Source organism: Carex rostrata, chromosome 6, assembly GCF_964058835.1.
Source record: "Carex rostrata chromosome 6, lpCarRost1.2, whole genome shotgun sequence".
NCBI classification, from domain to species: Eukaryota; Viridiplantae; Streptophyta; class Magnoliopsida; order Poales; family Cyperaceae; genus Carex; species Carex rostrata.
Window position 1 is genome coordinate 9,151,390 of NC_135923.1, and position 72,089 is coordinate 9,223,478.

General features: G+C 34.3%; 3 protein-coding genes, 1 long non-coding RNA gene and 1 other non-coding gene across 7 annotated transcripts in view; 4 read left to right on the forward strand and 1 right to left on the reverse strand.

Annotated features, from left to right (window-relative positions):
* The first annotated feature begins 27,103 nt into the window (after nucleotides 1-27,103).
* Nucleotides 27,104-31,406, forward strand: LOC144555361 (cysteine--tRNA ligase CPS1, chloroplastic/mitochondrial-like). Of its 2 annotated transcripts, none has more exons than XM_078303657.1 (9): nucleotides 27,104-27,463; nucleotides 27,744-27,807; nucleotides 28,043-28,204; nucleotides 28,341-28,517; nucleotides 28,635-28,916; nucleotides 29,664-29,789; nucleotides 30,019-30,222; nucleotides 30,712-30,819; nucleotides 30,910-31,406. In XM_078303657.1, the coding sequence occupies exons 1-9, from the start codon at nucleotides 27,285-27,287 to the stop codon at nucleotides 31,120-31,122; spliced, it is 1,515 nt and encodes a 504-aa protein (XP_078159783.1). In that variant the 5' UTR covers nucleotides 27,104-27,284; the 3' UTR covers nucleotides 31,123-31,406. The 2 variants fall into 2 exon arrangements, with proteins under 2 accessions (XP_078159783.1, XP_078159785.1); XM_078303659.1 differs by having other exon boundaries at nucleotides 27,169-27,463; nucleotides 27,744-27,814.
* Nucleotides 31,407-33,109: 1,703 nt separating this feature from the next.
* On the reverse strand, nucleotides 33,110-37,283 carry LOC144555608 (alanine--glyoxylate aminotransferase 2 homolog 3, mitochondrial-like). Its single transcript, XM_078304005.1, has 9 exons — nucleotides 36,850-37,283; nucleotides 34,897-35,127; nucleotides 34,622-34,792; nucleotides 34,394-34,537; nucleotides 34,121-34,300; nucleotides 33,788-34,013; nucleotides 33,575-33,688; nucleotides 33,388-33,474; nucleotides 33,110-33,297 (listed from the first exon to the last, which is right to left on the reverse strand). Exons 1-9 carry the CDS (start codon nucleotides 37,042-37,044, stop codon nucleotides 33,254-33,256), a joined length of 1,392 nt encoding a protein of 463 aa, XP_078160131.1. The 5' UTR covers nucleotides 37,045-37,283; the 3' UTR covers nucleotides 33,110-33,253.
* On the forward strand, nucleotides 34,394-35,321 carry LOC144555609 (uncharacterized). Of its 2 annotated transcripts, none has more exons than XR_013512075.1 (3): nucleotides 34,394-34,501; nucleotides 34,903-35,070; nucleotides 35,233-35,321. It is a non-coding gene; the product is annotated as an uncharacterized LOC144555609 (long non-coding RNA). The 2 variants fall into 2 exon arrangements; XR_013512076.1 differs by lacking the exon at nucleotides 34,394-34,501 and adding an exon at nucleotides 34,557-34,687.
* Nucleotides 37,284-42,367: 5,084 nt separating the features above from the next.
* TRNAG-CCC (transfer RNA glycine (anticodon CCC)) lies at nucleotides 42,368-42,438 on the forward strand. Its single transcript has one exon. It is a non-coding gene; the product is annotated as a tRNA-Gly (tRNA).
* A 28,972-nt stretch (nucleotides 42,439-71,410) lies between these two features.
* LOC144555812 (uncharacterized) overlaps nucleotides 71,411-72,089 on the forward strand; it is a 2,488-nt gene continuing 1,809 nt past the window's right edge. The window contains exon 1 of the mRNA XM_078304240.1: nucleotides 71,411-71,602. Coding sequence (XP_078160366.1) covers nucleotides 71,525-71,602 — 78 coding nt within the window. The 5' untranslated portion in view covers nucleotides 71,411-71,524. The remainder of the gene's footprint in view (nucleotides 71,603-72,089) is intronic.

Here is a 72,089-nt window from a genome sequence, read left to right on the forward strand (position 1 = left end):
TGCCCTATTATCTTGCCATATATAGACACTACTAGAGTGCTCCAAACACCTTCAATTGGAGTGTTGTATTAGGGTTGTAAATGCATTATTATCTTGCTATATAGAGTCACTACTAGAGTGCTCGCAACACCTTCAGTTGGAGTGTTGTTTTAGTGTAGTAAATGCCCTATTATCTTACTATATAGAGTAACTACTGGAGTGCTTGAAACACCATCAATTGGAGTGTTGTATTAGGGTTGTAAATGTCCTATCATCTTGCCATATAGACACTACTAGAGTGCTCCAAACACCTTCAATGTAGTGTTGTATTAGGGTTGTAAATGAATTATTATCTTGCCATATAGAGACACTACTGGAGTGCTCCAAACAGCTTTAATTGAAGTGTTGTTTAGACTTGTAAACGCTCTATTATCTTGCCATATAGTGTCACTACTGGAGTGCTTGAAACACCTTCAATTGGAGTGTTGTATTATGGTTGTAAATGCCTTATTATCTTGCCATTTAGAGACACTACTAGAGTGCTCCAAACACCATCAATTGGAGTATTGTATTATGGTAGTAAATGCCATATTATCTTACTATATAGAGTCACGACTAGAGTGCTCCAAACAACTTCAATTGGAATACTGTATTAGGATTGTAAATGCCCTTTTATCTTGCTATATAGAGTCATTAGTAGAGTGCTCCAAACACCATCAATTGGAGTATTGTGTAAGGGTAGTAAAACCACTATTATCTTGTCATATAGAGTCACTACTGGAGTGCTCGAAACACCTACAATTGGAGTGTTCTATTAGGGTTGTAAATGCCCTATTATCTTGCCATATGGAGACACTACTAGAGTGCTGCAAACACCTTCAATTGGAGTGTTGTATTAGGGTGGTAAATACCCTATTATATTACTATATCGAGTCACTACTAGAGTGCTGCAAACATCTTCAATTGAAGTGTTGTATTAGGGTTGTAAATGCCCTATTATCTTGCCTTATAGAGACACAACTGGAGTGCTCCAAACACCTACAATTGGAGTGTTATATTAGGGTTGTAATTGCCCTATTCTCTTGCCGTATAGAGACACTACTAGAGTGCTCCAAACACATTTAATTGGAGTGTTGTTTTAGGGTTCTAAATGCCCTATTATCTTGCCATTTGGGGACATTAATAGAGTGCTCCAAATACCTTCAATTGGAGTGTCTTATTAGGGTGGTAAATGCCCTATTATCTTACTATATATAGTCACTACCAGAGTGCTGCAAACACCTACAATTGGAGTGTTGTATTAGGGTTGTAAGTGTCATATTATCTTGCCATATAGAGACACTACTAGAGTGCTCCAAACAACATCAATAGAAGTGTTGTATTAGGGTTGTAAATGTATTATTATCTTGCTATATAGAGTCACTACTAGAGTGCTCCAAACACCTTTAATTGGAGTCTTGATTTAGACTTGTAAATGCTCTATTATCTTGCCATATAGAGACACTACTAGAGTGCTCCAAATACATTTAATTGGAGTGTTGTTTTAGGGTGGTAAATGACCAATTATCTTACTATATAGAGTCACTACTAGAGTGCTGCAAACACCTTCAATTTGAGTTTCGTTTTAGGGTTCTAAATGCCCTATTATCTTGTCATTTGGGGACATTAATAGAGTGCTCCAAATACCTTCAATTGGAGTGTCTTATTAGGGTGGTAAATGCCCTATTATCTTACTATATATAGTCACTAGCAGAGTGCTGCAAACACCTACAATTGGAGTGTTGTATTAGGGTTGTAAGTGCCCTATTATCTTGCCATATAGAGACACTACTAGAGTGCTCCAAACAACATCAATAGAAGTGTTGTATTAGGGTTGTAAATGCATTATTATCTTGCTATATAGAGTCACTACTAGAGTGCTCCAAACACCTTTAATTGGAGTCTTGATTTAGACTTGTAAATGCTCTATTATCTTGCCATATAGAGACACTACTAGAGTGCTCCAAATACATTTAATTGGAGTGTTGTTTTAGGGTGGTAAATGACCAATTATCTTACTATATAGAGTCACTACTAGAGTGCTGCAAACACCTTCAATTTGAGTTTCGTTTTAGGGTTCTAAATGCCCTATTATCTTGCCATTGGGGGACATTAATAGAGTGCTCCAAATACCTTCAATTGGAGTGTTGTATTATGGTGGTAAATGCCCTATTATCTTACTATATAGAGTCACTACTAGAGTGCTTCAAACACCTTCAATTGGAGTGTTGTTTTAGTGTTGTAAATGCCCTATTATCTTACTATGTAGAGTCACTACTAGAGTGCTCCTAAAAACTTCAATTGGAGTGTTGTATTAGGGTTGTAAATATCATATTATCTTGCTATATAGAGTTACTACTAGAGTGCTCCAAACACCTTCAACTGGAGTATTATTTAAGGGTAGTAAATGCCCTATTATCTTACTATATAGAGTCACTACTAGAGTGCTCCTAATAATTTCAATTGGAGTGTTGTATTAGGGTTGTAAATGTCATATTATCTTGCTATATGGAGTCACTACTAGAGTGCTCCAAACACCATCAACTGGAGTATTATTTAAGGGTAGTAAATACCGTATTCTCTTCTCATATAGAGTCACCTCTGGAGTGCTCCAAACACATTTAATTGGAGTGTTGTTTTAAGGTAGTAAATGCCTAATTATGTTGCCATTTGGGGACCTTACTACAGTGCTCCAAATACCTTCAATTGGAGTGTTGTGTTAGGGTTGTAAATGCCCAATTATCTTACTATATAGAGTCACTACTAGGGTGTTGCAAACACCTTCAATTGGAGTGTTATATTAGGGTTGTAAATGCCTTATTATCTTGCCATATAGAGACATTATTGGAATCTTCCAAACACCTTCAATTGGAGTGTTGTATTAGGGTCGTAAATGCCCTATTATCTTCCCATATAGAGACACTACTAGAGTCCTCCAAACACATTTAATTGGAGTGTTGTTTTAGGGTTCTAAATGCCCTATTATCTTGCCATTTGGGGACATTAATAGAGTGCTCCAAATACCTTCAATTGAAGTGTTGTATTAGGGTGGTAAATGCCCTATTATCTTACTATATAGAGTCACTACTAGAGTGCTGCAAACACCTATAATTGGAGTGTTGTATTAGGGTTGTAAATGCCCTATTATCTTGACATATAGAGACACTACTAGAGTGCTCCAAACACCATCAATTGGAGTACTGTATTAGGGTAGTAAAGGCCTTATTATCTTGTCATATAGAGTCACTACTGGAGTGCTCTAAACACCTACAATTGGAGTGTTCTATTAGTGTTGTAATGCCCTATTATCTTGCCATATAGAGACACTACTAGCGTGCTCCAGACACATTTAATTGGTGTGTTGTTTTAGGGTTCTAAATGCCTTATTATCTTGCCATTTGGGGACATTAATAGAGTGCTCCAAATACATTCAATTGGAGTGTCGTATTAGGGTGGTAAATGCCCTATTATCTTACTATATAGAGTCACTACCAGAGTGCTGCAAACACCATCAATTGGAGCGTTGTATTAGGGTTGTAAATGCCCTATTATCTTGCCATATAGAGACACCAGTAGAGTGCTCCAAACACCTTCAATAGGAGTGTTGTATTAGGGTTGTAAATACATTATTATCTTGCTATATAGAGTCACTACTAGAGTGCTCCAAACACCTTTAATTTGAGTGTTGTTTTAGACTTGTAAATGCTCTATTATCTTGCCATATAGAGTCACTACTAGAGTATTTCAAACACCTTCAATTGGATTGTTGTATTAGAGTTGTAAATGCATTATTATCTTGCTATATAGAGTCACTACTATAGTGCTCCAAACACCTTTAATTGGAGTGTTGTTTTAGACTTGTAAATGCTATATTATCTTGCCATATAGAGTCACTACTGGAGTGCTTGAAACACCTTCAATTGGAGTGTTGTATTAGGGTTGTAAATGTCCTATTATCTTGCCATATAGAGACACTACTAGAGTGCTCCAAACACCTTCAATGTAGTGTTGTATTTGGGTTGTAAATGAATTATTATCTTGCCATATAGAGACACTACTGGAGTGCTCCAAACAGCTTTAATTGGAGTGTTTTTTAGACTTGTAAACGCTCTATTATCTTGCCATATAGAGTCACTACTGGAGTGCTTGAAACACCTTCAATTGGAGTGTTGTATTATGGTTGTGAATGCCTTATTATCTTGCCATTTAGAGACACTACTAGAGTGCTCCAAACACCATCAATTGGAGTACTATATTAGGGTCGTAAAGGCCCTATTATCTTGTCATATAGAGTCACGACTAGAGTGCTCCAAACAACTTCAATTGGAATGCTGTATTAGGGTTGTAAATGCCCTATTATCTTGCCATATAGAGTCACTACCAGAGTGCTGCAAACACCTTGAATTGGAGTGTTGTATTAGGGTTGTAAATGCCCTATTATCTTGCCATATAGAGACACTACTAGAGTGCTCCAAACACCTTCAATAGAAGTGTTGTATTAGGATTGTAAATGCAGTATTATCTTGCTATATAGAGTCACTACTAGAGTGCTCCAAACACCTTTAATTGGAGTGTTGTTTTAGACTTGTAAATGCTCTATTATCTTGCCATATAGTCACTACTAGAGTGTTTCAAACACCTTTAATTGGAGTGTTGTTTTAGGGTAGCCTCTTCTAATGGAGACCTTGCTATTCTATTGATTACTCCTTTGCATGGCCTCCAATAGAGTGAAACCCTAGTTCTGAGTGCTCTCCAATGTGTATATTCTTCAGATATTCGAGGGAGAGATATTTCCCTGGCATCCATATGCTTATAGAGGCCTTGATTTGGAAGTTAGATCGGTAACCGCTGTTTTGGTAATTTCTGCGTGCGGATGCCTGAATCGCATGTTGTTTGACTGTGAACTGCACGGATGGCGTAACCGTCTGCGGTAGCACTTCTGGGTAGCATGCGAATGAAGGCATCCGTGCGGCTGAGGCTAAATGTCAGAATTGCAACATTTTATGGCTTTTTACCTCTAATATCATTGAAAACCTGCAATTATCTAAAATCAAGTGAAATAACAATAAGAAATCTGATTCTCTATAAAATAATATATTGTAACTCGATAAATGACAATAATTTAGGCTAAGTGATAGGTAAAATGATGACTTATTTGATCCCTATCAGTAGAGGAGTTCATTGATGAGCACAATCGCATCCTTCAACTGCCATTACTTCCTTGCCAGCGAAAAGTGAGTTTATTGTTTAGAACCTTACATAAAAATTATGAGAATGACAAATTGATTACATGTAATAAAAACTAGACATCAAAATTTGTAGGTAACTGAAGTTGCAACATGTGATATTGATTTGGCTGATGATTCAGGGATTAGGCCAAAAGCAACTCACGAACTCATGGGTCGTCAAGTTGGTGGACTTCAAAATCTCGGTCATACTATCAAAGATCAGAATAATTACTTGCGAAATAAGCGAAAAGGTGCTCTAATTCATGGTGAAGCTATTAGTATTTTTGAGGTACTTTTGTAAGCAAGCTTTAAATAACCGTTCTTTCCAACACGAAGAGCAGGTAAATGACCAACAAGAGATTAGTAATATTTTTTGGGCTGAAGCACAGATGATAATTGATTATGGCCAATTTGGTGATGTAGTTATATTCGACACAACACATGGTACTAATAAGGATCATAGACCCTTTAATGTATTTGTGGGTTTAAATCATTTTAGAGAAACCGTGATTTTTGGAGCTGTGCTTTTATACGACCAAACCATTGAGTCTTTTGAATGGGTATTCAACACTTTTCTAAAAGCCCATAACAATAAGAAACCTAAAAGTATATTTACCAATCAAGATGCCGCAATGGGAATATCTATAGCTAATGTAATGCCGGAAATAACACATAGTTGTTGTACTTGGCACATTTCTAAAAATGATACAAAGTACGTTATGGCAAGGGTATTGTGGGAGAGTTTAAGGCATGTCTATTTGGAATTGAAGAAGAATCTGAATTTGAAAAGGCTTTTAGTGATCTCGAAAACAAGGTGGGAGGGACTTGGTTACCTTTTATATGACTATGGTTCGGATACAAGCGGTCAACGGGTCATTCTATTCTACTTGTACCTAGGATAACTTATGTTTTTAGGATATTGGTTAACCCCAATAAGGTATGAGTGGATTGCGCACTCCACACGTACGAGGTCACTTTAAGCACACAATAAACAACATCATAAGGCATAAAATCTCAGTAAGAATCCAGATCATAGTGCAAAGATAATATAAATAAACAACTAGATTAAACTCATAAGAATTCAAGATTATATGTCTTCACCCTAGAATAGGGTTGCTTAGTCACTCATGGCGGGTTCAACAACAAAAGAGACAAAAGACATAAAGAAAGAGAGCAAAAGAGAAAGATGGAAGGAGTACACCTATGCTATCTATCCTCTCATGTACCGTCTTCAGTTTATGCCTCTTCCTCCTCTTCTAATAGAGACTTCGTTATTTTATAGATCTATCATTCGCATAGCCTCCAAAGTGGCACCCTAAATTTGTGTATATTCATAGATGAGGGATTGATACAAAGAGATTTATACAAAGGAATTAGGGCAGAGGGTGACGTGTTCTGGAGTTATTGGTACTTGGAGAGCAAGTAACTTGGAGTCCAAGTTGTTCCATAACTGTCATTCCTTTTAGAAACTACAGTCCATGCGGAGCTGGCTGAACCGCACGCGATTGCATGCTAAAACACATGCTACTGCGTACTAGTACGCGCACGGATGTGCTGAACTGCGCAGACTCGTCGACCTTTAGTATTTTGGTTACAGAAACATCATCCAAGCTCCGATTGAGTTGATTTAAGTTGGGTTGGAAACTAGACAATGAGATCTACAACTATAATGAAGACTTAGAGTTCATATTCAGAATGTATAGGTCTCAGAAATCGATCCAAAGTCATTGAACTGTTACATTTCTGTGCATATGGCTTCTTCAATAGCATGCGGTTTGGCTCATCCGTGTACTGCTGAGAATCTTCGGATTCTTGCTCCAATTCCTTGCCTCACTTGGATTAGGGTTTAGGGTTTAGGGTTTACCCTAATATATTTGGTGACTTTGTAATAACAAAAAAGGATAAGGGTCATTTTGTAATTATTGCATCTTATGTCAGAACCTTCCTGGTTTGTAAAGGAATATATTTTGAGGTGCTTAATGAAATGAGAGTGCAACTTTTCAACCAAACATTAAGATTGTAAGAAATTGACGACACTGAGAATATTGATATTCTGTGTAATTGGTGATGTACTAGAATTTCCTACTTACGTTGGATATGATTCAATGGTAGCTTGATTTTTTAGTCTAATAAAAGATTGATTTTTTTGAGACCACTAAATTCATTGATTATACACAAACTTCATGCAAAAATAAAACAATGCTTAATCACATAATGCATTAATTAATAAAAGTATGTACAAAAGACACCTCATATTTATATATAACTATACAATTCAAATAAATTTACATGACCCGTAGGTCTATTACAAGCTCGGACCGATACCAACATCAGGTACCAGCAGCTCGATTTTTTTTTTCTTACATGACCCGTAGGTCTACATTTCTACTTCAAAATCACTTTCAGTTTCATAAGTCCCTTTTGTATCCCATCCATTTACCCTCGCCTGATTAGCTAAAGTATGCGCTAAACCCAAATTCACATCCTCCCTGCTATAGAACCCGACCCTCTCTGTGATTCCACTTTGAGCTTCCATGATTGCCAAACTTCTTTAAAAGACCTCCAATCATTGAGAATTAATTCATCTGTTCTCGATGAATTGACAATATCTTTGGAGTTCGACATTATCATTCCCTCCTCAATTGACAATTCCTTCACTAATTGTAAGCCTTTCAAAACTGCACTAGCTTCATCTTGAGTTGGTGTGAGAACCTATACCACTTTTGAGACCCACAGAACCGTTATACCAATACTTAAGAGGCACATGTACTAAATTTGTCATACTAGTACTTGAGACAATTGTACCAGTAGCAGGTTGGTTGGTACCAGCAAATTCTACAAACTTCATTGAAATTTTATACAAACTGTACCAGTAGTAGGCCGGTTGGTACCAGAAAGTTTGTAGAAGTAGTGTATTAGAGGTGCATGATCATATTGTATCCAAATTCATTGAAAGTTCTGTTGGGGTTTCGCGCGGTGTGCTGACCGGAAACCGTTTAGGCTTAAGTTGCGGAATGACCGTAGAACAAAAATTTCTACAGCCAACTTAAGCTCAGGATTAAACGGGGTATGTCAGGAAACTTTCCAAGGCGGTCCACCTTCAGTATTCCTTTGGCATCAAAACCCAATTTAATCATTTTTACAGATCTACTCCATGATTGATTTCTAAAACTTTAATCTACTTACCAATTAAATAGATTAATATAACATATTTATACCTTGTTTCCAAATCATAGTTGGAATGCAGACCGAGCGAGTAGAGCCTCACCAGGGAAGGAATCGACTCGGAGTATCACACGTGTGATACCTCTATCGGTTATCCACCAGGACTAACCGGAGAGCGGTTTATTTCTTCTGCCAGAAATACCGTAAACCGCGGAATTCTGCAAAAACACTATTCACAGGGAAAAGACGAAAACCAGTAAACACGAATTTTCGGTTGCTCAGTTTCATCAATATGCAAAACTGACATACCGCTAAATTCGGTAAAACACTATTCATCGATCCCGTAAATATACTCCACAACAACCCGCAAGATTATACGTCAACTACGTATAACTTTCTTTTCTCAACCGAAACACTATTTGGGAGAGAAACCGAGAAAGAGAGAAAATACCGATTCGTTTCTGCACGAAAAGATACATGTGAATGTGCATATGTATATATGTGAATATATATCTCTCTCTCTACCCCTCCACCCCTATTTATAGTGTTTAGATTCGGTTGCAAAAGACCAAAATGCCCTCCAAGTTCGGCCTATTTACAAGATATGTCATTGACACCTCATCCTTTTATATGTGAAATGACCAAAATACCCCTTCCACACCCTTCCACATTCTTCTCCATGCTTCTACACATGCAAGGTGGCATAGGTGTGAAATGACCATTTTGCCCTTGTGGATAGGATTGATGACATGTCATCTGGATAGGATCAATGACGTGTCATGCGGATAAGCACGAATCTGAAAAGACCCGAATGCCCTCGGCCCGAACACAAATAATATTCGTATAATTATTCTGAACAATTATATATATATTTTTCTTTCGGTTATTTGTTTCGGTATCGATGACGTGTCATCTGGATAGGATCGATGACGTGTCATGCGGATAAGGACGAATCTGAAAAGACTCGAATGCCCTCGGCCCGAACACAAATAATATTCGTATAATTATTCTGAATAATTATATATATATTTTTCTTGCGGTTATTTGTTGTTTCGATAATTTATACAATGTGTCCTGCACATTTATAAATTAACCGGTTAACTTTTATACAACGTGTCATACACGTTTATAAATTAACCAATGTTTTTGCTTGTTATTTTTACATAACATTTATAATTTAATTATAACACGTATAATTAATTATAACCATCTTAATATTAATTATAATCAATTTATAATTAATCAGTAAGATTCTCCGAGTAGCTCCTATATGGTGTGACCCAATAGGATCTGTGTTATGTTGGTAAACAGAGTTAAAACTGTTTTAACTTCTGTTAGTCATGGGTGGCATCTGGCAACACATCATGACCATCCAATTACACAGATGATGCTGTACTGTACAATATCACGATCCAGTAAACAATTTACTTGTGTCTGTTCTTCTGTCTCATAGCTATCAGATTAGTTTCAAGGTAGATGTGTGTCATCCTTGCTAACTTAATCTTTTCTTGATCTTGAGCAGATTATCAAATATAATTACTCTTATAATTATACCGCTAGCAGATAATCTTACTCTATCAAGGGGCCCAGTGATGCTATAGCTCGTATAGAGATACGAGGGACAAATAGTATTCTTGGTAAACTATCACTTCCTCAGCTAAGCTATACATATGGAAAAGCTACCGTTATGACTGCTTTTTATGGACAGCGGTGGATAACAATCGCACATACATATTTCTCAGTGGGAACGATAAATACCTCATACTGTAGAACGTGACACTGAATGAAAACATAAATGACACGAACACAATTCTATTTAATGTTTCATTCGGGGTCTGTCAAATACCATGTTTCTAAAACATGTATCTATGTGATTAAAATGACATCTCGTGTCAGGTGGTTTGTAAAACTTAACCATCTTTTAATCCACATACTAACCTTATCGCGGTAATTAGTGTTCCTGCTAATTACCTTGGTCAGTGACCTTTTAAGAGTATATATCATCTATATTATGGAGTTTCACAATTTCAGTCATGAACTCGAAATGATCCATAAATTCAATAATACTCAAGGCAACAAAATGCTATATAAATAAACATTCAATTCATGAACAAAGCTTTATGATAAATTATCGTATTATTGACTTCTAGATTATTACAAACTAACAATCTCCCACTTAAGCTAGGAGTCAATCATCGTAGACCATACTTATATACAAAACTCTTTATTCTCTAAGATCTCGTAGATCCTGAGAAAATCTCACAGCCAATCTTCTATGTGTTCCAGACCCATAGAAGCATTAAGCATCTCGTGCTTGGCTTGAGGAAGAGATTTTGTGAGTGGATCAGCTGTGTTGCTGACTATGTCAACTCTACTTATCTTTACATCACCTTTATATTAATTATATCTTTTATAATTAATTATAAGCATCTTATGATGTTTACGATCTCTCGTATTAGGTGATAACGTTGTAGACGAGAAACATATCCTTAGTTCTCTTCAAGAACTTAAGGATATTATTTACAGCATTCCAGTGCTTTATGCCTGGATTAGCCTGATATCTACTCGTTATACTCAAAGCATACGAGACATCTGGGCGAGTGCACAACATGGCGCATATGATAGAGCCAATAGCCGAAGCGTATGGTACTCTACTCATAGTGCTTTGCTCATCAGTTGTCGAAGGAAACTGAGTCTTGCTAAGCAGTGCACCATGATTCATTGGCAGGAATTCTCTCTTAGAATCCTGCATGCTGAACCGATTCAGCACTTTGTCAATGTACGTGCTTTGACTTAATCCTATAAGTCTCTTTGATCTACCTCAGTAGATCTTTATGCCTAGTATATAGACATCCTCGCCCAAGTCCTTCATCGAGAAAACTTTTCTTTAATGAAGACTTGGCTAATTGCAATAGAGGAATATCGTTTCCTATTAAGAGTATGTTATCTACATATAAGATTTAAGAAAGGCGATGACACTCCCACTAGTTTTTCTGTACACATAAGATTCTTCTTCGCATCTGACGAAGTCAAGCTTTTTGACTTCTTCGCCAAATCAAAGATTCCAACTCCGTGATGCATGCTTCAATCCATAAATGGATTCAAGAAGCTTGCATACCTTCCCAGCTTTCTCTGGATCTTCAAAACCCGTAGGCTGTGTCATGTACACATCCTCTTCTTAAATTTTCATTTAAGAATGCGGTTTTGACATCCATTTGCCATATTTCATCATCATGAAATGCGGCAATTGCTAGGAGTATCCGAATTGACTTAAACATAGCCACGGGTGAAAAAGTTTCATCAATTCCCAGAATTTGTTTGAAACCTTTTCGCTACTAGCCGTGCTTTGTAAATAGTCATATTGTCATCCATGTCTATTTTCTTTTGAAAACCCACTTGTTAGCTATGGGTTTCACCTCATCAAGTGGTACAACTAGGTTCCAGACCGTGTTGTCATACATGGACTGTATTTCGGATCTCATGGCCTCCAGCCATTTATCAGAGTCGGGTCTATCCATTGCTTCCGCATAGGTCAGAGGATCTTCAGTGTCAAAACTGAGACCTCGTGCAGTCCCAAGTACCTCTCGGGTGCATGGACTGTTCTCATTGACCTACGTAGCACTTGTTCTTCAGGCTGTCGAACTTGATCCACAACTGTCTGCGGATCCAGTTCTACTTCAACTTGCGTTGAAGCACTTGAGCTTGAGACTAGAACCTCATCCACAACTATTTGTGGACTTGGTACTTCCAGATGCTCATCAGCCAAAAAATCAAGAGGTGGGTTAATCTGATCTAGTTCAGATATTGTATTGTGTGATGTATCTTGAATTTCTTCAAGTATTACATTACTCCCACTACTTCCTTTTGCAAGAAACTCGTTCTCCAAAAGTATACCATGACGAGCAACAACTAATTTGTTCTTGGACTGGTAATAGAAGTAATATCCTTTCGTTTCCTTAGAATACCATACGAAGAAGCACTTGTCAGATTTGGGACCAAGTTTGTCAGACGTCAGGCGTGTGACAAATACTTCGCAACCCCATTTTTAAGATAAGACATATTTGGGATTTCCCAAACCATAACTCGTATGGAGTCTTTTCAACTGACTTGGATGGAACCATATTTATCGTTAGTGCGGCAGTATCTAGTGCGTGTCCCCAAAATAATTTTGAGAAGGGTGGCGTTACTCATCATGGAACGAATCATGTCCAGCATGGTTTGTTTCATTTTCTTGGCAACACTGTAACATTGCGGTGTTCCTAGAGGTGTGAGTTGTGAGACTATCTCACATTCCTTTAAGTACGTTTTGAAAACCATAACTCAAGTATTCGCCTCCACGGTCCTACCGTAATGCCTTAATACTTTTGTTCAGTTGATTTTCTACTTTAGTCTTAAATTCCTTGAACTCGTCAAAGGATTCAGACTTATGTCTCATGTAAGTCAATACTTTCATGAAACGTTTTGAGTCTTTTGTTATTGATGTTAAACACGGGGTTTTTCATTTCTAGCATATAAATACCATTTAACAAGTAAGATGATCCATAATATGTCTCATTTTTATAAATAGAACATCTATTGTCCTTTATAACAAACGAGAAATCATTCATCTCTAAACACGAGATTGATATGATATTTCTAGAAATGGTAGGAACAAAATAGACATTTTCTAGTTCCAGAATAAACCCGCTAGGCAAGTACAATTCTATCCTACCGACTGTAACGGCTGCAACATGTGCTCCGTTTCCAACTCGGAGTTGTACTTCCTTATTGCATAACTTCCTCTTAGTGCGTGCATATTCGTGCAAATATGAGCACATGATCCGGTATCCAGTACCCAATCATTAAGAGAGGTCGCAACATTAATTTCAATAACATAAATACTTGAGACTGAGACTTTTGAGACATTCTCAAACTTCATATCTCCGAGATACTCCGGGCAATTTCTCTTCCAGTGACCTTTGTTATTGCTAAAATAGCAGTCAGAGTTAGCAGAAACATTTATCTTGGGAGAGTTCGTTCCTGGAACCAACTTCCCTTTGCCTTTGTACTTAATAGTCATTTTTCCCTTTTGCTTTCTTGATCTTCTTCCCACCTTCTTGGATCATGAGGACATGAGAGCTATTCTCGATGTTTTTATCAGTGATCCTCAGCATCCCTTGGGGCTCCTGCAAGCTCTTATCCAACTCTTGCTTATGGGAGTTCACAATGAACTCCGAATAGCTGAGAGGAAATGAGTTCAGGATAACTTTCGTGGCCAACTCGTGGCTCCACGGACAGTTAAGCTTCTTCAGTTTCTCATCATCGCTTGTCATACGAAGCGTGTGAGTACTGACAGAGCTGCTCTCTACTATTTCAGCAGGGACCGGTGTATTTAGGATATATTCCTTTTTTCTCACGTATGTCTACCTTTCGAATAGAGAGCGTAAAGAGAAAGACGTTTCTTTAGCCATATTTCTACAACGTTTAAAGTAAAGATTTTAGCTTTGTTCATGTAATGTTTTATTCCAATAATAAAACTCCCACTGCAAATTTGTTCTATTCCCGTTTGCAGTAGGACCAAGATCCATATTTTCACTAATAACCAAGGCAGTGTATGCATATCATGGCTATTAGTTATCTTAGGTAAGCAAACTTGCTAATCACATCTCTTTGTGATTCTTGGTTTCGTTAAAACATCACGTGTATTTAACGAAGACTTTGCCCCGAGCCCAAAACTGTTTTGGAAATCATCGGTAAGTAACCTCACTCTATTTGGTTTGATATGTCGGACATAACCCTCGACCACCAAAGGTAAAAGGCGATGTCTACTGAGTAGTTTAATCATCAACCAATGAACAATGGTTTGAGGAGGATAGAGTGGGAAGGGCATACCACTTAATATTTAATGGGTTGGTGTTTATGCTTAACAGTGCCAGCAATCTCCAAAGGGGTATGTCAGAAAGAACGACTAATGTGATTCTATTCGTATATTTATAGCGACTTCTTTCATATGCTTCATTAAGCAATTATGGAAAGGAAGTCTTGAATACTGAATATGATCTCCATTTCTTTTCTTATCTTATGTCAGAAAGAACGATTAATGTGATTCTATTCGTATCTTTATAGCGACCTCTTTCATATGCTTCATTAAGCAGTCGTGGAAAGGAAGTCTAAAATATCGAATGTGATCCCCATTACTTTCTTTTCTCAGCATATGTAAGAATGACTAAATGTGATTCTATTCGTATCTTTATAACGACCTCTTTCATATGCTTCATTAAGCAGTCGTGGAAAGGAAGTCTTGAATACGAAATGTGATCTCCATTAGTTTCTGTTCTTATCAGTACCTCTTTGATACGCTTAGCTTTGTTAAGCAGTCAGTTTTTGTAACTGACTCTAGCTACCGTCTATCTTGTAGAGGTAGTTTATATGGTTTCTTATAAAAATGGTAAATCTAATCTATACGTTTTTATATGATAGCAGTAAATCTGATTTACCTATATATGTGACCGAGTCACGTATATTTCTTTCAGTTCGTAATGTTGACCTTGGTCAGCGTTACGGACACGTGAAAGTTGCTTGTCAGAAAAATACCGATTGTGATCCAATTTCTATCTTCCTCAAAGACCTCTTTCATATGCTTCACTAAGCAGTCGTGGAAAGGAAGTCAGACAGAAAGAATAGTGAATATGATCCCATTTACATTTTCCTAAAAGACCTCTTTCATATGCTTCAGCAAGCAGTCGTGGAAAGGAAGTCAGAAAGAAACAATGTCAAATGTGATCCCACATTCATATTTTTCTTCAAAGAAAGTTTTCTTTCACGGTTCCTTAGAAAGATGGTAAATCTAATTTTACTCATTTTTCATTTTAAAGCAGTAAATCTAATTTACTCTAAGCTGTAAATCTAATTTACTTATATACGGGACCAAGTCGGGTATATAATCTATCAGTTACCAATTCTTTATTTTGCAGCTATGCTCGGTTCTTATTTATACCATTTAAAGCACATAAACAATTTATATGTTTTAAAATCAGATATTCTTTTCGGTCCATAAAGCAATTTGGTAACGTGACAAAGTTCCTTTTGGGCCAGCCATTAGGACACGTGAAAGGGGCTCCCAGGAAAGATTGGGGTCACGAGGACCGCTTAGACTCAATCTTTCCTAGACAGAACCATCTCTTTCTTGTGTGGAAATGACAGCTCTTACTCAGGTACTTTATTGCTTCATCACATTCTTCGATGAACTTTACTTATCCGAAGGTTTTCGAAAAGGCAAAAACTTACACTAAATTTTGCCATTTCAAAAGCATAGAGTAATTTGGTAACGTGACAAAGTCCCCTTTGGGCCAGCTATCAGGACACGTAAACGAGGGTTAGACGAAAAGTCGAGACTTTTCTTGTCATTAACCTTGTCGTTTACGGGTGGCGATTAGCAGTTCTTACTTGGGTACTTTATTGCTTCATCACATTCTTAGATATACTCAAACGCAGTTGAAAGTTTTGAAAACGAAAACATAAAGAAAGCATAAAATCCTATTTTATCTTTCTCGGTCGGAAAACCGATCCAAGAAATGTAAAAGTTTACATTTCATAAGAAAGCATAAAGAAAGCTTAAATCTAATTTAACTTTCTTAGTCGGTAGAACCGATCCAAGAAAATCTCATTTCTAATCGGTTTTGGACTTAAGCTGCAAATGTAAGAATTAAACTGATATGCGGTATATGCATCTAATTTGCATAAGTTATAACTTTTAGAAAATCAATCAGCGGGAGAGCCTTGTGCTCTGATACCACTTTTGGGGTTTCGCGCGGTGTGCTGACCGGAAACCGTTTAGGCTTAAGTTGCGAAATGACCGTAGAACAAAAATTTCTACAGCCAACTTAAGCTCAGGATTAAACGGGGTATGTCAGGAAACTTTCCAAGGCGGTCCACCTTCAGTATTCCTTTGGCATCAAAACCCAATTTAATCATTTTTACAGATCTACTCCATGATTGATTTCTAAAACTTTAATCTACTTACCAATTAAATAGATTAATATAACATATTTATACCTTGTTTCCAAATCATAGTTGGAATGCAGACCGAGCGAGTAGAGCCTCACCAGGGAAGGAATCGACTCGGAGTATCACACGTGTGATACCTCTATCGGTTATCCACCAGGACTAACCGGAGAGCGGTTTATTTCTTCTGCCAGAAATACCGTAAACCGCGGAATTCTGCAAAAACACTATTCACAGGGAAAAGACGAAAACCAGTAAACACGAATTTTCGGTTGCTCAGTTTCATCAATATGCAAAACTGACATACCGCTAAATTCGGTAAAACACTATTCATCGATCCCGTAAATATACTCCACAACAACCCGCAAGATTATACGTCAACTACGTATAACTTTCTTTTCTCAACCGAAACACTATTTGGGAGAGAAACCGAGAAAGAGAGAAAATACCGATTCGTTTCTGCACGAAAAGATACATGTGAATGTGCATATGTATATATGTGAATATATATCTCTCTCTCTACCCCTCCACCCCTATTTATAGTGTTTAGATTCGGTTGCAAAAGACCAAAATGCCCTCCAAGTTCGGCCTATTTACAAGATATGTCATTGACACCTCATCCTTTTATATGTGAAATGACCAAAATACCCCTTCCACACCCTTCCACATTCTTCTCCATGCTTCTACACATGCAAGGTGGCATAGGTGTGAAATGACCATTTTGCCCTTGTGGATAGGATTGATGACATGTCATCTGGATAGGATCAATGACGTGTCATGCGGATAAGCACGAATCTGAAAAGACCCGAATGCCCTCGGCCCGAACACAAATAATATTCGTATAATTATTCTGAACAATTATATATATATTTTTCTTTCGGTTATTTGTTTCGGTATCGATGACGTGTCATCTGGATAGGATCGATGACGTGTCATGCGGATAAGGACGAATCTGAAAAGACTCGAATGCCCTCGGCCCGAACACAAATAATATTCGTATAATTATTCTGAATAATTATATATATATTTTTCTTGCGGTTATTTGTTGTTTCGATAATTTATACAATGTGTCCTGCACATTTATAAATTAACCGGTTAACTTTTATACAACGTGTCATACACGTTTATAAATTAACCAATGTTTTTGCTTGTTATTTTTACATAACATTTATAATTTAATTATAACACGTATAATTAATTATAACCATCTTAATATTAATTATAATCAATTTATAATTAATCAGTAAGATTCTCCGAGTAGCTCCTATATGGTGTGACCCAATAGGATCTGTGTTATGTTGGTAAACAGAGTTAAAACTGTTTTAACTTCTGTTAGTCATGGGTGGCATCTGGCAACACATCATGACCATCCAATTACACAGATGATGCTGTACTGTACAATATCACGATCCAGTAAACAATTTACTTGTGTCTGTTCTTCTGTCTCATAGCTATCAGATTAGTTTCAAGGTAGATGTGTGTCATCCTTGCTAACTTAATCTTTTCTTGATCTTGAGCAGATTATCAAATATAATTACTCTTATAATTATACCGCTAGCAGATAATCTTACTCTATCAAGGGGCCCAGTGATGCTATAGCTCGTATAGAGATACGAGGGACAAATAGTATTCTTGGTAAACTATCACTTCCTCAGCTAAGCTATACATATGGAAAAGCTACCGTTATGACTGCTTTTTATGGACAGCGGTGGATAACAATCGCACATACATATTTCTCAGTGGGAACGATAAATACCTCATACTGTAGAACGTGACACTGAATGAAAACATAAATGACACGAACACAATTCTATTTAATGTTTCATTCGGGGTCTGTCAAATACCATGTTTCTAAAACATGTATCTATGTGATTAAAATGACATCTCGTGTCAGGTGGTTTGTAAAACTTAACCATCTTTTAATCCACATACTAACCTTATCGCGGTAATTAGTGTTCCTGCTAATTACCTTGGTCAGTGACCTTTTAAGAGTATATATCATCTATATTATGGAGTTTCACAATTTCAGTCATGAACTCGAAATGATCCATAAATTCAATAATACTCAAGGCAACAAAATGCTATATAAATAAACATTCAATTCATGAACAAAGCTTTATGATAAATTATCGTATTATTGACTTCTAGATTATTACAAACTAACAAGTTCTGCAAAAAAGAAACAAACTTTTCGTTCCAGTCCCATCCCATCAAATTGAGAGAGAAAAAATGTTAGAAGTTAAAAGAGTTATGTTTGGAGCAGAAACGTAGAGGAGATAAAAGATATCAATTGAAGTAAGAAATAAAACTCATGTCCCTTGCGTACTCAAGTAAGGAGAATTGAAGAGAGCCAGAGAGAGATCTGAAGGGATAGTGAAGGGAGGCACATAAAGAGAATTTGAATAGGCACAGAGAATTGGAGAAGGCACAGGGAGGCACAAAGAGAGAAGGGATAGAGAAGGGAGGGGTAAAATAGTCATATCTAATTAATAAATATTGTTTATTAAATTTTAAGTATAAAATTTTATTATTTAATTGATTTTTTGGTAAATATGTGAGTTTCTAATATTTTGGAGGGTAAATATCATATTACAAAATTTTGAGGGGAAAATACTCAATATTGAAATTTTTGAGGGGGATACATGAAATTTCCCCTAGTATTAATAACCCACAATTCAAGCAATTAGAGAAATTCGACCATAAACCCTAACTCTAATTTTTTAACCATAAACCCTAACCCTAAATTTTTATTAATAACCCACAATTCAAGCGATTCGAGAAATTCGACCATAAACCCTAGCCCTAAATTTTTAACCATAAACTCTAACCCTAAATTTTTATTAATAACCCACAATTCAAGCAATTCGAGAAATTCGACCATAAATCCTAACCCTAAATTGTTAACCATAAACCTTAACCCTAAATTTTTATTAATAACCCACAATTCAAGCAATTTGAGAAATCCTACCATAAACTCTAATCCTAAATTTTTAACCATAAACCCTAACCCTAAATTTTTATTAATAACCCACAATTCAAGCAATTCGAGCAATTCAACCAATTCAACAATTATGATGTCTCGTTATTAGACCTAATATTTTGACCAATTTTTGTACCAAAACCTGTGTTTCAAACCACCAAATCGTCTAGAATGTGGTACTGTTGCGTTTTTACTGTTATTTGCAGGAAACAGGCGAAATTGTGAAGTCTAAAGATCTTCACGCGAGTCGCGTCACTCCTGACGCTAGTCGAATTGCACCTTAGCGCGACCTCAGACGCGACACTCATCAGCCCCTTGAGAGACACAGGAACGCGGGTCGCATCACATTTGATGCGGGTCGCGTCAGCCTATTCCGAAAACAAATCAGAGAAGGAAACAGAGGCACAATGAAGGAAAGGTCGGCCAGAACAGCTATATTACGGGATTCCTTGCTACAAACCAGATTATTCTGCATTCCAGAGAGAAAGACATATTCCTAGGGTTTGGACTTGACAGCTAGCTTGGAGACGAAGTCGAGAAGCGAAAAGACGAAAGTTTCTTTACGGATCTTCTTTGTTCTTTGGGTTTTGTCATGAACAATCTTTTCATCAATTGTTTTATTTGCTTTTCGATTATGTCTGAGTAGATTTCTTAGTTTCTAGGGTTATGATGTAGTCAGAAACTCTGTTTTATTATGCATGTTTGAATCTGTGTTAAATATTTGTGTTTATTTGATTTGAGTATTATTTTAATTGCTTTGTTGAAATTGATTGGATGATTCTTGATTGTCTACTGTTAGATGTCTATAGCATCTTTTCTAGTATTTTGGCCTTGATGTTTCTTTCAACCATACCAAGTATTTGAGGTAGGTCCTCGAGACCAATTAGTAACTGCTAGGTAAACCTTTCTAATTATCGTAAGATAATGGATGCCTTAGAAACTAAACAAATAACTTAGGATGAATTCTAATAAATGTGAGTTTATGGTTGGAAACCTGTGAATGTGAAATTGTATTTCTGTTACCAGGTTTATTAAGCCAATAAACGAGAGTTGAGGTTTGAGAAAAAAAATTTTATGCCACTCCAAAACATGAAAATTAGTTATTTGCCACCTCAAAACATGAAATTAGTTATTTGCCACTCCAAAGTCACTAAATTAAGAAAATTACCACAATTATACATATAATTCAGATTTTTGATTTAAATTATTTTGAAAAATAGTGTATAAAAAAACGTATTTTAGTATTTCCAATATTACCCTTCAATTCTTCAATTGAAAAGATCTAATTCTCTTCGCTTCTCTTCTTCTTCAATCGGAAGCTAAACAGATCTAATTCCCTTCTAACTGCTCTCCAATCTCTTCTTCTTCGATCAGAAAGCTAAACCAACGAGCACCGCTCTCGACGCCCACTTCTCCAGCGAGAACTGCTCCTCTCCATCGACAGCAGAAATCTTTGCCTTCTCTTCCGTCGATCTCCTTCCCCTTCTGTCGAGCCAATCCCCTTCCCTTCTGTCTGATCCCTCCGCAGGAGCTACTGGACACACTCCCTTCCGTTAAATCCTTCCAAGTAGACGTTTGAACTGGAGAAGGCTTCAATGCTGTCTCTACCTCTTTTAGCCAGGTCTGGCATTTTATATAAGCTATTGAAAGAATGCTCTCAGTTATGGAGAGTTTTTTATTGGAACTATATTGCTCCATAAATTTGCTTTGGTCACCATTTTGTATTTATTGATTTCTAGGTTACGGTACCAAATTGGTACCATTTATGCACATCAATTTGGTTCAAAGCATCAAAGGTACATTTGAGATAGCCACATAACACCAAAAATTGTTTGAGGTTTATTTTTTAGGTTGTTTTGAAAAATATTGGGAGATATCTATAGATTCCCTCCCAGTCCTACATGCTCAGATGTTACCAGAAAAGAAAATTATCTGGAAATTTTGATTTAGTGAGAATTTGCTTTGGTAAAGCTTCTTTACCTAATATTTACAATCAACTAATTTGTTCAGTGATAAAACCTAGAGGAACTAAATTTGCAACTAACCTATTAGATATCAATGTGATTGTTAGACAAAATTAGAGACTTTTTTCTTTTATAGATTATTGAATATCTAATTGTGTTGTATGCGATGTTTTAAGATTCTGAGATGGTCCTTAATGCAATTGTACCAATAAATATCTAATAGTGTTGTATATAAGCTGGGTAGTGTACTGATTATCAATACTAGACTTACACAATTTTGTTTTAATTACATGTCTATGATGGTCAATGTTGTAAACCACTACCAAAAAGAGGTTATTAAACGATTGTAAACCTTTTGTTCTAGATTGTGAATGGAAAGCACAAGCTGTAAATGTGTGCATTGCCTCATTTGATTGGAGAGAATGGCACGCTCAAGATATGGCTTGTCACTGCTGTCAGAGAGGATGGCATGCTCGATAACTTCTAGAAGTGTTAGGATCTGATCTATTATTCCCTCAATAGAAAAAAATCAGAGAAGGATGAAATCGTTAGTAGTGATGAGGAGTCAGAATAAAACTAGTTTTATAATTTTTTGAATTTTATTTTTTTGTAATTTCAGTACTGATGCAAGATATGTGTAAAACTGACGAAAGATTTTATGAACTTTGTTATGACTAGGGTTGCATTGTATTGTTAATTGAGAAATTTATGTTGTGCTGAATTGATCATTCTCTGTTGTGCTGAATTGATAATAGCTGTTATTTGCTGTAATGAATTGAGATTTGTTGTTGTCTATTGTGGTGTTATTGAATTGAGAATTTTATGGATTTTATTAAGTTACTTCTGCACTTTATGTAATTCAATTAACAATGTTTTATTTGGTACCGAAGGTTGGTACACAAAAAAAAATGCAAAAGGCTGCTATAATTAATATGATACAAATTGTTCTGTACATGGATATATGCCTCATATGCATCATAGATCAATAAAGCAACAAATATAAAGGAACAATTATTCTGAATCAAAACTGTTTACATGTTCTTAGATAAAAAAAACAGCTCACGAATAAATACATTCCTACATCTTAAAAAAAATACACAACTTAACACCACTTCAAACTACTGTAAAGATTACAACACACCAACATTTATACATGTACCTATAACAGTATACAATAATACAAGGCATCTATATCTAATTTGAGTTAAGCACCATGGTTGATTGTTAATCGATCACAACCTTGAGAAACCCTGAGACACCAGTAATTTGCTGGTACCATCAGTACCATCTGCATTAACAAAGGCAGTGATCCTTTCTTCATTTTTTTTCCATATCTCAAGTACTATCCAATCATAATGGACCCAATAATCAACTAGATTTTCAAATTTACCAGATAAATAAATAAATATCAGAAGCAGAAAAGCAAAATAAAAAAAATTAGTGATGGTAAGATCTCCGTTCCTCTACTTTTATCATCAGCTGTACACAATTTCTAATATGAAATATTAACACTCACTAGTCTTGCAATGCTTGTAGACGTTTGTAAGCCACACTGGCAATAAATCTAGGATCGTTGTTAAATGATACAGCTTCTGACTCGAGACTTTTGAGGTCTCTGTATCTGTACTCTAGTACTCTTCTTTAATTTTAAGTTTCTCCTCTTTCCTTGCAACATGTACATGTACTGGTCCAAGAAACATTTTAGAAACCTGGTTAGATTTAAAACATAGATGAACAAATTTTTCACATTCAAGGTTATGGAAGTGTAACGTGATTGTTGTGACTATAAGTTATTGGGTTGCTACTTACCTACCTAAGTACACTGCAAAGGACAATGAAGGTTTTTATGGCATTTGTAATATAGCATAAACATTCTAAGATTACTTGTAGTTAACAGAGTTAAATTAACTGTAATTTGTCTAGATTTCCCTCACACTTTATATAATTAATTCCATAAGGCAAAAATAATAATTCAATAATTAATAGTACATGGCGTGACTCTAAAAAATAAGAAATAAACAGGAATTTTTTTTGGAAAAGTTATGCCATACCAATGATGTCGGCAAATTAGGTATACAATAAGCGACCCAGCAAATGCTCCATCCAGGGATCCACTGACCTGAAGTCAATAGCAAAACAAGCTATTTAAAAATCAAGGAAAGAGAAATTTAATAAGTATAAGAGAAAGGGCAAAGCGGGAGGAGGAAGGAATCAAGGAAAGAGAATGAATGATTCCCTGACCTGGGGCGAGTGGAGGAAGGGACGAGGGTGGGAGAATTGTCGCATGGGAGGATATGTGGTTGTCTTCTCTTGTCAGAAGGGTGGAGGAGGGTCTGATTAGGCGGATCCAACTATTGAGCAAACAGATCCAAGCAGCTAAAAATTTGATCCACATAATCTTCAACAGGGTATTTTGGTCACTGTTAAAATTTGTTGTATTTTCATAATAATTTAAATCAAAAATTTGAATTATATGTATAATTGTGGCAATTTACTTAATTTAGTGACTTTGGAGTGGCAAATAACTAATTTCATGTTTTGGGGTGGCAAATAACTAATTTCAATGTTTTGGAGTGGCATAAAAATAATTTTCCCTTGAGGTTTAGGAACATTAGGTACAGTCAGTAGAGCCTTACACAAAGAACCAACACAGAAAACTGAACTTACTGTATTCACTCGATGCCCACGCGGGTAGCGTCACAAGGGTCGCTTCTGAAAGGAAGCGGGTCGCGTGAATGGTGCTGAAGGGCAGAGTGGAAGATGAAATCTGAAACCCTGGAAACGCCTTTTATTATTTGATAAAACAAACTTTTAATTACTGTCATTTAATTATTGCAATCAAATTTAGGATCTTAAACAAACAAACCAACCATTTGCAGAACTTCTAGAACCAAATTAGTTTGAGTAATTGTCCAGATTAGACTTGAACTGTCATGTGGACCGATACCCTGAATATACTGCTCGATAGGATTGTACACTTGCAATCCGATTCGAAAGGTGTAAACAAGGTTAAAAGGTACAACTTGCTATACTGAAACTTTGTGCATACTTTTGTGTGAACAAATTAAATCACATTTAATCCTAAACTCTTAATTGAATCAAATCGAATCTAATCACATTCAACAATCAATTTAATCACATTTAACCCTAACCCTAAACTCTAATCGAATAAAAAAAAAACTCACATTCAAGCGAGGCAGTGGTGGGTTGTGCATTGGCGGAGGGGCAGAGAAAGAGGCAGTGAAGGGGCGGAGGGGTAGAGAGAAAGGAGCAGAGGGGGCGGAGGTGCAGTGGTGGCACCGGCGGTGAAGGGGCGGAGGGCCTAGGTTTTTTTGTTTTTGTTTTTGTTTTTGGGCGGACGGACTGAAGAAGGGAGAGATGGAGAGACAGAGACATATCTATCTCGGGGGTGTTTAAAGGGTCCACTAGTGGACCGCCCCAGCCCTAGACAGTCTACTAGAATTTTGGGCCGCCCGTGAGTCTGGCGGTCTGAGTAGATTTTAAAAAAAAAACTAAACTGTGGGCACTTTTGTAAAATCCTTTTTTTTGGTATTAAAAAAATGGCTGCCGATCCTAACTCTTTTTTTATTCTTCCGCCAATATGAATTGTTACATGAACACAAAACGTTGGAGTTTAAATCAATAATTCTCCTTCCGATCAAAACATTGGATCATTGTTTAATTTAAATGAAAACCCTGTTTCATACGAATATCATATGTAATTTGATTAAAATATTTAAATAGTTTGTATTGATTTGAATATTACCAATCAAAACTTCTTTCTTTTTCCCAAATTAGGATTTATCGATTTAAACCCTGAGCGTCGGTATTTTTCCCTTTCCCGAGCCGCCGCCTTCTTTCTGAATGTCCACTTTCTTTCTTTTTTTGAAACAAATCAAAACTACTAGAACTCTTTGTACATTGTTTATGCAAAATTAGTCACCTATAGATGCAAGATAGTAGGAATTTGTCATCTCAAAACCGTGAGTTGCTTTCAAAATTCATAAGCAGCTTCCGCTAGATTTTCAATCACTTGTACAACCTCAATCGAAACTACATCCATTGACAAATAGAACTATGAAAAAAAACAAAGTTGGAATCAATATGAGTTATACTGATATAATGTTGGACTCTCAATTCTAAATTCCCTGTAATGCTATTTTCACAACTCGTAGAAAAATGAAATTTTTTTAAAAAACTTAGTTAAAATCGGTCATATTCGTACCGTTTCAAACTTAAAAATTTTTAAAGTCAATAAAATTTGTATCAATTTTTCTATCAATTAAAAATATAATGCATTATTTCTATTTATATCTCTTACTTTTATTAATTTCATTTCCCGCTCTAAGCTGACCAGTTGGGACATAAATATAATTCAATTTCAATTTCTTTGCATACAAAGTCCTCGTCCGATAAAATAAGAGAAAGAAGAATGAAGCTGTTAATGCGTGTAGGTATCAGATTAGCCATCCGTAGTGTTCATCTCACATAATGTGTTCTACGCAATCTATACAGTACTTGTTGACACTCTTATCTGCACTTGGAGTGTTGCTGGCTGCAACAATGATTGTAACACACTAGTGTTTACCAAACGGGTCCCGTCGGTTCGAACTCGCTCGGGCCACAATTCCCACAGTCCTCGGGTCCGGTGGGTCCTATTTGGGGGGAGTTGGATCAAATTCATGCTAAACTCTTGGTCCAAAATTAGCACGGGTTGGTTCGGGTCAGGTGCGGGTGGGGTCCTGGTCTAATGCGGGTCTTAGTCCGGATCTGTTTTTTTTTTTTTTAAACAATGGACTGTTTTTGGCTGAAACATGTCTGTTGTTTCTGTTTAGACCGGTCTAGTCCAGGTTTGATTTGGTTCGGGTTTAGGTGGGTCTTGGGTTAGTCCGGGTTGGGGCTAGTCGGGTTGGGGGTTTGGACGGGTCGGGTTTTCGAGAGTCTAGTTCAAAAAACCGGCCCAAATCCTTACTAGACCCAACCCTAGAATTAGTCCGGACCGGTCTAGCGATCTATCTTGGATCGGACCGATTCAGGGTTTTTTTTAATTCACTATAACACACTAAACGCAACAAGCTACTTGTGGCTCGGACAATTATCCTCTCCAATATTGTAAAAGATTCCTTTCACTTTTCGGTTCGAGATTAACTCTCAACTACTCTGAGATTCGGACTAGTGCAGGAGTCGATATTATTGGGAACCGATATTATTGGCATTTATGATTCGTGCCAAGTTAAAAAGAACAGTCCAGATCTAATATCTAATAATTCTAAAAAAGATTGATCTGAATTCCTTGTGGATCTAGCGTCTAACCATCCTCGCTCGCGAATCCATAGGATGCGTTTTAATATTCGTACCATATTGAAAAGGACGATTCAGATCTCATTTTACACGATCAGGTATTGCACTGGATCTGAAATCCTCCCTCGTTGCCCTCGCTCCCAAGGAATTCGCATCCTCTGAGATATCTCATATTTTGCGTGACTTTTTGGAAAATCTCAACCGTTACAATTCGTTCTACGAGAATCTCAAAGCTAAAATAATACCGCCCCCACGTCACCCCCGAATAGGCACCGGACACGTCGGACACGTAAAATATGAGATATCTCAGAGGATACGCACACGCTCCGAAGTTTCGACTCTCGAACCCTTTCTTTTGTATCACGCACGGCGCGCCGCCCTTTCTCCATCTATTCTCTTTCTCGTCTCGTTTCGATACAATTATCTTATTGCTGAGTAAATAAGAAATCCACTCTCTATTTTGTACGGGGCGCCACAACAGAGCCCGGACTCAGTAGCTTATTCTACAAAGAGGAGAGGAAGCTCCGGGACCTTGGTTTAAAACCTCGGAATAAGAGCACTCTGCAGTAGCGGAATCGATCTTCGATTCTCGTTTTCAATTTTTGTTGTTTTTTCCTAGTTGGAATTCTCCAGTGCAATCAACCAATGGCCGACACAGAACCAGAGGGAAAGCTACTCCTGTTTAACTCCATGACCAAACAGAAGGAAAAATTCAAGCCAATTGTTGAAGGCAAGGTTAGTATGTACGTGTGTGGGGTCACACCGTACGATCTCAGCCATATCGGCCATGCTCGGGCCTATGTGGCATTTGATGTGCTCCACAGGTTAGGTTCTTACCTTGGTTTCATACAATTCAATCTTGCATGGAAAATTGGACCCTATATTGATAATTTTCTTTGGTTTTGTATTGTTTTTTGCTTTGGTTTGTAGTTTAGTAAGTAGTGAAAATTGGACCTTTATAGTAAAAATATTAACATTTTTGGAAAATAACATTGCAGTGTACATTTTCGATTTGCAACACTCAAATGTGTTGTAGTTGTGCTATAGATAACGGTGCCTCTTGTACCCTATTTTTATTTTTATTCTAATTTGTTGCTTGGGCAGATACTTGAGACATCTGGGATATGGAGTGACATATGTGCGCAACTTCACAGATATCGATGACAAGGTCCCAAGTACTTTCCCAGTTCCCACATATTAATTTCTTTTTTCTTTGTAATTTTGCTTTTCCATTGTTCAATTGTGGCAGATTTGTTGAATACCTCTTTAGCTCGAAAGACCTGAAAGTTGGCATACCATCTATTGATCAGCTAACACTATTTAGCTTTTTCTATATATATGTGACCAAAGTTCTAATTCTTGTGTCAGTTTGACAATTGGAGGGATCTTTCTTTGTTAAACAGATAATAAAGAGAGCTAATGAAGCAGGAGAGGATCCATTGCAGTTGAGTAAGCGGTTCAGTGATGAATTCTTGGTTGACATGGCAATGCTTCAGTGCTCAACTCCTACTCATGAGCCACGTGTGACAGACCACATGGACCAGATTAAAGACATGATATCTAAGGTTAGGTAGTGTGTGTGGGGGTGGAGGGGGGAGGTTGCCTGTTACTTGGCAATGAGTGTTTAGTCATTTGTATTTAATGCTTTAGATGCTATATAGTTCTTGTTATGTAAAAGTATATTTCAAATTCTTTTGGCAGATCATGGAAAATGGGCATGCCTATACTGTAGAAGGAGATGTCTATTTTTCTGTTGACAGTTTCCCTGATTACTGCCGCCTATCAGGACGCAAATTGGATGACAATATGGCCGGGGGAGGTGGCCGAGTCACTGTCGATACAAGAAAGAAAAATCCTGCTGATTTTGCCTTGTGGAAGGTTAAACACACACTTACCTTTACTTCGTGTTGTAGTGCTATTTGTGGCTTATGAATTTACTAGTCGAATAGTCATTCATCTTAGTACATAATAATATTTTTTCTTTGCAATTTATAGTCTGCAAAGCCTGGGGAGCCGAGCTGGGAGAGCCCGTGGGGTCCAGGGAGGCCAGGTTGGCACATCGAGTGCAGTGCCATGAGTGCACACTATTTAGGACTCAAATTTGATATACATGGTGGTGGCAAGGATTTGGTATTTCCACACCACGAGAATGAGCTGGCGCAGAGCCGGGCGGCCAACCCAGATAGCTGCATCAACTGCTGGATGCACAATGGTTTCGTCAATAAAGACAATCAGAAGATGTCGAAGTCTGACAACAATTTCTTTACCATTAGAGATGTAAGTTTCTGTGGGCACTTGTGTCAGGTTTTTTGTTTTTGTGGCGTGGGGTGCACGTGGTGCAGTTGATATTAAATGAATGCGGATTTCAAAGTTCTGCTGGCTATGGATTTGTTTGTTGAATGATTGTGGTATTGACCAATTATAGCTTGTTTGGGGCTGTCAAAGTTGTACAATGATGCATTCTAATGTCTAGTGCTTTATGCCAGGGTACAGCTGTACTGGTATGTAAGGGAGTAGCATTATAGGTGGCAGCCTGATTGGTTGGGCTATTTTAGGATCAACCTGTTCAGGTTGGGAATGGATGATTTGGGTCTCTGATCAGTCAGGATTTTGTTGTAATCTCAACATGGCAGGATTTTGGTTGTAATCTCAGGTTTTTGGTGTGTACTTTGGATCCAGGTGCAATAGTCATTTTTAGTTGTAATCTCAACATGTCCTTACCTGTGTCAAGTTTCTTTCTTAAACTTGGGTTCTCTTAGGCTCGGGTTGGGCTGTTTGGTTTTGTGTTAGCTGGCTCATCAATTCTTATTCAGTGTAAATTGATTAGCATTCAGTTTGGATTAGATTGGCCTGCCTGTTTCATTTTTTTTTGGGTCAATGTGATATGGTCAGTTTGGATGGGTTCTTTATCGTAGTCAAGTTCTCAGGTTGTAGTTATGTAGTTCTGATCCCTCTTACCTGTTTCCTTTGATCCTGTTACAACTGTTTTGATACTTAGTATTGGGTGATTATGTTTTGACGCAGATAATTGCTAATTACCATCCTTTAGCTCTGCGGTTCTTCTTGATGCGCACACACTACAGGGCTGATGTAAATTACTCTGATCGCGCACTTGACAATGCATCTGACCGTGTTTTCTATATTTATCAGGTTTTATTCTGTATCTTTTTATGTCTTCGAATGAAAAGTCTCTTCTTTGATGAAGCCACATTACCCTGTTGTAGAACAAGCATGTGCCACAATGAAAAATAGTACAAACTGGCATCGTGGTACATATAGATGCCATAGTGAGGATGCTGAGCTCCAATAAGTCTAGGTTAATTGATTAACTGGCTAAGGTGTTTGTCGTTAGATTTCTTGATGACATGACATAATGCAGACCCTGCAAGATTGTGAAGTGGCACTTTCTCAATTCCGTGAGGGAACCTACAAAGTCCTGGTTCCAGATGACGTCAGAGAGTTGATAAAGAAGTTTCATAACAGCTTCGTGGAATCTATGTCCGACGACCTACACACCACAGCCGTTTTGGATGACCTGATAGAGCCCTTGAAGACCATTAATGGCACCTTGAAGAAGTTCAAGGTTTGCTCTTCTTGGTTCCTTTTACATCTTACCTTTATATCATGACTTCATGGTGCAAAATTTTTTCTATATGACCATCAAGACCATGAAAGTAAGAAAAATAATACAATTACCACATATGTCCTTACAACTTTCCTTCTGCTCCTCCCATGTTTACTTCAGATTAATACCAAACTACTACGTTTTTCATTATTTTACTTTACATAGAAATGCAGAAGTGTTATTTCCTTTTTGGCATTTTTGGATAAAGGAGTTAAGGAGGTAAGGAGGTATAAGCATAGATGTTTCTTGTCTTTTTTGCAAGAGAATGATATGTTGTTTTAATTGGGCTACTTAAAGAAATCAGTAGTATATTGTCACTGATGCTTCTACTGTTGTTATTAGTACTATCTTCATCATTATAATAGTATATTATCACTGATGCTTCTATTATTGTTATTAGTACTATCTTTATTATTATAATGTCATTATTGTACTATGATAATGCAGGGTAAGAAACAACAGCAAGCTCTTATTGTATCTTTACTTGCTTTGGAGAAGGAAGTCAAGGAGGTACTTGGAATTCTTGGTTTACTGCCTGCTTCCTCCTTTGCTGAGGTAAAACCTTTCTGCAAACATTGTTTCATAATGTACATAACTTCTCAAGGTTCTGATGTTTTTATGATGTGGTAATATGAAAAACAATAGGTGCTAACACAACTCAAAGATATTGCACTAAAGAGGGCTGGGTTAACCGAAGAAGAGTTATTAAAGAAAATAGAGGAGAGAACACTTGCTAGGAAGAACAAACAGTATGAAGTGTCTGACTGTATTAGAAAAGAGCTGACTGCTGTTGGTATTGCCTTAATGGATGAACCTGGCAGTACAATCTGGAGACCATGCGAACCTTCAGATGAATAGTAGCAATTTTTGGGAATGTGTTGTAGACCAGTAATTTTCTGTTCTGTAATTTATATTAGTGTGTGCTCACTCAAAAGGGTGGACCTGCATTGATTTTAAGAGGTGCATGTGTCACTTTATAGTGTTTTTTTTTTTGTCCAGTTGTGCCCCCTAGGCTCCTACACATCTATTACATATTCACATTACATGATTGCTTAGCTGATTTGTAGTTGTCAATTTGATTCAAGGAATGTAACATTTTCTTTAATTTTGCCTCAGCAATGAAAATGCATTTGTGAACTTGTTGACTTTTTGTTTCTTTCGTATACAATCTTTATTGTCCCTGCTTGTAGAGTACAAACCAGCTCTTATTCATTTGGAAAAGCAGGTTCCTATTTTTTCCTCATCCAACTGATCAATTTTTTTCATGAACGAATCTCGATGAAGATCAACATTTGGATGAGGAACCAAAAGAATAACAGTCGCCTGCTTGTATCCCCAAACTTCTAATGGTACGAGGAAATATAGTGAAGTGAAAAATTACCCAACCAATAAGCTTGGAAGAAAAAAAAAATGCAATTTGAAAGAACGAACAGTCTAATTTACCTTTTCTTTTTCAGAAGACGCGCTGTGTCTCAGAGCTCACAGCATTCTTCATCAAATTACAGTTCGAAAATACCGTAAAATACAGGTACCAAATGCAGTTTCAGAAAAATTATCTAAATGTCATCAATAAGCAGGCCCGAAATAAAACTTCTAATTTATCAAAACTCGATAAAGGTGATGGTAATGGATTGAAAAATAACCACAATGCGAGGCCCATATGTGAACCCAAATCCGATTCACCAGTGGAAGCCTTGACTTGAGATTGACTAGGCTGGACTAATGTCCCTCTAGAAGGCTTTAAGTAGATGAATAGCTTCATTAATCCGATCTCAGGTTGTCTCATTTAAATGGGACGGATTGGACCCAAGAAAAGCTTTTCTTTTAACAGCACGGATAATACTATGACAAGTAATACAACTCATAGGAAAGGACGAAACGAATTGTAAATATGTTCTTTTATTAGTACTTAATATACAATCAATCGACTCTTAAATATGTTATACTGATAACAACTGTATTTGATATATATGACAAATAATACAACTCATCGGAAAGGACGAAATGAATTGTAAATATGTTCTTCTATTAGTATTTAATATACAATCAATCGACTCTTAAAATGCATTAACCATGATATGTGTTTTTCTTAATGGTAGAGAACAAATATGCAATTTTAATGTTTGATTTAATAATTTTTGACGTGGCTTATCACGAGTATAAACATTACAGGTTTTGATTTAATAATTTAATGGTAGAGAACAAATCTGGTTTGCGTTTAATGTTACAGGCTTTGCTTGCTGTTTGCAGATTTAGAACCAAAACACACAAAAAAAAAAAAACACAAATGCAGCAGCCCCAATTTGAGGTAAATGTTCCAACCTAATCCCACAAATAATAAACCAAACAGCTTTCCCCGTTCTAAGGCACTTAATAAACCACTTTTCCTTGTCATTTGGTGTCGTGCTCTTAAATATAAGGTAACACAATGTTTTTCCTATCTATACAATACCTTTCTTAATTAAGATGTAGATTGTGCAAGGTGGAGAAGCAGGGCACGTGGTTAACTTGTCAAGTGAAAGTCTCTCTGTCTAGTTACTTTGGTTAATCATGTGTCCATCTTCTCCACCATGCACAGCCTATCTTGTCTGAATGAAAGGCCTCATGGAATTTTTTTTTTTAAGGATTATGGTGGAGTTTTAATGGAAGAAGCTTCTTCAGGCAAGTGATTTGGAAAATGTGGGTTTAGCCATTTTCAAAATAAGCAATTAAATCTGCAATTATAAAGGCATAGTTCTATTTTTTGTATGTAGTAGTTGGCAAAAGTCTACCATATTTCATTCAAGCAAGATAAAAATGTACAGAGAGGTATATTTGCAAGGTAATAGAAATAAAAAGTGAGAAGGAAATAGAGGCATAGTTCATGCTTATTATCAGGCATTTTCTTAAATTAATAAGCTAAATACATAACTGTTACACTAATATTCATACACTGATTGAGATATTAATGTAGCTACTAATCTCCTTTCCTTTTGAAAGGCAAGGGCGTTTAGAGCTTCGATAAAGCAATATCCATCACCTCAAGAAAATAATCTACAAAAACAATGAATTAATGTCAATTTTTTGGGACAAATAATAGAAGCAAATTCAAAAAGAAATGCAACAGAGGAACTAAATCTATACCTGCATCCTCTTTAGAGAAACAAAGAGGTGGAGTTATTCTGAAAACATTCCCATAAAAACCGCCTTTTCCAACCAAAACACCCATATCTGTCCGAGTAAAATAAACAAAGTTAAAAGTGTTAACTTTCTAGTAATTGATAGTAACAGTCAAACCCCAAAAAAATGTGACAATAAATAGTTAGATTACCTTTCAATAATTCCATCACATTTAAGATCTCTGCATTTGCCGGAGTTTTAAGTTGACGATCCGTAACTAGTTCTACTCCAAGCATAAAACCTCTTCCTCTTACATCACCAATTACTACATACACAACATTCATGAGTTCATTATTATATTATTTAATTATCTAACTAGAGGAATTAATTCAATAGCAAACAAGCAAAAGCAATCTGAGCTTACTGTCATGCTTCTCTTGAAGCAATTTGAGACCATCTTTCAGATAAGATCCAACAACAAATGCATTCTGTTGCAACCTCTCTTTTTCAAGCACTCTAAGAACTGCAAGTCCACCTGCTGTGCAAACCGGATTACCTCCAAATGTGTTGAAATAATTTCGTCGGGTTAACACCCTGGCAATTTCAGGAGTAGTCACAACTGCACCAAGTGGTATCCCATTTCCAATACCCTATTAAAATCAGTGTTGTCAAAACTTAAGTAGATTAAGAAATCTTTAAACCAACCATACAGTAGTTGATTCATAATCAGTGGATATATTTTGCAAAAATTAATTACCTTTGCCATTGTAACAATATCAGGTGTTACACCATGGGCCTGAAATCCCCAAAAATGACTACCAGATCTGGCAAATCCGGATTGAACTTCATCAGCTATGAACAATCCACCGGCCTCTTTTATAGTTTTGTATACAGCAGGTAGGTAACCAGGTGCCAATTCCACAATTCCTCCTACCCCCTGATATAAAAGCAATCTGATTAATATCACATATAATAAAGTTTAATATAATTACTCAATCTTAATTCCTTCAAGTGGTGGAAGATTACTTGCCTGTATGGCTTCTGCAATGAAAGCAGCAACCTGGCCAGATGTGCCAAATTCAATAATTTCTTGCACGTCTCTGGCATATTTCTCCCCTTCCGAACCGAAAACTCCTCTGTATGGATCAGGGTTTTGTGCATGGTGCACTCCACTCTACGTATCAATAAAATATTTATTATAAATTGTACAAGTAAACACATTTGAAATTTGTTTAATGCACTAGAAATTAGGAGATACCTGAATGACGTTAAACTTCCAGTTCTTTTGGGCAGTTGAACCCATTGTACCGGAAGCATTTCCGTGGTATGCATTCCTAATCGATATAATATCATGGCAACCCGTATATAGCCGAGCAATCATGATAGCCAATTCATTAGCTTCTGTTCCAGAATTTGTGAAGAAAACAACCTTTATACAATAATATATCAACAAACAAACAAACGTACAAATTAGAAATAATACTATATCAAATCTGAGCTCTCTTATTTTGTGGTGTTTGTATATATTTTTACCTTTAGATCGCCAGGGAGTTTAGAAGCCAAGGCCTCAGCAAAATCGGCGATGGCATGGTTTAGATAGAGAACTGTAGAATGTTGGAGTTTCTTGGTTTGTGAAATGATGGCTTCAGTAATTTCTGGGTGGCAATGACCGCAACAGACAGTAGCTATACCAGCAAATGCATCTAGGTAACGACGCCCCTCTTCGTCAAATAAATATTGCATTTTTCCTTCTACTATGTTCAACTGCAGAAAAAGAATTTTCCAATTTTTATGAGTATATGACTTCAGATTTGACTTTAATATTTCTAAGAAGATTATACTAAAAAAAACTTTTTCTTTCAACTTTAGGAAACAACAAAAGTTCATCAACTCAGATTAGTATTAGTTTCAATAATAGTTCCAACAAGATTAATAAGTTTACACTCTTATACTAAAGTGCACAATTCAAGAGAATAGGTCATTAATTGTTTGGGAAACATATCAATTTTAAATCCATAAATCTCCTTCAACAAATTTGAAAAAACAAAACTTATGCATTTGATAAGTGGTTGTCTTCACCTAACCTGACTTGTTTCCTTGATATGGACATGATTAAAATGCTTCTACTTGGAATAAACATTTTTTTTTTCTAAACTGCCTGTGGGCTTTTGGAATTAACATTTGAGAGTATTATTGATGTGCAATTACAACTCATCATTAACTAATAAGCACAACATTTTAATACACCATTTCGAACTACAAATCGGCCGATATTATCTATAATAGGTGAGTCCTCTAATTAAGAAAACAACACAAGACCAATGTATACCAAATTTTCACATACTATTTCGAACCATAAAAGTTAATAATTATATAATCAATATCCTTAAATAAAAATTTCCAAATGAGCGATTTAATATTAGTAATGACAAATACAGTTAATTTAAAATCGTTCCTCAGGTAAAAATTGCATATGTAGAATAGATGTCCATATTATAAAAATCATTCTCCCTTCCATCCATATTTCACAGCATAATTAAGAATTAGTGCATTGTATAGATTAAGTTATATTGAGAGTGTATATATTGTCAGCCAGACAATTAATAATCATGGGCAATCGAAATTAGATTGCATGTAGTCAAGAAATATATAACTTTTTGAAAAATAAATATAGCACGCGTATTTTCATCTTGTCTTACAAATTAATAACATGACTTTCGACAATAATCCTTTTCTTAGTCTTCTAGATGCTAAAATCCGAACTAAAAATATATCCTTTAAGTAACTCTCTTATAGTTTCTTCTTTTTTATATCTATAAGGCGATTTTTTGTGTGCACATAGTAATTTTTGTATTTGAATTTTTACATGTACAAATTAATTATTTACTGTTATTATTATTTTTTGGGAAAACCTGCTTCTGTAACAGAAGCATCAATTTTTTTTTTTGGAAAAACCTGCTTCTAAGTTCTAACCAAAACAATTAAACGTCTCCAGGACCAAAAATAAATCAACGAGCTTTTATAAAAAGCCAAAATAATGACATTCTTCATTTTGAATGGGTCGCCAAGCATTTGCATTTTGAACTCGTAGGAATGAACACATAAATAATCCGATGTACATGAACTTTTGAGATGCAACTATACTTAATTACATATGTCACCACTGCCTAGAGCAATTGGTAAGACACCTCACTCTCTCAAGGGAGATGTGGGTTCGATCTATGTTAAAGGCAGGAAAATGTATGAGTGTGTGGAGTCTACGGACAATTCTCAAAAAAAAAAAAAAAATTATACTTACATAAAAGAAATGCTTATTGCATGTATTTCAACAAGTTATACCATCTCCATGCCATGAGAAGGCGCTATATATACAAATCAATACTAGTTCAAAATAGTAGAAGGCACTAAAAATATCTTTATAGTTACAATAATTTCAAAATATGGTAATCATATATAGTAAATATAAAAAAAAGGCGCTACAGTTACCGGTTTCTTGTAGAAATGGAAGAAGGAGGGGCTAAGGAACTCCGAGCGCTTTTTCAATATTTCTCCGGCAGTGGGGCCGTCATACGGAAGCGGCGTGTAGTCGAACGAGGGCATTTTCAGAAGAGGTTTAACACAGCTCCCATTGGAGAACGACGTGGCCAATTGAGATAGCCTCCTCCCCAAAATCCTCTTCATTGTTGCACGATGATGGAAAAATTAAACTGCGAGATAATAAGAGAAATGAAATTCTTGTGCTGCTTTGTTTGATATTAGATTTTGAAAAGATGCCTTCAAGCGACGCTACTATTGAATTTATTTGGGGTAAATTCAGTAACCGTTTTTCTCTCGGGTTGTGTCCGAGGAGAGAGGATGGAATGGCGGGTGGGCTTATATAAGAATTGAGTTTGCTAATTTGTGGCCAAGTTTGAAAATGTGAACCACATTGGCATTCTTATTTTTATGTAACTATTTTTCGATTATACACACAAAGAAATGTTATTTTTGGACGCATCCCTGAAAAGTTTTAATAATTAACGCAATTCTTCAAAGATTATGTTATCCTAATTATGTATATTATTTTGTTCTAATAATGTCCCTCCTATAAGTAATCTCAAGTCTTTAAGATTATATATATTTTGTTCTAATGATGTCCCTCCTATAGTAGTCTTTCGTAAAGAACATAATTTTATTTTTAAGAGAACTTGGTTAGCTCAAAACTCTGATGGAGGTTTTATATATGCAATGAGGAGGGTACAAATGTCTCCATTTTTGTGTCTCCACCACGCTTTTATCTTTTAAAACTTTAATAACTCAAAATTTAAAACTTAAAGTTAAAATAAAACCGTTAGATGTGATATATGTTATTTTCTCTATGTGCTCATAAAAATTATGACATTTCAATTTTGTTTTTATGTGAATCAATAAGTTCAAAAATTAACGTCTAGAAATTATCCACATTAGTACGTTTTTTACAAGCTCTTGATGACAACCCAAATAAAATTAAAATGTCATAAGTTTTTACACGTGCATAGATAAAATAATGTAGATCATATCCAACGGTTTTATTTTGACTTTTAAATTTTAAATTTTGAATTATTAAAATTTAAAAAAAATGGAGGTATGATAGAAGCACAGAAAATAAAAGCATTTGAACCCTCATGCAATACACCATATTACACAACTACACAAGCAGCAATAAATATTGAAATTCAAGTGCAATTATTGGTGCTCGCTATTAAAGCAGACAAAAATAAACTCATTAAATTGTTGAAAATTTTGTAACGACACGGACCTGCGTCAATTGGGTCATCAAAATTTGACCTAAAACATCTGACATGCATCATTGCAATTGATATTAGAGTATACTTTTCTGTTGAAGTAATTAAATCATTTGCTCCACTTAATTGATATGTTAGAGGGAAGATAGATTCAATGAACCTGGACAATTACCTTTCTTAGTTAATTATCACTCTGCGAGATGGTGTTAAACTTTATTTGATATTAAAAAAGAGAAGAAAATGAATGCAGACAGCTCTTTTTAATGAATATAGACGCAATAGATAACATTGCGACTGCTTACCTAAAGTTAAGTTAAGCCAAAACATCTAGATAGATTGGTATTAACTAAATATATCCCTAATCAAGCCTAGACCCCATAGCTCCATCAGAACCCAATAACTGAGTACAAATACTCAGTGGCGAATGTGAGCAACCACTCTGTGTGGCGAGATGCTGACATGTCGGCCTATACATGTTTCTTTAGAGCATCTGTATTGGAATTGCTTTTTTATTTGTAAAGTTTGCTTGACACTTCCTATTTAAATTTTAAGATGTAACGTAATTTTTAATTTAGAAAGATTTTGTCTAAGAAATCATTTATTAATTGTTTTTATTGGCTCTCGTTCTCTTTTCTATAATAATAATTGTTAACGTCACAAAAAAAAAAAAAAAATTAATTGCATGCGTATAGCGATTTAGAACTTTAAATTAATTTAATTCCTATTTAGTGCTTAACAGTTAGTTTTTGTAGATGCTATAAGAGGGGGTGCATTTGAGTGTACTTAACATCGATTTGTATTGTTGACCTTTATTTTTGTGAAGGTATTGTTGAACAATATGGTACATTCATTGCATTGGGTTCGGATCGGTCTTAGCGAATCTGAATTGCCAAACAAAATTGTTTGTTGGATATCTCTTCAATTGTGAACCGAATGCCGGACAAGAAGATAAATTAAATTGTAATAATGCAATCCAATTAGGAAAATAATTGTTGATTTTTGTAATGAGATGCAGATCTAAGCAGATCAGTGTTTTAAATAGCGGCGCTATAGTATTTTGGACCTTAAACGTTATAATATGGAATAAAAGTCCGCTATTTTAGCTATGACCGCTATAGCAGTAATAACAGTCCGCTATCTGTGCTACACGCTACGCATTATAGTGCACGCTATGCTACATAAGCTTTTATATAAAGACCAAAACTAAAAATTTATTTTTAAGAATAAATTTTTTCAAGATCCAGATTGATTTTGCTTTTAAATAGAAAAATATAGAGCCTATATTTTTTTAATAGAAAAAAATATAGTTTATGTCATGATGCTTAGGTTATTTGAATGAAAAAAAGTAGATAGTTTATGATATTATTAGTGATATTTTGAATAGTAATTTGGACTTTATGTTGTTCAATATGAATATTCTAGTTCTTTAATAAATTTTGTGTTACTTATTGCTCTATGAGACCTTGGATAATGTTGACAATTAGTAAAAATATAAAATATATTTTTCTAAACCAAAAACGCTAGAGGAGGGTTCAAATGCCTCCATATTTTGTGCATCCATCATGCCTCCATTTTTAAAAACTTTAATAACTCAAAATTTAAATCTTAAAATTCAAAATAAAACCGTTGGTTAGACCCAGCCCCAGTCCCAGTCCCACTTAGACCTGATTCGATTAGACCCAAAGTTGAAACAGGTGGTTCGATCTGTGTGATGAAGCCCTCACGCGAATCAGACCCCCCCCCCCCCCCCCCCCCCCCCCCCATGCGAGTTTCTAGCTCTCTTTGCCTTCTTCCCTTCGTTCCAATTAGCCCTTTCTCTGCCATTTTTTCCCTTCCAAGTTTTTGGTCTTAGATGGGGATGGAGAAACCAGTACTTCTCTCTTGTATGCCTCTTTTACAGTTCGTCCATCCCTCAATTTCTCCCTGATTTGAGTAATTTTGAGAACTAGGGTTTTGGTTGAAATTGTGAAAATTGGATTTTTTTTTTTTTTTGGTAGCGGTGAAGCTGTGGGTCTCGTGTCCTTCGTCAATAATGGCTTGTGGACCACCCATGGCCTCTCTTTTACTCTCCTCTTGTTGAATCATGTTTTTGATTTGAGAATAGGAAGGAAGAGGGATTGTATTCATGATCTGAGCTCGTACGGCCTCATAGCTCGGGTTTAATTCCGCAAGGTACTCGAAGATATCATCTTCTTCTTATTGTTTTCTGATTATGGCCAAGTCAGTGGTTTGCGTTTGGTACGACCGGAGCTCGTCTTTTCTCTTTTGAAGAGCACCAAGGTACTCTATATTCTTTCTCTCGCCTTGTTTTTCTTGTTGAATTTCTAGTTTGAGTTGATAAATGCGAGAGTAATTATTTTTCTTGATTGTACATGGCTTTCACGGCTTGTCATAGCTCGAAGGCTGTGTCGGGAATGAGAAATAGCTCTGTAATTGATGGCTCTATAGAATTCGTGAGCCAAGTTATAATTTTATCATTTTGAGTTCTCCATTTTCTCATTACTTTTTTTTTTCTAGTTCGGTCAACAAATTTGGGTTTGCGGGTTCTGGCTCTTTGTTTTCTCCTGTGATGTATTCTCGCATCTCTCGACCGCTGAGCGCTCTCACTGCAGTCTTTGTCCATGTAAGATAATTTCTGCCATTGTGCAAAGTATTTGTAGCTTGGAGGCATTGTTGGTAGCCTCGTGTTGCCCCTCTTGAGTCATTTGCTCTTTGCTGATTTTGCTGTTTATGGGATTTTTCTGTGTTGTGAATATTCACTGGTACGTAATGATTTTTGTGATCACAGAATTTAGTGCTCTGATACCATGTTGATTTTTGTAATGAGATGTAGATCTGAGGAGGTAAAACATTTTTGAATTTCTTGCTATTGTATTTTTTACATGAGAGAAAGTTGATCCTTTTATATATCCTGTTTCCTATTGTACCGTTGGTACATACGGTAAGTTCTTTTAATTCTCCTAATTTTACTCTTATTTTCCTATTTTACATTTCTACCGTACCCTTCTATTACTCAATTATTCTTAACAATAATGCTAATTAGGGATGAGTTCAATCATGATGTATCCTTTTTGCAACCTTATCTAGATGACAGAGATTTACACTAAACAATTGCTCAATTGTTTCTTTTTGAAGGGTATCTTGTTACCTTTTTTTCCCCCTTTTTGTAAGAATATTGCGTATTAATTTAACATGGCGACATTCACCTGACGAGATGATATGTTGGTTAGGTATATATGATTGAGGTTGCTTTTCGTGACCAAAAATCAACAAGTAAATGTATATAGGGGAAGATTAATAAACAAGTAAAATTTTAAATCTAACATTACAGGTATAATTTATATTATCATCATGTTGTCTATAAAATATGGTGGAGAATTAAAGCATGTTTTATCATATATAACTGAGTTGAAAATTTAATAATAAAACAATAATGAAATTTAATGCATCATTAGACAATACTTAAGTTATAAGAAATTTAATTGTTACACTGTATATCTAGAGGAGGGATTCACTTACAACATATTTCAACAATTTGATTTTGTAATTTTCAAAGTCCAAACAGTCGATCCAAACCGTTCAACATGATCTCTATATTAAAATGTGCTTGGATATCAAATTTTATATTTTTCTAAATTTTTTTTTACTATATTTTAAGTATTTTACAAAATTGTTATTTTCCAGTGGTTCAGAATTGTCTAAAAATAATAGTTTTATAAAATACTTAATAAATAGTAAAAAAAAATGTTAAATTTGATCTTGAAGCACGTTTTAATATGAAGATAATGTTGAACAGATTGGATTTTGAAAGTCACAAAATCAAATTATTGTAAGATATTGTAACCTACAGTCGTTGTGAGTCTCTCCTCATATACCTTTATATGTTCGATAATATATATACTTATAAATTTATTTTTTGATTTATTTTATTTTTTTAAAACAATCCATTGAGCGTACACAGAAGAAAATTATTTTATGTTCGACACAAGGAGCCTAGCTTTTGAAGAAAATTGTTATAAATATTCATTCTAGTTGCTTAATCAACGCATTTGTGATGAAGTAATCTGACTGGGATAAAAAAGGTTATTACAAAGATAAACCAAAATTGAGTGGTAATTTAAAGATATGGAGTTTAATTTAAGGCTTTTCTAGATATTGATACTTTTAGTGAGTACATTATTGGATGTAGAGGTTAATGGTAAACATTTTATATTTAATAGTTTTTTACTTTAATCAAAGAAGCGCATCTGGTGTAGTGGTATCATAGTACCCTCCCACGGTACTGACCAGGGTTCGATTCCCTGGATGCGCAATTCTTTTCTTTTAATAAGCAAACTCTTTTCCACAAGGAGTAATCTAGAAACCAAACCCAATTAAGAATGCATGGGCTGAAAGACTTTAAATCCGCTAGGCCTTCTAACCCTCCATATTTATTTATGGATAAAATGGTCTAATTCATTTATAGGCCTTTTTGGTTGGTGGATTTCTTACGTTATATATTTTATTATATTCAAGACCCGAGTTCCCTTATTTTGCATATAGTGCATTAAATTGCCGCACAACAAATTAAACAAGTAATCAACAATGCGATGTCCAAATTATATGATTAATAAACTGGATATTTAAATTCATCGTGCCTTATGAAAATGACTTGTCAACATTAAGCTCGATTCGGGAGCAATTAATGTGGGGGTCTATTCTAAGCGCAATCATCATTATCTGGTACAATAATAAATATACTAACATAGTACAACCAGTGTTTTAAAAAACGACCATTTGGACCAATTAATCGGCCGATTAGTCATTGGCCACGACCAAACTGTTACAATTTTTTCCGACTAATTGATCAATTATTTTCAATTATAACTGATTATTTCCGATTAATCACTTAACAATACCTTATCTGTCCGAGGAGCGCATACCGTCATTTACAACCACTAAATGAGGGTACAAAATATGACAAAGCTGTTTGTAATTCATACAGAGAAAGAATCGTGCATGACTATTTTTGACTCTATCGGTGCACTGCATAATTAAAAACTGCCTAGTCAACTGCGTACCCTAAATAACTAATTAGGTAGGTTGCTTTTTGTTGCATTGCCCATTGTTAATTTCTTCTGCAATCTGCATATAATCCTAGAAAAATTTGCATGGCTCTTTTAATTTAGGACAGTGATAACAATCCCCGCAGGTTTATCCCCGCATTTATTCCCGCAGATACTGCCAAAAAAAAACATGAGGGGACCGCTCAATCATTAATAAGCGTTTAAAAAACTGCGGGTATTTAACTTGAAGCATTAAAGTATTTACCTTGAATTTGTCAGGTATTAAATCCTATGCAATGATCTCTATTTATGAAAGAATAAATCAATCCATTAATTGTCCCCGCACAAAATTTCCTTTTTTTTTGAATCGTCCCCGCACAACTGGGAACCATTAAACATGGGGGGACCGCTCAATCATTAATGAGCGTTTAAAAAACTGTTAGTATTTAACTTGAAGCATCAAAGTATTTAATTTGAATTTATCAGGTATTAAACCCTATGTAATGATCTCTATTTATGAAAGAATAAATCAATCCATTAATTGTTCCCGCACAAAATTTCTTTTTTTTTTTGAATCGTCCCCGCACAACTGGAGATCATTAAATAAACAATCCTCTCACCCAATGATAAATACTCTGAGACATAATGATAAATATTTTATGTTACATGGGTAAATACTTGACATTATATGGATAAATACTTTATGTTACATGGATAAATATTTCTCAGGCATACTTACAACTTTCAGTAAAACATCAATGATAAATACTCTCATGCATAATGATAAATACTTTATGTTACATGGATAAATACTTCTCAGACATAATTGCAACTTATAGTAAAACATCAATGATAAATACTTTCAGACATAATGATAAATACTCTATGTTACATGGATAAATACTCTATGTTACAAGGGTAAATACTTCTCAGAAATAATGATAAATACTTTTTTGAACATCAATTAACAGATAAGCATTTATTAACAGTGATTGCTATTAGATAACAGTATAATTAATGCGCAGATTGTTTTTAAAGCAATAATTAACGCGGGAATTGTTATTAGAGGAATGCATAATTAATGCGGGGATGAGAGTGGGGGGTTCTTATAATTAGTGGGGGGTAAAAGGAAACTTTTAGGAAAATTAGTGGGGGAATATATGGCAGTAAAGGAAGAGAGAGAGTGCGGGAAAAATGGAGGGATGGAAGTGGGAGTTTGTTATAATTATTCTTTAATTTATTGAACCTATATATGAACCTCCGAGGCCCATGGCAACTGTAACAGCTTTTACTCGAGAACAAATAAAAATTGTCTGAAAAATGGTAACAGAAATATAAAGCAATGTTTTTGATTACTTATTTATTAGTCTGCAAAATTAATTAGTACGTTAGGCGCCCCATGGCTCTAACATCTAAGTTAATTAAAATATTTTTATTTTCTTGGCCTTGGTATATATATATGTGAATATAAGATGACCAAAATGATTTTATGTTGCAACATGTCCAAAGACGGTATGAGATGGGTACAAGAACATATAACTACTCGATCGGCTTCAAAAATTGAGACTAGCTAGCATATAGACTCAGTTATTAGAATATACTAACAACCCAGAAATGAGGTTATAAAGATGCCTTTATTACAGTGGTGGAGATGATAACCTCAACAGTATCATTTGTTAGCTATTTTTGTATGTCTGAAGTCTGAACGAAAAAAAAAAAAAGGCAATGTTGATGTCTTGAGACTTTTTAATTTCTTTCTAAGGATATATGTCCATCATAACTTCATCAATTAGATATTTATCCATCAAAACTTTAAATTTAGTTATTTTCCCATTCAAAATCATTCAAATTATTTATATCCCCATTTTGTGATTTAATCAATTAAAAACATTAATTTCTAGTGATTAAAAGATAAAATTACATTTTTACCCTAATCCCTTCCTTCTCTTTGCTAATTACCAATTTTCTTCCATTTTCATTCTATTTCTCTACTGACTAGTTGCTTAAAATCAATCTGTCTTGTTACTCCGCTTGCTTGTCCACCTGACCTCTCTCTCCTTAAGCCCTCTCTCTTCTCAGTTCCTTCTCAATCCAAATTGACACACATTTAGACGGCGATTTCAGATTCGGGTTCTGATTCAAAAATCCTTAAATTGTTCTCTTTTCTGCTTAGATTCAATCTCTTAGCACAAGGGTTGGAGAGGTGCAATGGAGATTGATAGAGCAATAAGGGAGAGGGCTGATAGGTGCCTCCAGACCAAATACTAATTAAACTGCGGGACAATTATCTTATCACTTGATAGTCCTTTTGAAGTTATATCATCTCTTGTTATGCTTTATATTATATATTTTCACGGAAACTTTGTATTATATATTTATGCATCGATTCATTCATTTGGGTTTTTTATTATTCATTTACTGGTCTTTTCCCCAATGAGCTTTAATACATGATATTCTAATTATACGCAATATGTCTTTTTATAATTATTGATCCACAAGAAAAAATAATGTTTCTTTAATTTGCTTGTAAATTAATAATTTTGAAAAGTCTAGAGGAGACATTCAGCCATGCTCCACGAAGAAAATGTAAGGAGAGAGGACCAGAAAGAGAATGGAAGAATAGAGGAGATGAAAATTTTCTCCTTTTCCTTCTTTTTAATTTATATAACAAGCAAAATTAATTTTTACCCTCCTCTGCCATCTTTTTTTTTCATTGTGACATCTTATGAAGCATAACTTTAGAATTCTAAAATCAGCCAACCAAAAATTGACAAAAAAAAAAAATGTGATAGGAACTGAGAAGAGAAGGCGCTCAAGGAGAGAGAGGTCAGGTAGACAAACAAGCGGGGCACCAAGAGAGAGAGTGATTTTAAGGAACCAGTCAGCAAAGAAATGAAAATGAAAATGAAAGAAGAATGGTAATTAGCAAAGAGAAGGAAGGGATAAGGGTAAAAATGTAATTTTATTTTTTAATCACTAGTAATTAATATTTTTAATTGATTAAATAATAAAATGGGGATATAAATAAATTGAATGATTTTGAATGGGAAATAACTAAATTTAAAGTTTTGATGGGTAAATATTTAATTGATGAAGTTATGATGGACATATGTCTAAATTTCTCTAAATTAAAAAGTGATTTGCAGTCTATCTATTGTTAAATAAAATCGTTAGAAGCGTACAATATGCACTCGCTTGATCTATTATATATATATCCCGATCCTACCGCTATTTCAAAGAAAATAGTTGCTAGTTGCGCGCGAACAGCTGTCGTCGTCTCATCAATTAGTAGACTGGTTTTGTTATCCCCGATAAGGTCCTTCTATATATTCCTTTCCTTATTAATTACACTTTCAGATGTCTTAGGACTGACAATTAGAACAAACTTTAGAAAAACTTTCACTTTATTAATGAGTTTTGAGCCTAGCTAATTATACTAAAAGAATGAGATAATATTCGTGAGGGTAAAAGGCGATTATATATCTAAGAGGGTATACTGACAGAAATGTGATTTTTTTTATTAGCGACGGAACCATCCGCGAGAGTATACCGACAGTATCAATCTCTCGCGGATACTGTCCCATTCCATTTCCAATCATTTATGTCATGATATGTGAAATAGTTTTTTTTTTTTTTATCAAGAGGGATCAATTAATTGTTTTCATAAATTGTAAGAAGTATTATAAGTATAATATTTTTCAATACCCAAATTATTTTAAAGTTTATTATTTTATAAAAAAATAGAACTAATCGTTAGCATGTCATTAAGCATAGAAAAAGTGGCAAACATCAAGTTAATAATAATAAGATTTCTTGCGAGTAATTTTGCAAAATTCGTTTATATATCAAACAATCAACTCTTAAAGCAATTTGCATTTCTTTATGGTAATGTAGTGCATGTGTTAATTTCTCCAAAAAATAAACACTATAAAAACATTGAATATTAATCAAGATATAAGAAATTTGAACCTTATAGTAACTTAAAATGAAAGTAAAATCACTTGGTGCCTTATTCCTCAAAAAAAAAAAAAAAACCACTTTTGAGTTTCTTCTATTTCCTTTGCAAAAATTAGATTTGATCTTACACGTATGCCTACATAAAAGGATGCCACAAAATAATGTGGGTGCTCTCTGCATGCAGCATGCTCTGTAGACAAATACCCAACCAAATCCGAGTGCGTATCCTCTGAGATATATCAACTTTTGCGTGACCGACGTGTCCCTATTCGGGGGTGATGTAGGGGTCAGTATTATGTGTGCTTTGAGATTCGTGCATAATGTATTTAAACGGTTGGGATTTTCCATAAAGTCACACAAAGTTTGAGATATCTCAGATGATACGAATTCACCAAATTCTTTTGTCTCCTCGTGCTCTACGTAGGGTAAAAAATAACTAAGTACAACAAAAATGGATAGTATCTGTGACCAATACTGTTAGTATAATAGAAAAGATATATTTTTGTCAGTACACTCAGTCACTTTTTACTCTTATAAATGCTATTCCATTTTTGTAGTTATGCATAGTTGAAAAAAATAGATGTAGCTATCTGTATCTATATATCCGTCTAGATACATATATAGTTGATGTATACGTACGATCCGCTTTAATTATCTTTTATCTGAATATAATTGATATATACGGATATAGTTCATATAGTTTAATATATATTATGAAAAAAAATAATGTTATTCACAATTACAATTATATAAATATCATACATTTTAGTATTTTTTAATAAATATACGACCTGATCCAATTTGTATATGTATCCATCTAATATTCAATCTATATCCGTGTTTAAAAAATAAAAACAAATATAAATATAATTTTATCACTATCCGCTTCGTATCCTTTCCGTTTTACCCCTACCACCACCTCATATATTAACCTCTAAATATTGTATTGTCCAATGCTTGAATGAGATATTTCCCAAATGACGCCATGGCGCTTTTGCCTTCAAATTGCATGTGAGTGTACTTTCCAAAATGCTCTCCATATCACGTGATATTTGGTGGTATACCACAAATAAAACCCAACTTTGTCAATATACATATGATAACCTCTTGTGTGTGATCAGAAAGGGGATCCAAGAGCTCTGTGCATGCCAAAGATAATAATGTTGCTGTAATTTATAGTCAGTTGCAAACACAACTTGCATGTTTCTTTTCTATTGTCCTTACCACTTGCTTTTTAATTCCTGATTCTTATCCTAATTATAAATAAATAACGCCAGAAGATGAAAACAAATACATGTATGCCAATATATAGAAACCAATCGTTACTCTTTGGATATGTTTTTAAATCACATTCCTATATTCTTTGTTTGTTTAGATCATGGTAAATAATTGCTGATCATATCCACTTAATTTATCAAATTTCGAAATTAATTAAGCACAATGCCAATAACTAATAACAGAGTATATATAACAATGATCATATATAGCACAACGCCAATTTTCCGTTCACTTGATTCTATCTGCTTTCGGCACATGACGCGAGTATCGACAGACGTCGTGCACGGGTTGAAAGATAGCATGCAAGCTGTATAAATGAAAGGGCGTATGGAGCCAACAGAGTACATATGATCAATAACAAGCATGCTAGCGAGCGAAGAGCTAAAGAGAACAAATTGAAGGTTAGTAACAGAGGAAGTCACAAGATGTTTGTCAAATTTTAACATGCAGCCAAGAACTTGAGAGCGCCTCCTCAGCTCCTCTCGCCACTGTTGATAAGGCTGTCCGATTATCGTTTCACATGAATGCTAATTGATTCTCTAAGCAATGTACGGAGTACACCTCGGCCTTCATTTTGAACCTGTTACCTGTGAGGCTGTGACACTATTTGTTGTTAACAATGCTAGTTAAGTATATTGGAATAATTAAGCTTAGTTAATGTTCTTGAAATAATTTTATTGTAATGTGATTAAGGCAAAAAAGTTAAATAAATAAGGTTCTTTGGTAATTACTTTTATTTAAACAACAATAAATAATAAGCTAGCACACATTAATCAAACTAAATTTACTAGTATATCTATACCGATCAAGGATCGCTAGCTGCGTCTTTCACTCTATTATTTCCAAGGAATTGAGGGCACCATGGCCAAGATTTTCAAGAAAACGGCCGTTCCAAATCCAGCGTCTCCGGATGAGGAAACAATTATACAGTACAAAAGATGGTACAGCAAAACATGCGGCGGGTACATAAGGTACTGTATCGGGTCGAGTTGATCCGTACGCTGAAATGGGCATGCTCTAGAAGGCGTCTCAGCAAACTACCAGAAAATAGAAGCGTTTTCATGCACGTGGAGGGACCCGTAGCCACACCCTTCCCGAATAGTAAACTGCCACGTTATAATGCTGGAGACATGAGTAGATTTTTAGCCCTTCGATTCGGTAATTACCCTGCCAGATTTGACCATGTTTTTTCGTTTCCTTCTATTGTTCCTGTGGTGTAACACGTATGTGGCGGGTGAAAATCGACATTGACCAGTCATAGATTCGCCAATTCGCGAATAATTCATTTTTTTTGGACTGATCCGACTTTGAGGGAGAGAGAGGGGGTGTGGTCATATTTGCTCCACGAATAAATTCGTCGCTCTCTACTTCTAAACTGGTTACATCAAAATCCTAAACAGAGTTGGGCGTGATGCGTGCTGGCCAGTGTAACAAAATGCGGTCTATGCGGCCGCATATGCGTATGCTGTTCCGAACTGCATAGAAAATTAATATGCGGTTTAATATGCGGTTCCGCATATGCGGCCGCATAATTTTTGACCGCATACCGCATATGATCCGCATATGAACCGCATATGAGTTCATATGATCCGCATATGAACCGCATATTATCTTGTTATTGTATATTCTTATATTTGTATGTTGCTTTTATATTAGAGAATAATGGATATAAAATAGTTCTACAAACATGTGTATTTTTATTCTTGTTGTGAGATTATGCTTCCAAATATATATGAATTTTTTATTTTAAAATCTTTTTTATTTTAAAATCCGCATATATAAATCTGCATAAAAATCCGCATATGTGGCCGTATACCGTATATGCAGTATGCAGTGACCTTCCGCATACCGCATAGAAACTGCATTTTATAACACTGGTGCTGGCTTCCTCCACTGCCACTCTAAAAAAAAAAAAGTTTTAGATGCCTCATTCTTCTTTGTTGCTGGCCAACTAGCAGTGGAGGGCAAGAAGGTGAATAAAGAATAATGACTTAATAAAAAGTTATATTACTCTAGTATGTTTTTAAACTGGCACGTTTGGACAATAAAGAGACTTGGCAACCCCGTAAGTTCACCCATGGAGGCATCCATACAGGGCATGGCTATATCTCCACGCAACACTTAAGTTATTATTATTGCTTTCCAATTGCATACAATACCATTATGGCAATGGAATAGAGGCGATCCGATGAGTATTGGATCAAATTCAGTTTCATACTCGATCAAAGCTATTTGATCTATATTAAAATTCAAGCACATTTCATCAATACAAATTTTAAAATTTTTCGTATGAATCTTAATAAATATATGAATAAGATTAGACATAAAATTTTTTGGCACAGTGAAAATTCCACTAGAAGAAAATATTTTTTAGTTTCTCAGGACACAATTTGCAAAGGTAAAGATTAAGGTGGGTTGGTGATTATTGATTTTAAATTAATGGATAGGGCTTTATTGGCCAATAGTGGATACGTTTTTTGGATATATAATTATGTTACTGGTAGATGAAAGAATATTCTAATTATGTAAATTGCCATCGTAGAATTGCATTTGTGTGCTCCCATTTTTAGAGATCAATCCTTAAATATCATGGATTAATTAAATTAGGTCTTAACAAAGAGGTTGGTAATGGTTTTAGTACAACCTTCTAGCTTAATAGATAGTGTGGTGAACTAAGAATCACTACCCAACCTCTTTTCTATTATTCAAGATAGATTTATATCAATTGCCTCTATTTTTTCTGCCTCTTCTTTATAAATTGTTTTCACAAGACAATTAATAGGGATCTATTTACAAAAATGACATGCCTCACAAAGCCAATTCCTTCAAAACTTCACATATTTCTCTAGAGGACAAACTTTTATGGAGATTGTCCAATAAATAGGTCTTTATTGTTCACTCATTTTACAAATGGCTGGAATATGGAGGGATTCCTAATAAGAAGTATATCACTATTTGGCAGTCCAAATTGCTCCTTAAGATTAAGATTTTTCTTTGATTATATAAAAAAATAAGATTATAACTAAGGTTAACTTGACAAAAAGGGAGTGGCAAGAGCCTACATAAGCCCATATTGTTTGTTCTTAATTTGGTCAACCTGAGAGTACAAGATACTTATTTATAGAATGCCCTTATATTAGAGTCTTATGGGACTGGATAGCTTCTTTTAATAGTTTTTCTTCTAACTGTCATTCTATTAATAATCTTTGGATGTTTTATTATGTTCTTCCTTTTAAGGACAGATTACTAGTTGAATTATTAAGGGGACAGTTTTTGGACTATTTAGCTTGAGCATAATAAAGTTTGCTTTAATGGGATTAACCCTACTACAACAAGATCTTTAGGACTGGATATTTTTTTCTTTTTTCTTTTTGGTGTTTATTCCGAGAGGATGATTCATTTTCATACTTGAGTCATTCTTCCCTATTACGTCAAGGACATACCAGATCAACCACCAACAGTGGTAGGGGCGGATCTAGAATTTTTTGTTTAAATAGTTAATCATATTTAAACCCGTTAACTAATTAGGTATTTGATAAAAAAAATAATGTTTTAACTTATACTTTCAATTCTCTGACTTATAATTTTTGATTCTCTAACATATAATTCAATTACCAATCATTATTTAAGAAATTTATTTAATTTTAACTCTATATTTAACCCGATTTACAAATTAAACATTCAGATGGGCAAAAAAAATTTCAGAGGGGCAAAATCGATCGGAAGAGGCAGCTGCCCCCCACCCCCCAGGACTACATGGGTCCGCCCCTGGGCAATGGAACAAACGGCGGTGGACATTCTGGTGTCCATGGCGGATGAGGCATTAGTTCAAGACCTGTCTTTGACCCCTGCCAAATTCAATGTCATTGGTTTATGATGACGTAGACTGTGATTTGCTTGATTATTGATTTTTTGTGTGTTTTTATGTTTTCCTATGATTTTTGTGATTTTTCATGCAACTAATTGTTAAGTTGGTAACTGTTTGTTTCATAACTAATGAATATGATGATTAAATTATAGATTACTGTTTTAGAATGTTATACTTGATCGATGTAGTTTCTAATAAAAAGAGTGGATTTAATTCCAGTATTTTCTTAAAAAAAATATATATATATGAATAAATCTGACGTGACATCGGACCGCTTCCGATTCGGATGGCAATACGTACTATTTTAATTTCCCTCTTTCAGAACCGAGTCAGGTAAAAAACAAAAGGATTCACGAGCGGATTCTCGGATTATATACTTATACCCCACTTGTTGTTTTGTTTCCATCTTCTATCCCGTATAAAACATGAAAAATATTGAAATGCGCTCCAATTTATTTTTAGTTTTTTTACCCTTTTTCTCGATTGGTACTTTTAGTTGTATACTTTTCCGTGAAACTTCCATGGCTCATCTAATGTTTGTTAATTCTTTTATGAATATTTAAACGTTTATATTGGTTAGAGAGATCTCTGTGTGTTCTCATGTGTTTTTTTTTTTTTTTTAGGGGGGATAGGCTGAGTAGCAGCAACTCTGTTACTTGCATTAAACTATTTTTGTGTTTCTTACAGAAAGCTAGTTATCTATTTTAACAATTAAAATTATCTAAAAAATCCAAGGGTGTCCTTAATACTAGGGCTAGCAACGAGCCTTCTCGGACCGAGTTAGATCAAGCTCATGCTCGGTCGTTTTGAAAGCGAGCGAGTCATGAATAAGCCAACATTAGAGTCCGAGCTAAAAAAATGGCTCGTGGCTTGCTCATTTTGGCAACGAGCGAGCCAAGCTTGCTCATAAAAGTTCGCGGGCCAAAAGCCCAAGTGTATTAGATGATGTATAAAGTTCATCTAATTGGTAATTTTATATTCAATATATATATTCATAGGATAAATTAACATCACACACCAAATCAAATTAATTTGCCAATCATACACCAAATTCATGCAAACTGTAACCAATGAAGCTGCGAGTTTTGTTTCCTTGGGTTTTGTTTCGGAAGGTTGAATTCTAATTAACCGAGCGGACCGAGCCGAGCTTGATAAAAGCTCAAACTCGTACTGATCTAGACCGAGCTTTAGCTTGAGCCAGGTCCAAGCGAGCTTTTCCCGAGCTTTTTCTGAGCGAGTGACGAGCTGCGAGTTTTTTTGCCAGCCCTACTTGATACGATCAGTTACATGTACACACCCTTTATTATCTTGTTAACTTATTAGTTAGGCAATAGCAAAATTTCAATGAACCCTTATTTTTCTCAGTACTGTTCTTATGTTCTTCATACATTCTTGACAACTCTCCATACATCTTGTGATATGAACAATGTCTTTTCTTCATATATATACTATGTCAAATATTCTTGCATTAATTCACCTCGATCGGATTGTTGGATTATGCTCATTCAATATATATATATAGAGGAGGGTTCAAATGCACCCAAATGCACTATATTTTTCAAATCCTTTTTCTCCGTTTTCAAAGTCCGAATAGTCAATCCGAACCGTTAGATGCGATCTATATATTAAGATGTGCTTGGAGACCAAATTTTACATTTTTTGGAATTTTTTTACTATTTATTAAGCCACTTTGAAAATCGCTAATCCAACAGTTTTACTGTTTTGTTAAGCCACCGTTGGATCAACAATTTTCCTAGTGGCTTAATAAATAGTAAACAAATTCAGAAAAATATAAAATTTGGTCTCCAATGACATATTAATATGGAGAACAAGATGAACGGTTCAGATCGACTTTTTGAATTTTGAAATTTCAAATTTGGATCGTGTGTATTTCAACTCATATGTTACCGAAAGCACATTAGCCTATCTATATATATATATATATATATGAAAAACCCTATTTTAAAAAATAGTAAAAAATTCCAAAAAATGTAAAATTGGGTCTCCAAACACATTAATATGGAGAATATGTTGAACACTTCAGATCAACTATTTGGACATTGAAAATGCAAAAATGACTTATAAGCATATGCTTATGGAAGTAGAGTAGCCCAACACTTATATATAATAAGGTTACCATACATTGCAATGCATAGACATCTTTGTACATTGGACTATAAATCATTGGATGCAAAGTCCAAATAACCGATCCAAACTGTTCATCTTGTTCTCCATATTAATATGTGTTTGGAGACCAAATTTTACATTTTTTGAAAATTTTTTACTATTTTTTTATATTTATTGAAAATCATTGTTTTTCAGCCAAATCTAGACAAATAGTAAAAATTTCAAAAAAAAATGTAAAATTTGGTCTCCAAACACATATTAATATGGAGAACAAGATGAACAGTTTGAATCGGTTATTTGGACTTTGCATCCAGTGATTTATAGTCCAATGTACAAAGATGCCTATGCATTGCAATGTATGGTAGCATTTCTCTCTCTCTCTCTCTCTCTCTCTCTCTCTCTCTATATATATATATATATATATATATATAGTAGAACTAGGGTGTTCTTAAGCTCACCAAAGTGTTTGGTGAGCTTAATTCCAAAACCCATCAAATCGGTTTCAAATGACAAATTCAAACAGTTGAAATCCGCCTACCTTACGAGTGATGCGTCCACATGTGAAAATTTTAAACATTCGAATTAATTTAGTATAAAGTCAAGCGGTCAAAAAACGTTCAAAAAATGAATGCACTAAAATTATTTTATTAACCTTCTAATTTTGACCGATTGACTTTATACTAAATTAATTCGAATGTTTAAAATTTTCACATGTAGACGCATCACTCGTAAGGTAGGCGGGTTCCAACGGTTCGGATTTGTCATTTGAAACTGATTTGATGGATTTTGGAGTTAAGCTCACCAAACACTTTGGTGAGCTTAAGAACACCCTAGTTCTACTATATATATATATAGAATTGGGCTAGGGTGAGCCATGGCTTATTGCGCATTGGTGAGCTATGGCTCATTTTAGCCATTTTGAAAATTCAAACAACCGATCCGAACCGTTCATCTTGTTCTCCATATTGAAATGTGCTTGGAGACCAAATTTTACATTTTTTTGGAATTTTTTTACTATTTATTAAGCAATTTTGAAAATCGCTAATCCAATGGTCCAGAAAATTTTACTGTTTTTTTACTGTTCACAGCAAAACATCAATTTTCAAAATTGCTTAATAAATAGTAAAAAAAATTCCAAAAAATGTAAAATGTAGCCTCCACGCACATTCCAATATAGAGATCACATCTAACGGTTCGGATCGATCGTTTGGACTTTCAAAATAAAAATACGGCGTGGAGTACAAATGCTTGGTGAGTCATGGCTCATCCAAGTCAATCTCTCTCTCTCTCTATCTATATATATATATATATATATACTAGTAATCGTGTCCGTGCACAACAACGGGAGCAAATTATGTAGTAGAAAACATTAAGCTCCTTAATAAGGAGGAGAGATAATTTAAATCAAATTTGTAGAGAAAAATAGTTAAATAGGCTCTGGCTAATTTGCTGCCGGCAGCATTTCTGCCGGCGGTACTGCCACAGTTTTTTCTATTTTTTGATGTTCAAACGACAAATCTAAACCGTTAGATGTTTAATCTATATTATAATCTACTTGGAGACCAAATTTTATATTTTTTTGGAATTTTTTTACTATATATTAAGCTGGTTTGAAAACCGCTGATTTCAATGCTGCAGAAATTTACTGAAATCAGCGGTTTTCAAACCAGCTTAATATATAGTAAAAGAATTCCAAAATATGTAAAATTTGGTCTCCAAGTAGATTATAATATAGATTAAACATCTAACGGTTTGGATTTGTTGTTTGGACATCACACGGCTAAATATAGCCCCGGCAGCACCTCTGCCGAAATGCTGCCAGCAGCAATTTAGACAGACCCTAGTTAAATACTATATTTATCTACAATATAACACATGTGAACTCTAGTGTAGTGGTAAGAATTTTGGCACCAACAGAACCCAACTGGGTTCGAATCCCGCCTTCAGCAGAAAAAAAAAAAGAATTCAGCAGAAATAAAAGAAAAAGGGTGCGCGGTGCACAGGCTCGGTCCGCAGGTACCGTGTGTGGTTCAGAGGCGCAGTCCACGGGTGCGGCGCGTGGTCTACGGGTACTGGTTTCATATGCGGCGCGACCAATGCATACTTAAGTGTTGAAGCTCATAATTTGGAAAATTCATCTATGTGCGATCTGAAAATTCAACGGCTGAGCATCATTCAAAAAAAAATAGTAAATCAGGACCCTTGCAGGATCTAGACATTAAGCTCCTTAATAAGGAGGAGAGATATGAGTAGAACTAGGGTGTTCTTAAGTTCACCAAGCCTTGGTGAACTCAAGTCTAAAACTCGTCAAATCTACTTTAAATGACGAATTTGAACCGTTGAAATGCGCATACCTTACGAGTGATGCGTCTACATGTGAAATTTTAAACATTCGAATTAATTTAGTATAAAGTCAAGGTGTCAAAAAACGTTCAAAAAATGAATGCATTAAAATTAATTTATTAACCTTCTAATTTTGACCGATTGACTTTATACTAAATTAATTTGAATGTTTAAAAATTTCACATGTTGACTCGTAAGGTAGGCGGGTTTCAACAATTCAGATTCGTCATTTGAAGCCGATTTGATGAGTTTTAGACTTGAGTTCACCAAGGGGCTTGGTGATCTTAAGAACATGCACCCTAGTTCTACTATATATATATATATATATATATATATATATATATATATATATATATATATATATATATATATATATATATATATATGGAATATGCTAGCATGCTATGCATAGCATAGAGCCCCTCCATGCAACGCCTTGGATTTCGACTTTTCTAAATCCTAACGGTCGATCCGAACCGTTAATCTTGTTCTCCATATTAATATGTATTTGGAGACCAAATTTTACATTATTTGGAATTTTTTTACTATTTCTTTAGATTTATTGAAAATCGCTGTTTTTTTATGGTCCAAATTTGCTGAAAACAGCGATTTTCAATCAATCTAAAGAAATAGTAAAAAAATTCCAAAAAATGTAAAATTTGGTCCCCAAACACATATTAATATGGAGAACAAGATGAATGGTTCGGATCGACCGTTAGGATTTTGAAAAGTCGAAATCCAAGCCGTTACACGGAGGGACTCTATGCTTTGCATAGCATGCTAACATATTCCTATATAGAGTAAGGCTTGGGTGTTATGGATAGCATAGAGGCCTACGGTGCTACGGCTTAATATTCGAGTTTTCAAAATCCTAACGGTCGATCTGAACCGTTCATCTTGTTCTCTATATTAATAAGTGTTTGGAGACCAAATTTAACATTTTTTGAAATTTTTTACTATTTTTTTAGATAGGTAGAAAATCAAATATCTGAATGGTGCAGAATTTTTTAGATCAAGTGATTTTCTACCTAGCTAAAAAAATAGTAAAAAATTTCCAAAAAATGTAAAATTTGGTCTCCAAACACATATTAATATGGAGAACAAAATGAACGGTTCGAATTAACCGTTAGGATTTTAAAAACTCAAATATTGAACCCTAGCACCATAGCCCTCTATGCTATCCATAGCACCCAAACCTTACTCTTCCTATATATATATATATATATATATATATATATATATACTATAAATCATCGGATTCAAAGTTCAAATAACTGATCCAAACCGTTCATCTTGTTCTCCATATTAATATGTGCTTGGAGACCAAATTTTACATTTTTTAGAATTTTTTTTATTATTTATTAAGCCACTTTGAAAATTGCTAATCCAACGGTGCCTTTTGATTTTACTTTTACCCTTGCATCATTGATTTTCAAAGTGGCTTAATAAATAGTAAAACAAATTCCAAAAAATGTAAAATTTGGTCTCCAAGCACATATTAATATGGAGCACAAGATGAATGGTTTGGAATAGCTATTTGAACTTTGAATCCGGTGATTTATACTTCAATGCATAAAGATGCCTATGCATTGCAATGTATGGTAGCCTTACTCTCTCTCTCTCTCTCTCTATATATATATATATATATATATATATATATGAATATGCTAGCATGCTATGCATAGCATAGAGCCCTCCATGCAACGCCTTGTATTTTGACTTTTCAAAATCCTAACGGTCGATCCAAACCGTTCATCTTGTTCTCCATATTAATATGGTTTGGGGACCAAATTTTACATTTTTTGGAATATTTTTACTATTTCTTTAGATTTATTGAAAATCGCTATTTTCAGCAAATCTGGACCATAAAAAAACAGCGATTTTCAATAAATCGAAAGAAATAGTAAACAAATTTCAAAAAATGTAAAATTTGGTCCCCAAACACATATTAATATGGAGAACAAGATGAACAGTTCGGATCGACCGTTAGGATTTTGAAAAGTCAAAATCCAAGGCGTTGCATGGAGGGGCTCTATGCTATGCATAGCATGCTAGCATATTCCTATATATATATATATATATATATAGGAATATGCATAGCATAGAGCGCCTCTATGCAACGGCTCAATATTCGACTTTTTAAAATCTAAACGGTCGATCCGAACCGTTCATCTTGTTCTCCATATTAATATGTGTTTGGAGACCAAATTTTACATTTTTTGAAATTTTTTTACTATTTATTTAAATTTATTGAAAATCGTTGTTTTTGTTATGGTCCAGATTTGCTGAAAACAGCGATTTTCAATAAATCTAAAAAAATAGTAAAAAAAATTCCAAGAAATGTAAAATTTGGTCTCCAAACACATATTAATATGAAGAACAAGATGAACGGTTCGGATCGACCGTTAGGATTTTGAAAAGTCAAATATTGAGCCATTGCATGGAGGCCCTCTATGCTATGCATAGCATGCTAGCATATTCCTATATATATATATATATATATATATGAGAAGGGTTCACATGCCTTCATTTTTTGTGTCTCCATCGTGCCTCCATTTTTAAAAACTTTAATAACTCAAAAAATTTAAAACTTAACAGTCAAAATAAAACCATTAGATGTGATCTATATTATTTTCTCATGAGTGTTCTTGTAACTCTTTTCCCATGAGTGAGGTTACGACGTTACGTACGTAGGGTACTATATATGCACATTACATATTGGTTTATATTAATGATCTATTTTTATTTTCAAAACCCGAACAGTCAATTTGAAGCGTTTAACATGATTTACATAGAAAATGTACCATATATCAAATTATATATATATATAGAGAGAGAGAGAGATGGGCTACAGTGAGTTGCGAAGTAAAGCGACTATTTTATTTCACAGTCATATTTTGCGATTTGAAAATCCAAATGACCGATCCGAACCACTCAACATGATCTCCATATTGAAATGTGCTTGGAGACCAAATTTTACATTTTTTGGAATTTTTTACTATTTATTAAGTAATTTTGAAAATCGCTGATCCGATGGTCCAGAAATTTTTACTGTTTTTTACTATTCACAACAAAATAATATTTTTCAAAATTGCTTAATAAATAGTAAAAAAAATTCCAAAAAATGTAAAATTTGGTCTCCAAGCACATTTCAATATGAAGATCACATCTAACGGTTCGGATCGGTCGTTTGGACTTTCAAAATGAAAATACGACGTGAAGTAGAACCGCGTTTTACTTCGCAACTCACCATAGCTCATCTCATATATATATAGATAGGCTAATGTGCTTTCGGTAGCATATGGGCCGAAATACACACGGTCCAAGTTTGAAATTTCAAAGTGGCATAATAAAATGTAAAAAAATTCAGAAAAATATAAAATTTGGTCTCCAAGTACATATTAATATGGAGAACAAGATGAACGGTTCAGATCGACCTTTTGAATTTTGAAATCTCAAATTTGGACCATGTGTATTTCGGTCCATATGCTACCAAAAGCACATTAGCCTATCTATATATATATATATATATATATATATACATAGAGAGAGAGAGAGAGAGAGAGAGAGAGAGAGATGGGCTATGGTGCATTGCAATGTATAGACTCTTTTGTACATTATACTACAAATCACCGGATTCAAAGTTCAAATGACCGATCCAAACTGTTCATCTTGTTCTCCATATTAATATGTGTTTGGAGACCAAATTTTACATTTTTTTGAAAAAAAATTTACTATTTTTTTAGATTTATTGAAAATCGTTGTTTTCAGACAAATCTGGACCATAGAAAAACAGTGATTTTCAATAAATCTAAAAAATAGTAAAAACTTTTCAAAAAATGTAAAATTTGGTCTCAAAATACATGTTAATATGAAGAACAAGATTAACGGTTTGGATCGGTCATTTAAACTTTGAATCCGGTGATTTATAGTCCAATGTACAAAAGAGGCTATACATTGCAATGCACCATAGCCCATCTCACTCTCTCTCTCTCTCTCTCTCTATCTCTCTCTCTCTCTCTCTATATATATATATATATTATATAGAGAGAGAGACTATCATCCTTTGAGAAGTAAAGAGGGTGTTTTACTTTCCGCTTATATCTTCATTTTGAAAGTTCAAACAGTCGATTCTAACTTCTCAACATGATCTTTATTGATATGTATTTGGAGACCAAACTTTATATTTTTTTGGAATTGTTTTACTATTTTTTTAGAATTTTTAAAAATCACATATTAATATATTAAATAAAATAATATAAGAATAACACTGATTTTAAAAAAAAAATATTTTTTTTTTCAAAAAAGTAAAATTTGGTCTCCAAGCACATTACAATATGAAACACATTGATTGTTTAAACTTTCAGAATAAAGATACGAGCTGAAAGTAAAACACCATCTTTACTTCCTGAAGCATGGTTGCATCTCTCTTTGAAAATCTTGAGAGCGGCTATCAAGTATAACTTTCATTAAATAAAAGTACGATTACATCTATCATCACATCATCACAACATCCTCTAAACAACACAATAAATATAAAACACACATCAATATCTAATAACATAACACAACGCAACTAGCAGCATAACATCTAACAAATTGTTTTGAGGCGATCGTCAATCTCCTCTCTCACCTTCATGCTCTCTGTTGCACTAGACGACTAGCAACACAAAGGTGGAGGCATCTATTTTTTTTTTGATGAAGTGGCAGGTGGGGGAGGCCGGCACTAGTCGCAACCTCCCCCAACCCTACCTAGGGTTCCAGTGTAGAGGTTTTAAAAATTGACAACATTGGGTAGTGGTTGGAGGAAGCGGAGGGAGAGGGACGGAGGGGCTACGCCTCTTCTCCCTCGCTTTCTCTGTTGAATCTAGGTTTTAGTGGCGATCGGAGAAGGTTGGAGCTGTCGAGGAGAAGGCACCAAACCAGTGGAATGGGTGGTGGAAAAGAAAATACTCACGAACGGAGATCTGAGATGAAAAGAAGATCAGAAGGTCGGAGGCGACATTCTTCACTAGAGAAGGTCACCGAAGAAGAGGGAAAAAGAGAGGTGAACTGACGTGGTGGGTGGGCTGAGGCGGGCTGAAACAGACTGGTTGGAGAGGAGAGGCTGAGCAAGGGAGTTGATGGTTGCAGCTAGGTTTCCCTCTTCTCTCTCTGACATTTCTATTTAGATTTGATTCGATCCCCCTCTCTCTATATATATATTAAAAATATTTTGTTAATTTTTTAGACAGGCAAAAAAAAATACTTGATCTCCTAAACCATTATTCAAAAATAGTGATATTAATCTATCTAAAATAATAATAATAATAATAATAATAATATATAAAATTGAGTTCGCGAGTATATTTTAATACGGAAATTATGAAAAATAATTCAAATCAATAATTTGGACTTAAAAAAAAAAAGAAAATAAAAAAGAAAAAGAAGATATTAACGAATTATCAATCTACGCTGTGCATATATATGGTAACAAGCACAGTCTTATCCTTTTGCTGTTAAAATATTGTCAGGATATAATATCATTCTGTCTTCGAACAAGATCGATATAGAATGATTATCTACTCTGCAGTCCAGTAGCATTTCGATGCTTTGCATGAGGTGTCAACACAATACTACACAAGTTCTTGTAGCATCTTGTTATTGTTTTTGGCCCCATCCAACAGATCCATCATTGGTATTCAGTTCCTAACATTGGAATTTACATACATCCTTTGAGAAGCATAAACTAATGATAAATCACAAATCCTTAAAAATTGAAGAGAGAAATATGAAGACATTTAACACTCATCAATCAACTTCACTTTCGACTAAGTCTCAATTAAATTTAGCCAATAACCTAATTAAAAATCACAAACATGACGTCTTATTTACATAATATTTATTATTACATTACTTCTTACATTTTACTAATAATGAACATAATTAAATTAACATTTTCAAAACAGTTTAGGTCCGTAAACATATATTATCAACCTTGTTTAGGTTTCCTATTTAGGAGAATCAGTTTTTAATATATAGTAACAAAGACATCAATGCCCTTTGTGTGGGAGGCTATGAATTTGAAATCCGGATGGGAGTCCTTTATATATAGACATTCATATATAGAAGTTGATACTTGGTAGGCTAGGTCTAGAAATGCAAACGGATCAGTATCCAGATCCATATTCAAACTTTTGCGGACGGATATACAGATACAAATAGTTTGTAGATACAGATACATATATTATTATATAGAGATATAGATACAGATAATTATTTGTATCCGTAATTTTTAATTTTTTGGATATGATCCTTTTTGCGGATTCGGATACAAATAATTATTTGTATCTGTAATTTTTATCCACTTGTTTTATTGTTTTAGAATAATATATGGTAAGAAAGGAATAGTTTCTTGGTGGTATTTATTGATTAAAAATATAGTTATATATGTTGGTGATGAAGTTTTGTTAAGGACATATATTTTATAATGAAATAAAAATTTAATATGAGAAAATCATAATGATTAAATGTCCGAATTATATGTAATTTTTATGTTATTTTATTTTCTTATGAAAAAAAATCAATTGATTGAATAATATGTTAGTTTTATCACAATATTTAAATTAGATATCCGAATTATACATGTATACGTATTTGTATCCATTTAATATTTGATATGTATCCGTATTCGTTTAATATCTGATCTATATACGTATATTTTTAATATATGATCCGATATTTATCTGAAAAATAAAATAAAATGTGAATATAGTTTTATCACTACCAAATCCATGTATACGTATTTGTATCCATTTAATATTTGATATGTATCCGTATTCGTTTAATATCTGATCTATATACGTATATTTTTAATATATGATCCGATATTTATCTGAAAAATAAAATAAAATGTGAATATAGTTTTATCACTACCAAATCCATATCTGATCCGTTTGCACTTCTAGCTAGACCTCTATCTTATAAAATAAAAAAGTTTCACATTTAAAATGACGATCTATTAAAACAAAAGGTGCAATTATTGCTTATAGTGCATTCTGCAAATAACTTCCAATTTTGGTTGTTATATAATATATATGAAGTGGGATCTAATTACACCATTTTATGGTGACACATCTTGACACTATATTTTTATAAGTTATTTTTGCGATTTTAAAATCCAAACAGACGATCCGAACCGTTTAACATGGTCTCCATATTAAAATGTGCTTGGAGACCAAATTTTACATTTTTTTTGAAAATTTTTTAGCATTTATTAAGATGTGTACAAAATTGTTGTTTTCAGACAATTTTGGACTATTGAAAAGTAGTCATTTTAAAAAATTCTAAATAAGTAGTAATAAATTTTCAAAAAATGTAAAATTTGGGCCCCAAGTACATTTTAATATGGACATTAAGTTGAACGGTTCGGATCGACTATTTGGATTTTGAAATTGCAAAAATAACTTATAAAATTATGGTGTCAAGATGTGTCACCATAAAATGGTGTAATTAGTTCCCTCCTCAATATATATTTATGTACCTAAAAGAAAATATAAAAGAGTATGTTTACAATAAATCTTACCTAATCGTAAATATAAATTTTTGCTTGTTAGTTTAAATATATATTTATATTTTTTAATAAAGATTGACGGTGAACTATCCAACTATTTAATATATACAAAAAATTATCATTTGAATTTTAAACTTGTAACCTAGCCCTCACACACAAGACATTATGTTGCCATCATACAAAGATTGATTCTTAGTTCAAATAAATCTAGAGCTAGTAATTGGGACGCTGAAAATGTTCACTAAATTACATATATGTATGGCCTTGAAAACAAAAGGAATCTATACGTAGGTGAACCTACAAAAGTCTTTTGGCAAAATAATGGAAATGGTTGTCGATATTAAATTATTACACCAATAATAGGCTACGTTAATTGTCACGTCGATCTGGTGGGTTTATAACTTATGATTGTACCGCTCCGTTTTTATGTGCCTGCTGTGCCAGTGTGCCCCCAGCTTGATGCTGATGGCTGATACTCTGGATGATCATGCATGCATGCATTGCTGCCTGAGTTTTTTACTCCATTCAATTCTAATTTTGTGTCACAACCTTAATATTTTTACTTTTATTAAGATATATATGATAATAATTTCCTAATATATTATCTATATCTATTGTTAGAAAGGCATTTCAAGGACGATTATATATAGGATGGATACACACACTCACGCGCTATATATATTTAGGGGTGTCAATGGTACCTTTTTAGCCGTTTACCCGACCCGTATCGTATTCGATAAGGCGGGTATGGATAAGATTTTTTCTTCGTTAGTTTATTGGGTATGGGTATGGGTAATGACTATTTTGTATCCGTTACTCTATAGGGTAATTATAAAATCTAAATATATATTCAATTCAATTTCCAATCCACTTAAATGTATATTCATGTTTTTGAATTTTTATTCTTTATAAAAAATAATTTAGTTGGAATTGATTGCACATTTTTTTATTTTTTTTTATTAGAAATGCAATTATATATATGAATGAGTTTTTGATGTTTAATTTGTAAAATATAATAAAACTAATTATTATACTAGTATTATTCATTATTCACCCGTTACCGTTTCGTTACTCGATAATATTAACGGGTAAGGGTAGGGTAGGGTAAGATCAATTTTTAATGGGTATGGGTAGGGTATGGATAAAGTCAATTTTAATGGATATGGGTATGAAAATAGCTCCACCCGACCCGTACCGTACCCATTGACACCCCTATATATATTTGCAGCCAGAAATAAATGAATATTTAAGAGATTTTAGTGCATCTTTATTTCTATAGGTTTGTATATATTAAGTATTTAACCTTGCTTTTGGCAACTGATAGCCTCTATCAGTTCTTTCAAAAAAAAAAAACCTTGCTTTTGGCAAGCATATATGCAACTTCTCATTTTTCTTCGCTGATTTGCAATTTGTGCTTAATTAAATCAGTCAGGGAGAATGAAACAGTATCCACGAACGTTACTGTCAGTATACTCTCACAGATATTACCATCGCTAATAGAAAAAAATACAATCTCACGGATAATCACTTTTTACCCTTGTGAATACTCTATCATTCTTGTAGTTACCGACAAGTCCTTTTACCCTTGCAAATACTCTATCATTTTTGTAGTTACTCTTGCGAATACATAATCTCACGGATAGTCACTTTTTACCCTTGTGAATACTCTATCATTCTTGTAGTTACCGACAAGTCTTTGCTGCCTGTAGAGGCCAGTAGCCTTTCTAATTAGAATTACCAAGTAGTGTTTGGTAAACGGTCCGGGCCGGGCGGTCCGGGCAAAACCCGGGCACGGGTAGACACGATCACGGGCACACGGGTACAACGAGTCGGGCATCACGGGTTTTTTTTTTCAAAAATCCTGCCCTGCCCGTTTAATACCCGTGCTCGTCACGAGTTCGGGGGCAGGACGGTCCGGTCCATTTTTTTTTTTTTCCTATTTTTTTCTGTTTTTTTTTTTCTTTTCTTTTCTTTTTTTTTTTTGAAAACCAATAAATTGTACATCCAAATTTATACCAATTAAAATTCATTTGACATGGTTGTATATCTGAACTCAATAATTTTTGTCATAATCAAATATAAATAAAAAATTTCTTTTTTTTATTGAAATATAAATAAATTATAAATCCAATTTCATTGAAACATATGTAAATTATAAATAAATAAAAAACAAAGCAATGTACTCGTGCAATTAATTTTTTTTATTGCTTTTAGTGTTTAAAAATAAATAAATAAATATATATATATATATATATATATATATATATATATATATATATATATATATATATATATATATATATCAAATTAATTTATGAGATAGATCAAATAAAAATTAATATTGTTGTCAATATGATGTTTTGAAAGTAATTTCATTAAAATATATGAAATTATCATATATCTATTAAATTGCAAATGAAATTGTAATTTAAATTATATATTTTAGTCACTTTATATAAAATAAATTTATGCATGTCTAATATAATTAGTTTAAAATATTATTTTTTATGTGAAAATGAATTGGTTTGGAGGGAATTTTTAAAAAATTTGAAATTTGAAAAAAACGAGTACGGGTACACGGTCACGGGCACGGGTTCACGCACACGGGCATCACGGGTACGGGGGGTCCGGGTATGCACAGGTTTTTTTTGATAAACTGGGTCCGGTCCGATTAATACCCGTGCCCGTGTACCCGTGCATACCCGTGGCACGGGCACGGTCCGGTCCGGGCACGGGCACGGACGGACCGGTCTGGGTTGAGCCCCACGGGTTTTTACCAAACACTAGAACCAAGATCCAAGCCTCCTACAGTTGACCAGAAATTGAAAAAAAAAATGAAGAAACAAAAACTGGAGATCTGAAAGTATATATATATTGAAGAAAAGGGGGAAGAAAAAGAAACTTGATTGATGGACATCTCCGGCTTTTAGTTAGAAGAGATGAGTAGGGTGACAGGCTAAGAAAAATTATGAGTTTCTTGACTCCAGTCCGGGTCGCATGCCAACTTGGCATATATTTTTTTATATATATCTTTGTTGTTTTCCTGAGCAAGAGAATGTTTGGTGGAGTATCAAAATAATCGATTGCATGCTTTAGTATTTTGTTTTCTTCCCACTAATCTATCCTAAATCGCATGCCCTATTGTGAATTGTTATTAGTATTGTCAGTAGGGGTGCAAACGGATCAAATACGGATCGGATAGTGGTAAAACTATATTCGTATCTGCTTTTAATTTTCGGATACGGATATTAGACGGATACATACGGATACAGATTGGATATCAGATATCCGTAGATATATACATAAATATTTTCATAATTTATGATAAATTATATGGTATATATCTACTATTCGGATACAAATAATTAAAATGCAAAACTATATCCGTATCCGTACGGATATTCGGATATCGGATATCCATATCTAATTTTCGGATACGGATGCGAATACGGTCAGATAATATCCAATCCATTTGCACCCCTACTTGTCAGGATGAGGTGTACATGTATATATATATATATCCTTCTTAAGTTATTAGAATTTTATCCTCGCGGTATACGGTGACTTTTCTCAATACCCATAAATAATCACGAGGATGAGGTACATATATTTTAACCTCACTCTTATAATAATTTGGATCTGATGTTTGAATTCGTAACAAAGACAACCAACAAGTAATTAATTTGGATCTGATGTTTGAATTTTGATTTTTAAAATATAAATGCAAAAAGAATAATTCTATCGTGCGTGCATCCAACATTTATAGTACATCTAACATTTATGGTAAATGATATATTTGAAATATATTATTAAAAGAGTTGGGTTACGGTGAGTTGCGAAGTAAAGCGACTATTTTACTTCACGCTCATATTTTGTGATTTTGAAGTTTAAAACGTCGATCCGAACCGCTCAACATGATCTCCATATTGAAATGTACTTGGAGACCAAATTTTACATTTTTTAGAATATTTTTACTGTTTATTAAGCCACTTTGAAAATCGCCGATCCAGCGGTCCAGAATTTTTTACTGTTTTACTGTTCACCAGAATTTTCAGATTTTCAAAGTGGCTTAATAAATAGTAAAATAATTCTAAAAAATGTAAATTTTAGTTTGCAAGCATATTTTATTATAGATTAAACATCTAACGGTTTGGATCGGCTATTTAAACTTTAAAAATGAAGATATTGCGTGAAGTAAAAACGTGTTTTACTTCGCAACTCACCGTAGCCTTACTCTTATTAAAATATAAAAACTTAAAGTTTTATATTTGTTCTCAATTATTTAGATATGTAGGATATATCAAATTTGAGTTATTTTAGAATTTGATTGATCATTCATCATCATGAAAGCATAAAAATTTTACCTTTTCAAATTTTAAATTCTTTAAATTGATCTTTCAAATTGGCCCAAGTTTGATATACACTATATGTAAATAATTGAAAATAATTGAGAGCACATCTACAATTTTTGCTTATTAATTTTAAAAGTATCATTAAAATATATGTACCATAATAGCTAGATGTTATAAGATGTACGCTAGATCATAATTGCTCATACAAAAAAAAAATGTGACGAAACCCTTCTCTTATTTACACCTTGTTTGGATGGAGAGTAGAGGAAGGGAAGGAATGGAATGGAAAGAAACAAAAACTTTCCGTTCAATTGTGTTTGGTTGATAAAATTATGTTAGAGGTGAAGGGTACAGAAGGTGAAAGGTTTAACCTTGTATCATTATAATTAATAGAATTGGTTTTCCTCCTAAATTGGAGTGTAACAGATGGAAATAAATTTTGTTACAAATATTTTTAGAAAAAATAACACAAATGTCCAACATTATATCTTACATATATAATTCTCATACAAGATTTTTTCTTCAAACCTATAATAGTCACCGAATTTCTCATTAATCTCCTAAATTTTAATCAACCAAACAAAAAATAAGACAAAAATGAAAATTAAATTTATTTTATCTCATTAATCATCCAAACACAAAGAGGTTAAATACATTAATCTTCCATTCTATTCTTTACCTTCCATTCCTTCCTCTACTCTCCATCCAAACATGGTGTTAGTGTCTTCTTTGATATCGAGCCTTTATGTAAATATAGTATATCTTTCTAACAATATATCCATGTATATGTTTCTGTTGATTTAGAAATGTCATTAACTCGTTGTGATGATTTATTAGTCATTATGGCGATATGTGATGATTATTTACATGGTTATCACATGGCACTGTTGGCAGTTAGCACTTTATAGCAATGTTTTAAAATGTGATTATTTATGGGTAAGAGGAAGATCACCGCATACCGCATATGCAGTATGCGACTACATATATAGATTTTTATGCGCACATATATGCGAATTTTAAAATGAGAATTTATATATGTATAAACAAGAGTATGCGGTAATATGCAGTAATATACATCAATATACGGTATCATACAAACAAGCATGCGGCAATATGTAGTAATATGCAACCAAATATACAATAATAATAAGGGGCGGAGCCAGACTTTAGACTTTCGAACTATGGGGGTCAATCATATAAAATTTTTTATAGATAATGGGAGTCAATTTTGTAATACTATACTATTTTACTCTAAATTATATAGAAAATTATACATAATTATAAAAATTCTGAAAAAAAATAATAGGAGTCAATTGACTCCATTGTCTCTTTCTTACTCCGCCTCTGATAAATAATATACGGCCGAATATGCAGTAGTAATATATTAATATGCGACTAAATATGCGACGGCATATGCAAACTGCATAAAGAGTTTCTATGCTGATTAAAACCAAATATGCATATCCGCATAAACTGCATTTTAATACACTGGTAGTTTATATAGTATGGCCTCAAGTCCTGCAATTGATTGGTCAATTTAATCTAGCTGCAAAGAAATTTGATAATTTTTTACATAGTCATCACTTGGATGAATTTATAGCAAGAAATTAAATTAACCATCTTAAATTAGTGGACTCGGAAAGTTTTATATTCATATTTTATTCTTTCAACGCATCTAAAGCAGCGTTGTAAATAACTGTATGCAGTCGTCGAACGAATGAAGTTCCGTTAAACAATTAATTGAGAATAATCAGTCATAATTAGAAATAATTGATCGATTAATTGAAAATTTCTGTGACGGTGTAGTTCGCAATTAATTTGATTCGGAAAATATGTAGTTCGCAATTAATTTGATTCGAAACAAATCAAACTCAGTTCGGTTTGAATCTTATTCAAATCAAACTCAAATTATAATAAAAGTTCGATTCAATTTGATTCGTTGACACCCCTACTCACCAGGCTTAAACGGACGCTTTTTTCCAACACTGATCTAAAGTAGGAGAGCAAATTACCTGCCCCCGGGTGTAGGAAAATCCTACACCTCTCTATTCCTGTAATTGGGACTGGTCACTCTTAAAAAAGGACCGGTTACTGTTCATTTTTAAGTTTGGAATCCACTAACAGTGACTCTAGAGACAGAAATTTCCTAACCCAGGAGGCAGGATTCGATCTCCTAAAGTAGACCGAATTTGGAAAAGTTTAATCGGATGGGATCAGAATAACATGTTCTGTTATTTAATTCCAAGGTAACAGCAGATTTATTTTCCCCGAGAGGATATGGATTTTGCATATTCTTGGGTTAGTGAGCAACTGATGTCATTTGTCCCTGTTGCTGAGTTCACCACCATGTTTGAAAGAGGCACGTGATCTTTGGCAGCAGGTTAACTGTGCAATGATCTGTGATTCTAGATTTTGCAATTGTTGATTTTTCAAAAGGATGTTCTTGATGACTGGATTGTTTACTTTTTTTTTAATATCATCAAACCAAACTTCTTTTGGTTCAAATGGTTCGGTTTTTCAGAATGCTCTGCTCCACTGGGTTTTAAAAAAAAAAAGCCTGTTTATATATATAATAATTTTAGTTTTCAGTTTGATTTTTATGAACGAGACCGAAAGAATGAAAACATCAGTAAAATTGTATTGTTTCTTACAATAAAATAATTGGGTACAGTACAGTGGTAAGTTATTGGTACTTGGTATCACATGCTTGTGGTCCGGTTCATAGTTTTAATTTACAATAAAAAGCTAAAGGCGTTCAAGTTGCACTACTCTCCTTCCTCTTTTTAAGCAGCCCTCTATCTCCTCAGACTCATATCGCTACTCTTTTTGTGCATCTGTTAGTACGTTGATATCTATAGAGAGAGAGAGATAGAGAGATGGTATCAGGAGAGCATAAGAATGTTGGTCTGAGAGAGCAATTGCAACTTCTACGCTCGGTTACTCACTCCAATGCAGTAATTGATTGACCTTCATTTAATTAATTATGTTTTTCTTGAATTAAAGTTTCTTCATTATATATTATTTTCTGAATCTGAGGTTTCATATGTGTACCTTTTGTTTTGGTAACTGTACTTTTGCTCTTACACAAATTAATTAAAAATAGGAGCTCAAACATGAGGACAACTGAATTAATTTGTATAGGTTTTTGCTAGCTTATATGATATCAATGGAAAACAAACAATAATTATATATGTACCTCCTTACTTTGAGCCAAGAACAACAGAAATATAATATAGGATATTAATGAATATAAGAAATAGCTTGTTAAATCTTATCGATCCCACGTAGGAAAAACATTATAGACATTTTATATATCAAGGAAAAAAAAACAGAGAAAAGCACCCGTTGTGTGTTTCAGATAGAATTAATTAGAGTAAGTATGCCTTCTAATCGTATAAATTAATCAATTATTTGAACTTTTAAACTAGTTTTGAAGTACGC

Excerpts from the sequence above, each read along its gene's own strand:
- LOC144555361 (XM_078303657.1), top strand. The coding sequence starts at position 27,285 with ATGGCCGACACAGAACCAGAGGGAAAGCTACTCCTGTTTAACTCCATG. Across the intron at positions 27,464-27,743 it reads GCATTTGATGTGCTCCACAG|ATACTTGAGACATCTGGGAT; the intron begins GTTAGGTTCTTA and ends TTGCTTGGGCAG. Across the intron at positions 30,820-30,909 it reads CTGCTTCCTCCTTTGCTGAG|GTGCTAACACAACTCAAAGA; the intron begins GTAAAACCTTTC and ends GAAAAACAATAG.
- LOC144555608 (XM_078304005.1), bottom strand. The coding sequence starts at position 37,044 with ATGAAGAGGATTTTGGGGAGGAGGCTATCTCAATTGGCCACGTCGTTC. Across the intron at positions 34,301-34,393 it reads TCATTGCAGAAGCCATACAG|GGGGTAGGAGGAATTGTGGA; the intron begins GCAAGTAATCTT and ends CTTTTATATCAG. Across the intron at positions 33,689-33,787 it reads GCTTCAAGAGAAGCATGACA|TAATTGGTGATGTAAGAGGA; the intron begins GTAAGCTCAGAT and ends TTGTGTATGTAG.